Source organism: Lolium perenne, chromosome 6 (assembly GCF_019359855.2).
Source record: "Lolium perenne isolate Kyuss_39 chromosome 6, Kyuss_2.0, whole genome shotgun sequence".
In the NCBI taxonomy this organism is placed as follows: Eukaryota; Viridiplantae; Streptophyta; class Magnoliopsida; order Poales; family Poaceae; genus Lolium; species Lolium perenne.
The window spans coordinates 139,607,074-139,678,588 of record NC_067249.2 but is presented as its reverse complement, the minus strand read 5'-3'; the positions used below and the strand labels follow the sequence as shown (position 1 = coordinate 139,678,588).

General features: G+C 45.9%; 3 protein-coding genes across 4 annotated transcripts; 2 read left to right on the top strand and 1 right to left on the bottom strand.

Annotated features, from left to right (window-relative positions):
* Positions 1–13,928: 13,928 nt before the first annotated feature.
* On the top strand, positions 13,929–18,223 carry LOC127326565 (NAP1-related protein 2). The gene is made up of 10 exons (XM_051353413.2): positions 13,929–14,177; positions 15,837–15,959; positions 16,077–16,127; positions 16,297–16,368; positions 16,611–16,724; positions 16,810–16,868; positions 17,278–17,338; positions 17,467–17,523; positions 17,605–17,637; positions 17,935–18,223. Exons 1-10 carry the CDS (start codon positions 14,046–14,048, stop codon positions 17,977–17,979), a joined length of 747 nt encoding a protein of 248 aa, XP_051209373.1. The 5' UTR covers positions 13,929–14,045; the 3' UTR covers positions 17,980–18,223.
* Positions 18,224–45,381: 27,158 nt separating this feature from the next.
* Positions 45,382–48,654, top strand: LOC127326520 (sucrose transport protein SUT5). The gene is made up of 11 exons (XM_051353366.2): positions 45,382–45,696; positions 45,822–45,887; positions 46,132–46,230; positions 46,318–46,382; positions 46,514–46,632; positions 46,729–46,831; positions 46,955–47,030; positions 47,132–47,314; positions 47,406–47,780; positions 47,891–47,998; positions 48,152–48,654. The coding sequence occupies exons 1-11, from the start codon at positions 45,466–45,468 to the stop codon at positions 48,317–48,319; spliced, it is 1,593 nt and encodes a 530-aa protein (XP_051209326.1). The 5' UTR covers positions 45,382–45,465; the 3' UTR covers positions 48,320–48,654.
* A 441-nt stretch (positions 48,655–49,095) lies between these two features.
* Positions 49,096–55,862, bottom strand: LOC127326521 (meiosis-specific protein PAIR2). Of its 2 annotated transcripts, none has more exons than XM_051353367.1 (22): positions 55,769–55,862; positions 55,627–55,683; positions 53,768–53,864; positions 53,606–53,674; positions 53,390–53,482; positions 53,157–53,277; positions 52,859–52,928; positions 52,744–52,785; positions 52,480–52,608; positions 52,289–52,396; positions 52,091–52,133; positions 51,984–52,022; positions 51,743–51,867; positions 51,533–51,545; positions 51,349–51,419; positions 51,163–51,267; positions 50,944–51,094; positions 50,328–50,413; positions 50,138–50,195; positions 49,895–50,037; positions 49,674–49,787; positions 49,096–49,453 (listed from the first exon to the last, which is right to left on the bottom strand). In XM_051353367.1, the coding sequence occupies exons 1-22, from the start codon at positions 55,769–55,771 to the stop codon at positions 49,400–49,402; spliced, it is 1,791 nt and encodes a 596-aa protein (XP_051209327.1). In that variant the 5' UTR covers positions 55,772–55,862; the 3' UTR covers positions 49,096–49,399. The 2 variants fall into 2 exon arrangements, with proteins under 2 accessions (XP_051209327.1, XP_071678793.1); XM_071822692.1 differs by having other exon boundaries at positions 51,984–52,007.
* Between the last annotated feature and the right edge of the window lie 15,653 nt (positions 55,863–71,515).

The window sequence follows — 71,515 nt, the reverse complement described above, 5'->3', positions numbered from 1 at the left end:
CTTGGACGCACTGCCCCCACTTCTCCGACTCGCCTCAGCTGACCCGCGCTGTCAGGCGGATCTGCAAGCTTACTGAGGAGGGGCTGACGGGAAAAGACCTAACCCTCTCGTGGTTCACGAAGCGGATCCAGCCGCTGCAACATCGGGACCGCCTGATGTTTGAATACACAGGGCGCGACGATCCGATGCGCGCCACCAAGGATAACCTCTCCGCCGACGCCATCGACAAAAGGATCCGGGTCCTCATCAAGATCCCACGTGAACTCCACGTTCACGTATGCAACAAAGACATCCACACGGAGGGATCCGGAACTGCGGTACGTCGTCTTCACTTTGGTTTATCGCTTTTCTTCAAACTTTTGGCTAAGTGTAACTTTGAACTAGCTCGAGGCGCTTGAGGAAAATGAGCTCGGAACTCTCCTCCGAGTCCCATCCACCGGCCACATGGATCCGGAAGCCACGTCAGAGGCGGAAGCTCCTGAAGCTCCTCGTCCCGCGAAGAGGAAGAAGCCAGCCCCTTCCAGCCCTTACGCGAAACGCCCCCGCGAAACTCTCAGCATCGCGGCTACCCGGAAAGCTGAAGCGGAAAAGAAGCGCCTCGCGCTGATCAATACCAGCAACAAGGGGCAGCCTGCCATCCAGCACTTTTTCAAGCCTTCCGGGTAAGCGTCTTCTTCCGAGACCCAAGTTCTGGTTAACACTTGCTCTTATATTTGTATGTTTTTCCTGAAGTTCCGGAAGCCAGCCTCCCAAGGCCCCAAGGGTCATCAAGAAGAAGGCCAAACCATCTCCGGCTTCCTTCCCTATCACTCCTGAGGTGGAAGTTCCGCCTAAGGCTTCATCTGCCAGCAAGCCGGATCCGAAGGACATCATTGACCTTGATGACCTTCCGGAAGACCCTGCCCACCATGGCGACTCCACCCAGGGGACCTCCTCTCCCATGCCTCCACCCGATCAACCAAGTTCCGCTTTCGCGGGACCTACTGTTGAGGAACAAGAGCAAAAGGCCAAGCTCCTCCAAGTTACCAATGCGACCCGCGTCAGCCTCGAGCCAACTCCGTCCCTCCGAAAACTTACCCTCGCAGAGCGTCACGCGGAAGTTTCCGCCATGCTGAACAAGGTATGGGGGAAGCCGGAGGAGGAAGTGGGTTATCTCGCGGAACTGGAGGATAGCCTGAAGGAATTTTTTGCCAAGCACAGGGAAGTGCGGCAGGTAATACTAGCCCCCAAGCATTGGGTGATATAGTTTCGTGTAAAATGTATTAGCCGATGCTTTCTCAAAATGTACTGTTAGGCGGAAACTTGAAATCTTCGCCAAGTCTGAAATCTTCGCCAGCCCCCCAGATTTTAATATCCGACTAACTCTGCTGCTTCTCAGTCCACGCGGAAACTGCACGAAGATTTGCGCATTCACGTGCTGGAGCAAATCAAGGAGATCGAGGGACTGCGCGAACACGCGGAAAATAGCCAAAAGGCTATCCAGCTGCTTGAGACCCGACTTCAAGGTACGAGATCCGGATATTCACTTGTGCTGACAGTTGTTCAGGGTGCATAACATGTTCAATTCTGCTTTCAGAAGAAACTGCCAAGCATTCCTCGCTTGATGAACTATCCGCCAAGGTCAAGGTGCTTGAGGCGGAGAACGAGTCCCTCCAAAACTTCATGAAAGAATCTTCAAGCAAAGAGACTGAGGCGAGGAAGGAGCTCTCCGAGAAGCATGCTCGTGAGAAGGCGGAACTGATCGACAAGCTGGAGAAAAGCCAAGGTCGCGCGCTCTCCCTAATTGTCAAGAACAAAGCCCTGGAAGCGGAGGCGGAAGCCATTGACAAACTTATCTTCCGTAAGCATGTTTCCGCGTCGTTGCTCCGACCACCTTTGCATATTTTCTCTGACGGAACTGATCCTCTTTCTTCCGCAGCGAGCCTTGGCTTTGAATGGACAAAGGATTCAAATCTGACGAGGACGGAGGCGTACGAAGAAGCGCGGAAATCAATTGATGCGCTGTTTGGAGCTTGTCGCGGAATCGCCACGGCTCTGCGGCTAAAGAAGGCCAAAACCAGTGTCATCGACACGATGACCAAACTTATGCGACAGGTGCCGGAGTTTATGAAGGACTGGCAAAAGTCTTCAGCGCGCGGAGCCGCCTCCTTAGTCCTGGCCACCTGAAAGGCTTTCTTCCCCTCACTCAACCTGGCGCAAGCTGCACGCGGAGCCCCCGAGAGTTCCGACATGAGCGCCCTCCTCGCGGAAACTGAAGGCTATGAAGAGCTGTTTGTCAGGCGAGTGGATCACTCGTTCTGGTACAAGCAGCACAATCTGCCCGAAGGTTTTTCCGATGCGGAGGAGGAAGCGGGCGAGCCAGAGTATTATGGGGAAGGATCCGGGTCCAGCAGCGAGCACTCCGGAGAAAACTCTGGAGACGACTCTGAAGCCGGATCTGGTGGCAGTGACGACGGCTCCAGCTACCAGCAATCTGAAGAGGAGGACTCCGAGTAGAGTTCCTGTTTGAAACATTGAAAAAAGTTGCATCATTTTGGCCCCAGCGAGGGTTTGTAATAAGACTAAATTCTTAAGTAGCTAGGAACGAAACGATAATGCATGGGGCGGAAACACTTATCCTGCTATCCGTTAAATATTATGTGTATGTTTCGTTTTATGTCGGAAAGCAAGTGCTGACTTCGTTATTTTCCGACTTGCTCGCTTGACCTTCCACGAGCCGGAAAACCTTAGCCGGAAACGCTCGCCAGCGGCGACGAAGCCCAATGGCAGTCCGTCCATAACCGCGGAAACAAGCCCCCAGGCATAGGTGCCGGAAATCGCTACTAGGAATCCACGAGTTCGCAACAGATAACAACTTAATCAGAAAACTTAAGCTCACGTCCTAAAGGATGATTTTGAAAATCACAACTTTCATACACGCCTAGGCGGAAATATCCAGCTCTGCGGTTTTAGTCGGAAAAAAACATACACGATCTAAAATGAACAAGTAAAGGAGGTAAAGGACTCAAGGAGTGAACCAAAAGCTTTATTTCATTGATCATGTATAACTATTACAGAGTTTAGAACTCGGAAAATGTATGCTAAGTGTAGAAAGGACGTAGCTGTGCGATATTCCAAGGGCGATCTGTTTCATCGTAGATGTCGTCCGGATCCTCACGCTTGCGTTTCCGGTGCCAGTTAGCAGGTCTATCCCTTAACTCGCGGAAATCGACAAGGTAGTACGACCCGTTATGAAGCACTTTGCTAACGACGAAGGGTCCTTCCCATGGAGATTGCAGCTTATGGTCTTTCACCTGTCGAAGGCGGAGGACCAGGTCTCCTGCCATAAAGGAGCGTTTCCGGACTCGACGACTGTGATAACGTCGGAGTTTTTGCTGATAGATGGCGGATCTCTGGTCTGCTAAGTTCCAAGCTTCCTCGATCAGGTCCACAGATAGCTGTCTGGCCTCGTCAGCTGTTTCTTCATTGTAGGCGGAAACTCGCGGTGAATCGTGGATGATGTCGGAGGGAAGTACGGCTTCGGATCCGTATACCAGGAAAAAAGGGGTAAACCCTGTTGATCTGTTAGGGGTAGTTCGTAAACTCCACAGAACAGCCTCCAACTCATCAGCCCAAGCTCCGGCTGCTCGTCGCAGCGGTCCTTCAAGGCGTGGTTTAATTCCTGATAATATTAGGCCGTTAGCCCTTTCAACCTGACCATTGGACTGTGGATGAGCCACAGATGCGAGGTCCAGTCGTATCCCCATTGTCTCACAATAATCCCTCAATTCTCCTTGAGCAAAGTTCGTGCCATTATCTGTGATTATGCTGTGCGGGATGCCGAATCTCATCACGAGGCTGCAGATGAATTTTAGTGCCGTAGCACCGTCGGCTTTTCTCACTGGCTTAGCCTCGATCCATTTGCTAAACTTGTCAACAGCGACCAGGAGGTACTCAAAACCGCCAGGAGATGATTTTTTTAACTTACCAACCATATCAAGCCCCCAGACCGCAAATGGCCAGGTGATAGGTATGGTCTTCAGCTCTTGGGCTGGAGCGTTTGGTTGAGTAGCGTAGTACTGACAACCTCGGCAGGTCTTGACTATTTTATCAGCGTCTTCTTTAGCTGTAAGCCAATAGAAACCTAACCGAAAAGCTTTTGCAACGAGTGATCTGGGAGCGGCGTGGTGCCCGCAGTCCCCTGCGTGGATCTCTCTGAGGATTTCAATGCCGTCTTGATTGGAGACGCATTTAAGAAATACCCCTGCTGCACTTCGTTTGTAGAGCTGTCCATCAACTATTGTGTAGGTTCGTGCTCGCCTGACGATCTGTCGTGCGAGGACCTCGTCCTCTGGCAACTTCTGATCGATGAGGTAGTCCAGGAAAGGCTGGGTCCAAGCCGGAATGATAGCCATCACTTCCCTAGCCGGAGACACTACCACCTCTGGGTTTTCCGGGTTAGCGCCCTTAACTGAGGGTATCCGGAGATGCTCCAGGAAAAATCCAGGCGGAATTGGTTTCCAGCCGGATCCGAGCTTGGATATCATGTCTGCCGCTGTGTTGTCGTCTCATCAGAAGTACTTGACTTCGTATCCGAGGAAGCACTTGGCGAGCTCGTCAACTTCGTCTCTGTAGGCCGCCATGACGGAATTTCTGGCGTTCCAGGTTCCGGCTACTTGCTGTGCCACCAGGTCGGAATCTCCACAGCATATGATGTGCTTGATCCCCATTTCCTTAGCGATGCGCAAACCGTGTAGTAGAGCCTCATATTCCGCCATGTTGTTAGTAGCTTCGAAGTGGATCTGCAGAACATACTGCAGTTCTTCTCCGGTAGGGGACTTCAGGGTGACTCCGGCTCCTGAGCCTTGATGCTGTTTGGATCCGTCGAAGTGCATGACCCATGTCTCTGGTTCCGGCTCCAGACTTGCATCCGGAGCTTCTGTCCAATCTGCAACGAAATCCGCCAGAACCTGGGATTTTACCGCGGTCCTTGGCTTGTAAGCGATGTCGAAGGCGGATAATTCGATGCCCCATTTAGCCGTACGTCCTGTTGCGTCAGCGTTGTTGAGAATTGTTGACAGCGGAGCCTTGCTCACAATCACATCGGGATGCTCTTGGAAATAATGCCTCAACTTAGGCTGCCTAGGAACACGCCATAAGCTAGCTTCGAAAGTGAGGATATCTCTGTTTTGATTCCGTCAGCACCTCGCTGATGTAGTAGACAGGTCTCTGGACGTCATATTCATGACCTTCTTCCTTTCGCTCCACCACGATGACGAGGCTGACGACTTTGTTGGTAGCTGCCAGATAAAGGAGCATTGGCTCTGACTCTACTGGAGCTGCCAAGATAGGCGGGGAGGTGAGTATTTCCTTCAACCCTCGAAGAGCTGCATCAGCTGCGTCGTCCCAGACAAATTTGTCTGTTTTCTTCAGCAGCTTGTACAGAGGTAGTGCCTTCTCGCCAAGACGGCTGACAAACCTACTGATTGCTGCAACACAGCCAGTTAGTCGTTGCACATCTTTGAGACAAGTTGGCCTTTTGATGCACAGGATTGCCTTGATCTTTTCCGGGTTAACCTCAATGCCTCTGTGAGAGACTATGAAGCCAAGGAGTTTTCCTACTGGCACGCCAAAGACGCACTTCAGCGGATTCAACATCATCTTGTACTGCGGAGGTTGTCGAAGGTTTCGTGAGGTCGCTGATCAAGTCGGATCCTTTCCGGGTCATGACCGCGATGTCGTCCGACGTAAGCGTGCACGTTCCGGCCAATTTGGTCCTTCGTGCACCGCCGCATCGTACGCTGGTAGGTAGCACCTGCATTTTTCAAACCAAAGGGCATAGTAACATAGCAGTAAGTACCGAACGGGGTAATGAATGAAGTCGCCTTTTGGTCGGATTCCTTCATCCGGATCTGATGATACCGGAATACGCATCAAGAAAACACAGAAGTTCCGCCCCGCCGTCGAATCAATGACTTGGTCAATGCGCGGCAAGGGGAACGGATCCTTCGGGCGTTGTTTGTTCAAGCCGAGTAATCGATGCACATTCTTAGTATTTCGGTGTTCTTTTTGGGTACAAGGACGGGATTCGCGACCCAATCGGTGTGGATAACTTCTATTACAAAACCTGCTTCTAATAACGTTGCTAGTTCCATCCCTATGGCGCGGCGCTTCTTATCTCCAAAGCGTCGCATAGCTTGCTTCACCGGTTTGGCCGGATTTATGTTGAGGTAGTGCTCGGCGAGTTCCCTAGGTACTCCGGACATGTCGAAGGTTGCCATGCGAAGATATCCATGTTAGCGCGGAGGAACTCGACGAGCGCGCTTTCCTATTTGGGGTCCATGTTGGCTCCGATTGAAACCTGCTTGGAAGAGTCACCTGGAATGAGGTCATGCTTCTTGGTTTCTATCGCGGGCTTGAAGGAGGTTTTACGCTCGGAGATTTGCTTCTTGGTGGTCCGCATCTCGGTCGGATCCACCGCGGCTCTATAGCCTTTCGGCTCTTCTCCGGATATCACAGACTCTACGAAGGCGGCTTCGCCTAACTCGCACTCATGAGCCTTTTTGTAGTCTCAGGATACGGTAATCATACCTTTAGGACCCGGAATCTTGAGCTTGTTGTAGATGTAGCACGCTCTTGCGTGGAACTTGTGGTAGGTGGGCCTGCCGAAGATGACGTGGTAGGAGCTCTTGAAGGGCACAACTTCAAACGTGATCTTCTCTTCGCGGAAATTATGAACATCGCCAAAAGCCACGGGAAGTGTGATGCTGCCGAGGAGTTCGCCTTCTTACCCGGAACCACGCCATGAAACTCGGTGGTCTTTGTGTTTGAGCTGTTCCTTGGTGAGGTTCATCCGCTCTAGAGTCTCCAGGTACATGATGTTCGGGCTAGCTCCGCCATCCATGAGGCACTTGGAGAAGTCATACCCGTCTATGCGGGGACTTACAACCAAGGCGTAGCACTCCTTTGGCACAATTGCGGGATGATCCTTCCGATCAAATGTGCACGGAATTTCCGACCACACGACGTCTTGCGGCACGGCGGAACTATGGCGTTCGGGATCGGGTAGCTGACTTGGAGGCGCGTCTTGTTGGGGTTCCGAGGAAAGTGTGGTAAGCCCCCACGCTCTTTTGTCGAATGGGTTGGATTTTCCTGCGGATCCTGCCTTGGGATCCGGCGAGTTATCATCCTCATCCATCGCCTCGGAACTATCATCCTCTTTGTCCTTGTTCTTGCCCTTGCCACCTTTTCCGCGAGGGCGGTGCTTCCGGCGCGCTTGTATCCGGCCTCCGGGTCGTTCTTTAGATCATTGACCCACTTGCGATTGCGGTTGGTATGAGTGGACTTCCCTCAGAATCGGATCCGGATGGGCCGAGCAGGGCATGTCTCTGTACTCCTCATAGGTTTGCGGTGCGCGGGATCCGGCAAGCAGTGACCTCGGAGGTATGCCGCCGACCCCCGCCGGCTCCGCCTCCGCGTCCGCGTCCTCTTCCGCCTCCTGGACCTCCGCGTTGAAACGCCATGGCGACCATCTCGGATCCGCCACTCTTACGGTCATCGGGGTTCTTGCGCTTATGGCTGCTGCTGCCGCCATTGTCACGGTTCTTCTTTTGTTGGTGCGGGGGATTGTTGTAGCTACGAGATCACCGCTGCGTCGTCATCGGCGGCGGTGTGGTCGCTAGCGATGGTGATCATGTCATCCAACGTCGGTTGATTTGCATTGACCATGCAGGTTAGCTTGTGTCGCAGCAATCCTCCTCGCCGCAAGCCCCCAATGAAGGCGTGCATTGCTGTGCGGTTGTCAACGTTCTCGCACTCGTTTACGCATGCCAACCATCGGGTGAGGAAGTTTCTCGATGTTTCGCCCTTCTTACGGATGCAAGCCTGTGGGTCGCTTGTTGTGGCAGGTCTCTTGTAGGTGCCCCTGAAGTGTTTCTCAAAAGCATTCTTCGGTCGAACCAGCAAAAGATGGAGTTCTTCTCGAGGTCAACGAGCAGATCCGGGCTGGACCTACAAGGTACAAGCTGGAGCATGCGGCGAGCGATGTTAGGGGTTCCTCCGGCGAAGGTTACGGCATTGTAGTAATCCTCGATCCAGGTATCCGGCCTTTCGGTGCCATCATAGTGCTTCAGATTTCCGGGTAGCTTGAGGTTCATCCTTGGCTTTGGTTCCTCTCGAATCATCCTGCCAAAGCACTTCGGGCCAATGTAGTCGGTTACGTACTCGTTAAGGCGGTCCCGCGCGTCGCGCAGCAGTGGCGAGGAGACTTTGAGCGAGAGCGAGATCTCCGGCCGTTGGCTCCGCCTCCACCTCCGCCGCCACCGCTAGGGTGGTGGGGAGGAGACCTGCGAGGTGGGCGGTCTGACTTCTTGCTTTCGCCATCTGAATCTCCTCGGCCTTCCTGGTGCCGACTCCGGCTCCGTGGCTGCCTTCGCCTTGGCGCCGGCTGCCCTGGTCGTTCCGGCGAGGCTCCGGGTCACGGCTCCGACGAGGCTGCGGGTCCCGGCTCCTACGAGGTTCGGATCGCGGTTCCGGCGAGGCTCGGACCGCGGTCTTCATTCCGACTCCTCCCGGGCTCGGGCTCATGAACATTGTTCGATTCCGGCGAGGTTCCGGCGAGCGCTCCCTGTTCTGTTTCTTGGCAGCACGTTGTCGCGGATAACAAGCGCACCATGCCCTACGGGCCTGATGTTTCCGGCTGGACTACGGCGGCGAGGGGGTCGCGGGTAACCGTTGGGTGGAGGTGAGGGGTTGCGGTATTTGTCTCTTCCGGAGTACATCGCGTCCTTTCCCTTCCTTGGATCCGACGGAGGCGTCTGTGACGGAACGGGGATCGGATTTGGGTGCTCCCCGGCCCTTCTTCTCGCGCTCCGACGATCCGGTGTGCGATTCATCGTCCTTCTGCGCGGTAGATACACGATTATCCGGATTGGATTCCAACCTGCGCGAAGTATCTGCCTTGCTCTGCTTCTTTGCATTGCTTTGAAGCGACAAGTGTGCGGAGATAGTTGATGTCAACTTCTTCGTCCTTCTTCTTCAGCAATTCCGCTTTTCGTATGTTGTCCTTGGGAGTTTCAGTGGCTGGTGATCTGCGGGCGTGTTGAAGGGTATTCTGCGAGGCGGAATTGCTTCTCTAACAATTCGATCGGCCTCCGCCTGCGCATAGGTCATCTTTACCTCCCACTCAGCCCTCATGCTCTTGACTTGCTCGAGTGTGGCAGCAATCTCGCGGTCCTGTCTCTCGAAGTTTTCCGTCCAGGCTGCATGATCTGCCCTTCCTATCCTTAACGCAGCTTCGGTATCGGCGAGCCTCTTGGCTGTGGCCAGCATTTCCTTTCTGGCGGTCTCTAGGGCCTCCAGATCTGCGGCGTCGCCCGGGGTTATAGGTGTGTTAAGAACTGCTCGCGCGGCCACCTCTTCTGGCGACAAGATTTCCTCAGGGAAAATCCCTTTGGGGTCGCACCCGAGACATTGGAGATCCTTGATGGGATGGTTGGGGGTCAGATTGGCTGACTTGGTCTCCGGATCCAGTTTGTCCCAGCTGCTATCGTTGCGAGAACCTGCTTGGGCTGGGCGGAGTCGACTTCGGGCTGATCGCCATATCCGTACTCCCTTATCTTGCGAACGAAGTCATCGAGATTCCGTGGACGGTGTGTCGCCGGATATTGGGCTCATATTTACAAAAATCGACTCTTCAACCAGAGCTTCGCTTTCTCCGACAAGCTGAGCTCGATCCGGATCCGCGTTGTGCTCCGGTGCCTCTACTGCTCGGGACCAGCTCCGACCGCTTGAGGGGCGGTTCCGGCGGTGTGGGCCAAGAAGTGTACGAAGTGGCACCTCTGCTTTTCTAACACAGGGAGACCCGGGCGGATCGCATTGGTCTTCCACCTTTGTTTCTGCTCGGGCGGATTGGGTGGGCTTTGAAATTTCCAGATCCAAGGCGGAATCTTGCTTGGGAAGCTCCTGCATCTCAGATCGGATCTTCGCGACTGCGTCCAGCTCTGCGGCGGTCGCGTCTGCGTTACTTACCAGTGGGTTTCCGTCGGAATCGACGGTTTCCCCGATGAAGATGTGAATGCCGCCAATTGGGACGATGGAGAGCTTGACGGGGTTTGTCCTAGCCGGAATCCAGCACTCATCCGGAGGGACGATCGGCAGATTCCCGGCGTAAAGGACGCGCCCCACAGCGATGGTGTCGTCGTAGCTTCCCATGGCGGAACCCTCCCGGTTCCGGCCTCCAGACGCCCCAGGCCCCACGGTGGGCGCCAACTGTCGGTGCCTAATCGACGGTACCCCGGCGGAGGGATCCTCACGAGGGGGAGAAGAAGTAGGGGCCATAGGGCGGAGTGCTCTCGGGACGGTGGTACGCGAGTTACCCAGCTTCGGAACACCTGCACGATGACAGGGCCTACTGCTGCTTGTCTGGAATTATCTGGGCGCTTTCGCGTTGTTACAATGAGTTGTGGTTGTGCCTCTAGGGCTCCCGGGATCCGGCTTATAAAGGCGCACGGATCTAGGGTTTACACGAAGAGTCCTAGCCGGATTACAGATAGCCTAGCTACGGTACAATATCTTGCCGTGCACGTCACGGATCCGCCTTCCATACATGTCGTACTGGATCCGGGTTCCTCATGGACCTCCCTGGATCCGGGTCACTCCTAGGTCGGTGCGGATCCGGCCTGCTGATCCTGGGCTGGACTTCTTCCTTCATGATCAACAGCAACTGGGCCGCCCGATGGGCCACATGCCTCATCACCGTCTGTGGGCCACCCGGGCTTGCCGGATCTAGGCACTGTCGATGGTACACCCATGAAGTATACCCACAACACTATGGTTGCCTCTAAAGTTTATATCCCAGGAGAATGCCTGAGATATTATGTTAGGGTTCTACTTAATCAATGATGATGTAATCATCTGGTATATGGATAGATCTCTCCCTCAAATCCAAGTGTTGCCTCAATTAATTTGAGTGTAACACCATAGCTTGAGTTCTCTCTTATAGGAGTGGTTATTCTAGGTTTTATGGTGTACTCACAAGATCTCATTAGATAGTAAAGGGTTAAGTCTCTACCTAGATGGCTTAGTTGAATTAGTCTCTACTTTACTTTACCTATTCATGGATATAGTCTTGTTCCATTTGATATTAGGTTATCTCACCCCTCCAAGGTGAAATGGTTTACAACCTAATACTTTAGTTCAAGATTTGTTCTTGGTTCTTAAATAGGTAAATCTAGAATTGGTATGAATGGTCTCTCTCATTTGGGAAGGACTTCAATTCTAGCCTAAGGTTATTCTCCAAAGATAATGATGTAATCACCAATACCTATGGTTAACATAAATGGGTTCTCTCTCTAGGGAAGGTCTTGAATAATATCCTAGGGTTCCTCTTAAAGATGATGGTTTGAATACTTGGATGTATATCCAAGGTTTAGCTCAAGGTTTGTTACTTCTCTTAATAATTATTGTAGAACTCTCACCTCTCTAGGTTTGATGTATAATAATATGGAATGGAGAAGGATATATATTTATAGAGTTTACCTCCTTGTCTTGTTTCCATGAATGAAGTGAAATGGATACCATGAGGTTCATGGTAAGATCAAGGATTAGTTTAGGACATGAAAGAGATAAGTCAATAATGGTTTCTCCATTTTATTGTTACTTGATTTGCAATTGAATTGATGTTCATATGCTAAGACAATGATTACCATACTATAATCTTTTATAAGATCAAACAATTGATTATTGAGTAAAGTGTTGTTGTGTTGATTATTAGTTCCATTTGATCTAACCCCTTAGATCAAATCATCTCTACCCAAAACAAGGTTTTATCAAAGTCACATTGAGGTTTATAGCGCTTGACTTGATGAGCGACTTCAATTCCACCAAGGTCAAGTGAAACTTCAGTTATTGTGACTGTTTTACTTTAAAGCGCGAAAATTCCCCAGATTTTCTATGCATGAATGCAATGCACACATCTGTTTCCTATATTTTTGTAACCCCATTACCTGGGATATTACAAATCTCATCCAATCCCTACCATCCCCTTCAGCCTACATCGGGGGAATTACTCACACATGGATGGGGGAAACATGGTTGGTCGATGGAGAGGCGTCGGTGTTGATGATGGCGATGATATCCTCCAATTCCCCGTCCCGGCGGAGTGCCAGAATTGAGTTTCTGGTCCCGAGACGAAGTTTCGCGATGGTGGCGGCGTTCTGGATGTCTTCTGGCGATTTCGACTTCTCCCCGTGTGTTTTTAGATCGAAACCCTTAAATAGTCCAGAGGGGGGCGTCAGAGGCTGGCCGAGGCGGCCTCACCATAGGGCGGCCCGCCCCCCTCCTAGGCCGCGCCGGCCCATGGTGTGGGGGCCGTGGGCCCCCCTGGCCTGCCCTTCTGGCTCCGTGAATCTTCTGGGAAAATAAGCCCTTTGACATTAATTCCGGGGATTTTCCTGAAAGTTGAGTTTCTGCACAAAAATGAGACACCAGAGCAATTCTGCTGAAAACAGCCGTTAGTCCGTGTTAGTTGTATCCAAAATACACAAATTAGAGGCAAAACAATAGCAAAAGTGTTCGGGAAAGTAGATACGTTTTGGACGTATCAACCGGCACCCCCTACATTTGGTGCGTTGGCGGTAATATAGCACCGACACACCGTTTTTTTGGTGCGCCGGTGGTAGCTCGAGGCCTGTAAGTCTTTTCCTAGTAGTGACGGGGTAGATGGTGATGCGCTCCTTGAAGGGCGCATCGTGGTGCTCCCTTGGCTTCCATCAGCGATGCTGTCTTTGTTGTTGGGGATAACACTGAACCCTTGGGTCTCCCTCAGGGCGGCAATGTTCGTCGCTGCCTTGATCTCCGTCTTCTTGATGCTGGCAACACTACGTCGCCCATTGCGGTCGGCCGTGACACACGCCCTTCCTGCAAAGTCCACATCCCACGCCTCCAACGAACACCCCTCCGCTCCTTGGACATTGGCTTCCTCTGATTTTGACCAATTTTGAGGAAATCGATTATAAGTGTCAACTTGCTCGGCTGGCGATTAGTGATTAATAGGCAAATCAGCCGATAAATGAGTTAATCGGGTGATAAGTGAGTTTATCGGCTAATCAGTGACCATCAAGTAGCGATTAACCAACCGATTAACCGTTGAATCAGACGATCTTTTGAACAATGGTTTTAACAAATTGCGCTGTCTTCGGCGACATGGCGACGAGGGGCGAGCGAATTTGCGCTAGCGATAGTGTGGGGGTGGAATGGCGGGAATGGCGATGGCACACGGGGATGGGAAGGAAATGGTGCGAAAAGAAGGTGAATGAAATAGGGTTTCCATTGTGCCTATCACAGGCATGGACTGCAACTTTGTTGGTTGTGTCCAACGCTTCCATGCCAATCTAAATGGGACGGGCATGCTGGTAGCGCCAAACACTATATTGGACCACGCCGACGTGAAGGAGACTTGGGGGGGGGGGGGGATCGAACATTAAATTTGTGTACGGTACCCAGTAGCCTTTTAGGGGGGCTTTTGGGGAGGGGGCGACCGGAAATGCTCTTAGTTTCTTCATCAAAGTCTCAAAGAAAGGTGAAAATAAAAAAAATAGATATAGTAAGAAGATAAATAAAGTGTATTGCTCCTGTGTCCTAAGCTGATAAACACTGTTTGTAAAAAACATACAGTATTCAAATTTACACAGACATATATAAATCGTGCGTAATAAATTTATTTTAAGTTGCCTGCGTGTACCTGGCCCAAGCAATGGGGCGGGCCTGCGGCCAAAATTCTCCGATCCAAAGACCCCGCCCCCGATCCTTAGGGTTAGGGTTTTACAAAACCCCCCGAGTAGAGTAGAGACAAGACCACGCGAATCCAACGGCCCAGCCCACCCCAAATCGTCTCAGCACCCAGCCGACGCGTATCTCCGCGCCGGCCGCTATAAAACCCGCGCAGCTCCACATTGTTTTCCCCCCAGCTCCGCCTCCCTCTCGCTTGCCCGCTTCTAACAAACCCACACTCCTCTCGCTCGCGCGGCGCAGGTCCGAGGCTAAAACCCTAGCCTAGAGAAGCCACCATGACGGCGCCGGCGGACAAGGGGAAGAAGGCCAAGACCGACGCCGACGCCGCCGACGACAACGACCAGATCGACGGCGCCCTCGTCATGTCCATCGAGAGGCTCCAGGAGATCCAGGACGAGCTCGAGAAGGTGACCCCCCTCTACTCTGCTCCCCGATCTAGTTTGGTGCGTCCTCAGAGGTTCGCGGGTGGCTGGACAGCTGGATTAGGCAGCGGGTTAGGAGGCTTGGAGCGGGTGGCTGGGTCGAATTTGAGACCAATTTGACGGGACGGGTTGGTGACTGCGAGTATGGTAGAATTCCCCGACCCCTGTACTCTCGGCTCTGCGAATTTACCCTAGTTGCTCAAACGGAGCCTCTGAAGGTTGTGTAGTGCAATTTAATTAACCTCTTAGTTTACAGCGCCTGGTGTGTGCTGATTCACCGTCAGGTTATGGCAGACTGCGTTTTAAATATTACAGTGTTCAATTGTATGACCAAGTGTTTAGGATGTTTCATTTTCGTCACATGATGGAGGTTTATACAAACGGTGGCATGTATGTTCATTAAGCATTTTATTTGTTGAACAATGCAAAACATATATTCTATATTTCATTAAATTCAATTGCATTGACCACTATGTTTGTTTGGCATGTTTTATAGTACATAATATGTCTGCCAATCTATTTAAACCATAATTTCAGATATCTGGAGTAACTGAACTAGCTTCACGTCGGTACAATGTTCAGTTTAAGTTCCCTGATGAAAGTAACTGCGGAACTAAATCCGCCCCTCATTTGTCATTCCTATTAGGCTAGCCATAGTGCTAGTATCTTAGGTACTACAAAAATGCTGATGTGGGCAGCTAATTAAGGAGGAGAGAGGAGTTTAGAGTAACATAGGTGGATACTGTATCATAGTACTACCCACTATAGATATAGTATCACACACAAGTATTATTTGCATGATACTACTATTTGATACTACCCGCTATGACCAGTCTTAGTTCCTGAGGCTGTTTAGTTCCCGAGGTTGGGCAAGAATAGGCTCATTTGTCGATCCCATTAGTTCCTGAGGCTGGGCAAGAACAGGATTTTGACCAGGCTGTCTGAAATGAACCTCTAGTAAACAGTTTCAAACTGGTGTCCAGATTTTGAATCTAAAAGCCAATTATTACTGGTAAGGTTGATTACAGAAAGTGCATATGTGGTGCTTTATATGCAGTCAAATACACAAAGCATGGACTAGTGGTGCCATCATAAGCTGTCTTGCTGCCATGGAATCTAATCCAATACACAACACTCACGACGACGCTATGTTCATTTGCAAATGTTCTGTTTGCTCCCCGTGCACACTTAATTCCACTGATTATTCCATGACAAACTTTCTTGTGTTATTCAATTTTGTTTGGTTGCTACAAACTTGGTATGCTTATATTGGCCAAGTTATATTGCAATTTTTTCAACAAAATTCAGCATGAACAGCCTGTTCCATGGTTTCCTGGGCCATGACAGGGTGTTGGATTCCTGTTGTTGACCTGGAGTTGAGTTTCATTGATTGCTGTCTTGTTGTTGCTACTGTCTAATCCCCCAATGTCTCTTTTCACCTTTCACTTTGTATGACGCGTCTCTCTCTTAGGAAATGTTGATTTCATCCATAATTGCTCAAACTGATCCAATTTCTTTTGTGTTTTTAAAATTTGTGTTACGTAAAACCTTCTTTCTACTTGATTTTATTTTTATTCCCAGTGGGAACAACCCTCTGCACATGTATATCTGTAGGCTTATTTTAATTTTACGTTTTGCTCACAGGTTAATGAGGAAGCAAGTGATAAGGTTTTGGAGGTCGAGCAGAAGTACAGTGAGATTCGCAGACCTGTCTATCTTCGAAGGTGTGACATCATCAAAACAATCCCAGACTTTTGGCTGACAGCGGTATGCACACTACTATATTGCACAATATATAAGCTTCCATTTTTTTTTTGTTTGATAGTTGCAAGTGTTGATCAACATGCTCACATTTTTATGTATTCTGTCATCTGCTCTTTACAGTTTCTAAGTCATCCTCTTCTCAGCGAGCTTTTAACTGAAGAGGATCAGAAGGTATCTTATTTCTTTGGTGTGGAATTTATTTCTGTATTATTGCAATATTGTGCAAGCACGCACATGACGATGAGAAAGAAAGCTAAATATCTTGAGCAGTTATTAGATTTCTATTGGACCTATTTAACATGCATGTTTCTGAATATCTCTCTCTCATCAATCATCATAGATGTTCAAGTACTTGGACTCTGTTGATGTGGATGATTCTAAAGATGTCAAGTCAGGCTACTCCATCACTCTTGTAAGTATCATTTTCTCTTGTGAATTATGATGTCTTCATTGCATCACTGTGCCTAGGGCAAAAGCAAATAGTAAGTGCAAAAGATAGAATGATTTATTTGACAATAGCACAACCTATGCTCAAGGTACCTAGTGAAGAAAGGGAATAAGTATCCTTGGAAGAAAATAGCACCATCTTATCTTTGATGAAGTGTTCAGCCTTTTGTCTTTATATTCATTATCCCCTTTACTTTGAACTTTCAGAACTTCTCTGAGAATCCGTACTTTGAAGACAGCAAGCTTGTCAAGTCATATGCCTTTGCTGATGATGGAACAACCACAATAAATGCTACTTCCATTAAGTGGAAGGAAGGAATGGTATTTTGCTCTTTCTAAAGTTGTATTTTAGCACTGTTTGGATGGACAAAGTCTAATGCTCTTAACTATATATATGTACCAATAGGAAGTTAATGGAAATGCAATTAAGAAGAAAGGGAACAAGCGCCCATTGGTTGAAGAAAGGTTAGTTTATTCCCTTGCCTCTGCCATGATAGATCCAGGTGCATAATGTATTTGAAGTCATTTCCTTGTCACTATCTTTTGCCACAATGATTTGCATTCTTGCTTGTCCCATTAACAACATACACTTTTCATGCGTTGGTGATTTACATTGTTTAGCAATTTGTGGAAATCTAATGGAACCCTGCGAATTTCGTAGGTGTTCTCGTTTGGAAAAGCCTCCCAATATACATGTTAATTTGCTATATTAAATATTAGATGTATATTTGTTTATAATAAACATCACCCTGTGGTTAGATAGTCTGTTGTTGAACAACATTTTCTGGCGTAAGCCTTGTTGCATGTCTTGTGATTTAGAAAACCTTAGTAGGCAAGATCTGAAAAAGCTTCTCTTCTTATTCTTTTTTTGCAGTTTCTTCACCTGGTTTACTGATACTGAGCACAAGAGTCTTGCTGATGGGGTGCAAGATGAGGTAACAGAAACTTGTGTGAAATGTTAGCTTTTTTAGGAAACTTGCAGTGATTGATTTATCTTGATCATTTGCAACTTAGTGGCTGTTAATCCCTTGTATGGTTGGTTTATAAGATTTGAACTGTGCAGGTTGCGGAGATCATCAAAGAGGATTTGTGGCCCAACCCTTTGAAATATTTCAACAATGTTAGTATTCTATTTGATTTGATGCATCGTTTTATTTTATATTCTTATTATGCTGGGTCCTTAAAAGATCTCTCATTGCAGGAGGTTGAAGAGTTTGAAGACGATGATGAAGAGGTAAGTTTATCATGTCAGTTTTACTGTTTTCTTTTGCAGTCATCTGATTCTAGAAAAGAATATTGTTAAAGTAGGCATTGCTCACATATACTGTTTACTAAAACATACATCTGTGAGCAATGACAACTAAAACACTTCAACAAGGCATTGCTCTCACTTATGCTGTTACTAAAACATACATCTGTGAGCAATGACTAGTTGACTACTAAAACACTTGAACAATGTCCTAGTTCAGTAAGCAACTAGTGTTAGTTTTGTTGGCCAGATTTTTTTTATAACGTTCCCTTTTGTTTGCAGCCATCTGACGAGGAGGCTGAAGAGGACGAGGATGAGGAGAACTGAGCCCGCCCTTAGATGGATTGGTGATCCTGTTGTCTGCAGTTTGTGGAGGCCGTGGCTGTGTCTGAAGGGTGAAGTCATGTGATGACCCTTTCGTGATGGTTTCTTTTCTTTTTTGTGCTTGACTTAGCTGGAACTTAGCCTTAGGAGCTGTTTAATGTCTTATGAAGTACTGTCGGGTATGTTCGACTTAAAGGAGACCTATATCATAATCTGGCTATATTATGAGGACAAATTTAACATGCTATGTCTGTTTGTGGCCCTTGTCGGCGCTGCAATCTTGTGCTGTTTGCTGTAATGCTATGTGATGTGCAGCCGTAATGCGCTTTCGTTATGTATCATAGTGCAGTCCTCTGTTTATAACAGCTGTTTCGGCTTTTCGGCCATTGTAATTTTTTTCGTAGTGCTCTGCCTTATATAGCTTAGCGTTCTTTATAAAGATTAAAGAAGCTTACCGCTCTTTGCTTGGAGCTGAATACTGCTACAGCACCAGTTGTTCGGCATGGCAGATGGAATAAGACTGCGCTGTTTCGGACTTGTAGCTGCAGGCCTTTGCTTGTCACGTCTGGTCCATCACTATCTTCCCGACATCAAACCCTCCCACTTTACCTGTAGCTCCTTGTTAGTATGTGCTTGTGCTCCAGCTGAACACAATCTGCTGGTGAATATTCCCCATCGTCGTGTGGTGTATCGCTCCGTGGAGGTGGAACCCTGGGGTGCCGCTACCTTCTTATTTTCGCACCACTGACGCCTGCCGCCCTAGCGTGTCTATGCTATCCCTATAAGGCAAGCCATGAATAATGCTCATCCTCTGCAGTGGATCACGATCGCACCGGACAAGGACAGCTTGTCCCGGAGAGATAGGGCATGTGCGGTAGCAGTTTCAAGCTCCATGGCAGAATTATTGTTGCAACAAAATTAGCATCCGCATTCTATCTAGCTACTATATCTGAGTAAGTTGAGAACCCTTGATCGGAGAATGACAACGGAGTACAACTCTTTCCTTGCTAAGGCCGCATGTGGCGGGACAGATCAATTATTTCCCTTCAAGATACCTACATTCATGTCTTATTCAGCGGCGAGTGACGCTGACGACGTGGGAATTTGCTCCACGGCAACGGCCTCGGACCGTGCTTGGGCAACAACCCTTGATCGGATAATTCCTTTTACCGAGCCTATTTAGGGACCAATTCAATCTCGTGTAGAGGCAAGGAATGATCTTTAGGGCATCTCCAGCGACGGGCGACGCATTTCGGAGTCCGAAATGTCCGTTTGCGTCGCGGCGGACGCTCGACAGACCGTTTTTGTCCGTGCATCCGTTTGCACCTAGGGGTGATGATGCAGCCCCGCCTATCGTTGACGCTACACCATGGCCAAGGAGTTCCCCAAGTAGACCAACAACATAAATCCCCGCTATATATGTCAAGGTGAACTGTATCCTCTCTATGGTCGATCTCAACACTAACTTGAATGGTATGCTACCTCATGCCTATTATCGTGGTGTCTCTAGGTGCCAACGTCGACAAAGACCAAGAGAGAAGGAACTCCCATGGTGCAAGGGAGAGAGAAGACGGAGAAGGGAAGAAGGGAAGAAGAAGAGGAAAGAGGAGGAGGCCCACCCGGCCCAGGATCCGGTCCAACCGGGCCCCAGGCCGGACCATCCGGTCCCAGGTCCGGTTGACCGGGCGGCAGACCGGATCCGGCCGGTCGAATCCGGATCCCAGGCCGATGCCAACCGGAAGCAGTTCTGGGGCTCGGGGAGCCCCACCCGGTCACCGTCCGGCCCAGCATCCGGTTTGGACCGGATGGGCCGGCCCCAGGTCCGGTCCAACCGCCCCCCTGACCGGATCGCACGGATCTGACTCGACCCGACCTTCCTGGGTCGGTCTTGCTTGTACCTCTTCGGCCCGAGTCGCCCTATAAACCTATATAAGTGCCCAGGTCGCCCACCCCTGCTCTTTAGACAAGATATGTCTTAAACATGACTTTGAGCTTTGTCTCCCTAGGGTTAGATCCCCTTTGTATCAAGGCTACTCTTGTTGAGGATTTGGCTACTTGTCAGTGAGATTCAAGTGTGCTCCACTCTCTCTCCCTCACCGGTCTCCATCTCCAACCCCGATCTCTCACCCGGAATTCTACCTCGCGTCTCTTCCGGCTGATTCTATTGGCGTGGTCCATCGAGCCACGAGAGTAAGATTCGATTGTATCGGGTTGGTGTGCGTGTGTTTGTTCTTCGTGTTCTTCGCGTTCTTCATCCTCTCCCTCTTTCCCCTTTGGATTTCGGGTCAATCGCGAGATCGGGCCACAAAATAGGTCTTAGACCTCATCATATGGTATCAGCAGCATTTGGTTACCGCGATTTTGACCCCCCACCCACCCAATTTCGTCTCTAAAAACTTTTCCAAAAAATCCCCAAAAAATAGCCCTAAATTTTCTTTGGATGGATCTGCGATTTTGTTGCGTTTTGAGTGGTTTTGGTCCATGAATTCGGTGTTATTGTGCTTGATCTACTATTTCCCCCACTTTCTAGCCCCCAATTCCATCGTTTTCCTTCGGTTTGGGTCGATTTGGATGGTTTGGCACAAGAACAGGAGAGAGAAAACGACCAGCCGGTTGAGCAACCGGTTGACTGGCCCACGGACCGGACCGGCCGGCCCAGAAACCGGCCGACCGGCCGCTAGATCGGGGCAGCCGGCCCCTGGACCGGGCGCCACAACACCACCACCGCCGCCGACCACCACCACTCCTCTCCACCGCCCGCAAGCACCGCCACCCCCCAACCCACGGGTAAACATCGTCGCGGCCCCACCACCACAGCCGCAACCGCAAGAGCATAGCCACCACCCACCACCGGCATACCACCGCCACCACCGCCAAGCTACTTTGACCCGACTTCTCCGCTAACTTGTGTTTGTTTGTTTCGGTTTGAGTGCCTTGTTTGTGAAACTAACCCGCAGCTCCGAAGCAAGCGACGACATCCGAGGCACCCCAAACTTGCAACCGTACTCTTGACACCACCGCCATCATCGCAAGTTGTGTGTTCATCACCGCCTACACATCTTAGGTATAACTTGCATTTACCCTTGTAACCCCTCTTCTTTTGCGACCTATCCTATCGAGCATTTCTTATCAAGTGTTGCGAGACATTGCACGTGGCCCCGATTATGAGGTGTGTGTGTAGTGTGGAGTCAAGCTTCTAAGCAAAACTCGTGTGGCAAAATAGCAAAAGCGAGTTAACGCTAACATAGTGCGAGAAAAGCCGCAAAAACACAAAAAAAAAAGAGTGCAAGTGGCACCATAGATACAAAAGAGTGCAAGTGCCACCATAGATACAAAAGAGTGCAAGTGCCACTGTATACAAAAGAGTCACACGCTTTTAAGCAAAAGAGAGAAGAGAAGAGAGGCCGCATGTGAATCTTGTTGTCTCTCCGTTTGCAACCAAAGCTTTGCCTCTCCTTGTGTTAGTGTGACACCGAGCACCCTTGCTTAAGGGTACTTACACTTTTCCGCTCGTTTCTTGGTCGCACTAACCCCATTCATCTCGTGTGTGAGTTCCACATCTTTTCTGTGTTTCTAGTGATCATCACTTTGACATTTGATTTTTGGATTTCACCCACTCTTAACAACAAACTTGATTTCGGATTTCATCTTTTGGCTTTCCACCATACTCACCTAACACCATATTTGCTAGCTTTTGCGTGTGCCTTTGTGTGAGTGCCCGATACAATTGTTTTTGCTCTCGGTTTGTTGGATCACCCCGATCTTATCATACCACTGTAAGGTTGCGAGGTAGTGTTCTTCCACTAACATCCACCATATAGATCTTGTCGTGCTAACATGGATAGCGAAGAAGAGGATACGGAGGATTACATGGAGCACTTCGAGGATGATACCTCCTCAAGCACCGTGGATGTGGAGGAACATGTGGAGCTCGACACCGACTATGGTTCCACAAACATCATCGACATGACCGACATCGAGGAGCTCTACACCGACTATGGCTCCACAAGCATCATCGCCATGACCGACATCGAGGAGCTCTACGTCGACAATGGCTCACCAAGCATGGACGACATGGTGGAGCAACGCCACGAATACGACATCGACGACATGGTGGAGCAACGCCACGACTACGACATCGACACCATGGCGGAGCCTCACCTCGACTCCACCATGAACAACGCCGGTGCGCCCACGTACCCCTACTTGGCCAATGTAGCTACATAAGACAGAGGACCTCCAAGATGGCGCCACCATGAGAGTGCTTATGCACATGATCATCTACAGCGAGCTCATCATATGGATCATCAAGAGCGTCCCCAACATGATCGTCATCGACACTCTTCTCCGAGCTCCGCAAGGCGCTGCAAGCAACATGCCAAGTCGCATGAGCCATCATCTAGGCATGGCAAGGACCGTCATCCACTCACACCATCTCATGATAGTCGTCGACCACTACCACCTCATGGTCTCCATCGACATACGTCACCACATGATCTTCGCTGCCACAAGCCACCTCATGATCGCCATCGACCAACATCCTCCAAGGATCTTCGACGACACCCATCAAGACATGGTGATGAAACATGACGACGAGAGCCTCGACATGAAGGTGACAAACACCATCATAGGGTGTCTACCACTCCAAGGGTGGAGCGGGCACATCAAGAGGACCTCCCTCATAAGGCGAATCTCACATCTTGTGCCACCACCACAATGACCCCTACCTCGTCACATGCCTATGGACTCCGATGCTACAAGTGCAAGCAACAAGGCCACCCTCCACGGGAATGTACCAATCTCCTATGTGAGGTCTGCAAGGCCAAGGGTCACATGGCATGGAAATGCACAACACCAAGCGCCAAGATGCTCTACTTCAACGAGCTAAATGCACAAGTCTCCAAGATGCCTATAGCGCCCACACTTCAAGATGAAGATCAACAAGGTCAACTCAAGGATGATGTGGATCCGAGCCTAGTTCTCTACTACACCACGACGCCACCGCTTGAGGACGACTTGGGAGGCGATGGAGTTGAGATGGTTGAGCATGGGAATTTCCCTTCAACCAAGGAGGCGCATGGAGATGAGAAAGTCGAGCCTACTCCTATATGCTTGATTGATGAGTTGGTACCAATCCCAAGTGAGCATGAGAGCCACTTAGCCCACTTGAGTGAGAGTGATAGTGAGTTGAGTGCCTCCCACCCCATATGTGAGTTTGAGTGCTTCCAATTGGAGGAGATGAGTGAGACACCGAGTGAGTTGCGAGAGGTAGTTGATAGGTCCATGGAGGCCATCGCATTTGCTAACACTTTAACCTCTCCCTCCTTTGTGTTTCCTCATGATGCACTAGGTTCCATGGATGTTGAAGCGCCGATGTTGGACAAGAACATGTAGATGACGATGTCAACCATGTGGAGCATACAACTACCACAATACCTACATCAAATGAGTCGGACTACCAAGGTAAAACCAAAGGTATTGATGAGACCATGATCCCCCTTGTGGACATGAAAAATGATGACTTGTTTCCTCTTGCTTGCGATATGAGGACTACTTGCTCTTTCACATGTGTTGTTGAAAATGGTGACATTAGCTTCCGCATGATTTTCCCAAAATGTTTGCATTATTCCATGATCCTTGCATCCAAGATTGTGAACAATTGCTCTTTCTTATGCTTGGTATGCAAAAATGCTTATTTCATTGTCCATGAGATGGCCCCCATAGCCTTCTCTAATTTTGATGACTCCAAGTTACCACATGCCACAAATACACCTTCATGCCATATGCACTATCGCCATGCATTTCATACTATCTTGCTTGACACTAATGGTGATGTGCACAAGACATGGATCATCATGATGGATGATGTATTCTGCCTCGTCACCTCTTTTGCCTCTTATGCAACATATCTTGAAACATCTTGTTGGCACAATGGTAGTTGTATGTCTTGATGATATCATCATACACTCCGAGAATCTCAAGGACCATGTCATACATGTGAGAGACACCTTATGCATCTTGTGCCACATGTCACACAAAAAGTTTCTCTCCTTTGGATTTCTCATTTCATCTATGACAATTGAAATGGATTCTTTGAAACTTGAGGATACTCATACTCGGCTCACGCCAACCATACTTTCCCAAGCCAAAAGTTTCCATAGCTTTTCCATTGCACATAACAATTTTGCACACAATTTTGCCGCCGTGACTTGCCTTTTGATTGTTCCATTTGTTTGGGACAATACTACACAACACATTTTTGACTCCTTACAAAGGAAACTTTTACATGCACAAATTTTTGCCCTACCACATTTTGAATACATCGACACTCTTTTTGTTCCCATTTTTGCCAAATGTCCCTTTGAGAAAGGACTTGATGCTTCATATTTGCATGAGAGCTTATTTTTCACCGATAACAAAATTGGCATACACAAGCTCTCTATTCGCAAGTTGCTTTTCCCCAAGTTTTTCTTCGACCGCGACTTTATCCCTCCACCACATCATGGGAGAACCGTCATGGACTACAACAAGGACGCCCGCACCACGACGAACATCCCTAAGGATACAAGGGCAACTATACAAGAACATGTCCTTCACCAAGCTACAAGGATCAACGACTACATCATCGACAAACAAACTTCCAAGTACTTGGTGAGCAAGACGTTCACCATCTCGGACCTCTCGCTACAACATGGAGATGAGGAGGAACAAGAGTCGAGGACGACTCTTCCCCAAGGGGGGGAGATGATGCAGCCCCACCTATCGTCGACGCTACACCATGGCCAAGGAGTCCCCCAAGTGGACCAACAACACAAATCCCCGCTATATATGTCAAGGTGAACTCTATCCTCTCTATGGTCGATCTCAACACTAACTTGAATGGTATGCTACCTCATGCCTATTATCGTGGTGTCTCTAGGTGCCAACGTCGACAAGGACCAAGAGAGAAGGAACTCCCATGGTGCAAGGAAGAGAGAAGATGGAGAAGAGAAGAAGAGAAGAAGAAGAGGAAAGAGGAGGAGGCCCACCCGGCCCAGGATCCGGTCCAACCGGGCCCCAGGCCGGACCATCCGGTCCCAGTCCGGTTGACCGGGTGGTAGACCGGATCCGGCCGGTCGAATCCGGATCCCAGGCCGATGCCAACCGGAAGCAGTTCTGGGGCTCGGGGAGCCCCACCCGGTCACCGTCCGGCCCAGCATCCGGTTTGGACTGGATGGGCCGGCCCCAGGCCCGATCCAACCGGCCCCCTGACCGGATCGCACGGATCCGACTCGACCAGACCTTCTTGGGTCGGTCTTGCTTGTACCTCTTCGGCCCGAGTCGCCCTGTAAACCTATATAAGTGCCTAGGTCGCCCACCCCTGCAATTTAGACAAGATATGGCTTAAACATGACTTTGAGCTTTGTCTCCCTAGGGTTAGATCCCCTTTGTATCAAGGCTACTCTTGTTGAGGATTTGGCTACTTGTGAGTGAGATTCAAGTGTGCTCCACTCTCTCTCCCTCACCGGTCTCCGTCTCTAACCCCGATCTCTCACCCAGAATTCTACCTCGCGTCTCTTCCGGTTGATTCTATTGGCGTGGTCCATCGAGCCACGAGAGTAAGATTCGATTGTATCGGGTTGGTGTGCGTGTGTTTGTTCTTCGTGTTCTTCGCGTTCTTCATCCTCTCCCTCTTTCCCCTTTGGATTTCGGGTCAATCGCGAGATCGGGCCACAAACTAGGTCTTAGACCTCATCAGGTGGCTCCAGCGGGCCGACGCATTTTCGCGTTTGCATCAATTTACGAAATTTCCAAACACCAAAGTAAGGAAATCAACAAAGTCATAGTTATTACATTTAAATTTATAAAAGTCGACATGAAAATAAGATAGTATTTCTCTAGGCATGATCTTCATGGCCAGCCAATGTCCACTGATGCTCAATCAGATCCGTTTGCAGCTGTTTGGAGACGTTCTCGTCAGTGACTTCTACATTCCTATGTAGATAGTCCTGCCAAGATGAAGCTCCAGGAAGTGGCGCAACCAGCTCACCTTGGAATTCCCAGTGGTTCTCATTGCGGCCATCAGGACGCTCGTTCTCAACGATCACGTTGTGCATGATCACGCAGCATGTCATCACCTCATGCATGGTCTTCAGCGACCATGTTCTTGTCGGGTGACGGACAATTGCCCACCGAGCTTGGAGCACACCAAATCCGCGCTCCACATCTTTCCTGCAAGCCTCTTGCATCTTGGCAAACAGCCATTCCATATGAGAGCATGCGAATAGCCGCGGAGCATTTTTGGTAGGAGGTGAAGCCTAACGCACCTGTTGCATCGAGCCTGCATTGAAAGTAGGGGTCGTAGTTTCTGACGCCCCGTAGAATGACCAAGAACATTGTAGGATAACGTTGCATAGAAAACAAAAATTTTCCTACCACGAACACGCAATCCAAGCCAAGATGCAATCTAGAAGACGGTAGCAACGAGGGGATTATCGAGTCTCACCCTTGAAGAGATTCCAAAGCCTACAAGATGAGGCTCTTGTTGCTGCGGTAGACGTTCACTTGCCGCTTGCAAAAGCGCGTAGAAGATCTTGATCACGATCCCTCCGGCGCCACGAACGGGCAGCACCTCCGTACTCGGTCACACGTTCGGTTGTTGATGAAGATGACGTCCACCTCCCCGTTCCAGCGGGCAGCGGAAGTAGTAGCTCCTCTTGAATCCGACAGCACGACGGCGTGGTGTCGGTGGCGGTGGAGAACTCCGGCGGAGCTTCGCTAAGCGTGCGGGAGCTATGGAGGAGAGGGGGGCGGCTAGGGTTTGGGAGAGGGGGGCGCCGGCCTCAAGGGGTGCGGCCACCTTGGTGGTTGTTGGGGTGGCCGGCCCCCTCCCCTTGGCCCTCATTATATAGGTGGAACACCCAAGAATTGGTCTACAAGTCTTCGAATAAGACCCCAAACCAAAACCTTCCATAACACATGAAACCTACCCAAGCTAGGACTCCCACTAGAGGTGGGATTCCCACCTTCCTTGGGAGGGGGTGGCCGGCCCCCCTTGGGGAGTCCACTTGGGACTCCTCCCCCTTAGGGTTGGCCGGCCATGGGAGGTGGAGTCCCACCGGGATTCCGCCTTCCTTAGTGGTTTCTTCCGGACTTTTCTAGAACCTTCTAGAACCTTCCATAGAACATTCTGGATCATTTTAAATCTCATAAAATGACTTCCTATATATGAATCTTATTCTCCGGACCATTCCGGAACTCCTCGTGATATTCGGGATCTCATCCGGGACTCCGAACAAATATTCGAACTCCATTCCATATTCAAGTTCTACCATTTCAACATCCAACTTTAAGTGTGTCACCCTACGGTTCGCGAACTATGCGGACATGGTTGAGTACTTACTCCGACCAATAACCAATAGCGGGATCTGGAGATCCATAATGGCTCCCACATATTCAACGATGACTTTAGTGATCGAATGAACCATTCACATACGATACCAATTCCCTTTGTCACGCGATATTTTACTTGTCCGAGGTTTGATCATCGGTATCACTCTATACCTTGTTCAACCTCGTTTCCTGACAAGTACTCTTTACTCGTACCGTGGTATGTGGTCTCTTATGAACTTATTCATATACTTGCAAGACATTAGACGACATTCCACCGAGAGGGCCCAGAGTATATCTATCCGTCATCGGGATGGACAAATCCCACTGTTGATCCATATGCCTCAACTCATACTTTCCGGATACTTAATCCCACCTTTATAACCACCCATTTACGCAGTGGCGTTTGGTGTAATCAAAGTACCTTTCCGGTATAAGTGATTTACATGATCTCATGGTCATAAGGACTATGTAACTATGTATCGAAAGCTTATAGCAAATAACTTAATGATGTGATCTTATGCTACGCTTAATTGGGTGTGTCCATTACATCATTCATATAATGACATAACCTTGTTATTAATAACATCCAATGTTCATGATTATGAAACTAATCATCCATTAATCAACAAGCTAGTTAAGAGGCATACTAGGGACTCTTTGTTGTTTACATATCACACATGTACTAATGTTTCGGTTAATACAATTATAGCATGACATATAAACATTTATCATAAACATAAAGATATATAATAACCACTTTATTATTGCCTCTAGGGCATATCTCCTTCAGTCTCCCACTTGCACTAGAGTCAATAATCTAGATTACATTGTAATATACCTAACACCCATGGCATTCTGGTGTTGGTCATGCTTTGCCCTAGGGAGAGCTTTAGTCAACGGATCTGCTATATTCAGATCAGTGTGTACTTTGCAAATCTTTACTTTTCCATCTTCGATGTACTCGCGAATCGAGTGGTAACGCAGCTTGATATGCTTCAGCCTCTTGTGTGACCTTGGTTCTTGTGCATTGGTGATGGCACCCATGTTATCACAGTAAATGATTAATGGGTCCAATGCACTAGGAACCACACCGAGCTCTACAATGAACCTCTTCATCCATACCGCTTCTGATGAAGCTTCTGAAGCCGCTATGTACTCTGATTCTGTTGAAGACTTCGCCACCGTGCACTGCTTCGAGCTTGCCCAGCTTACTGCAGCACCATTCAATATAAACACGTACCAGTGACCGTGACTTAGAGTCATCAGGATCAGTGTTCCAACTTGCATCGGTGTAACCGCTTACAACGAGCTCTTGGTCACCTCCATAACAAAGAAACATATCCTTAGTTCTTTTCAAGTACTTCAGGATATTCTTGACCGCTGTCCAGTGTTCCATTCCTGGATCACTTTGATATCTGCTAGTCAAACTAACAGCATGCGCTATATCCGGTCTAGTACATAGCATGGCATACATGATAGATCCTACTGCCGAGGCATAGGGGATATTACTCATCCTTTCTCTTTCTTTTGCCGTAGCCGGTCCTTGAGTCTTACTCAAGACCTTGCCTGGTAACATAGGTAAGAACCCTTTCTTACTTTCGTCCATTCTAAACTTCTTTAGAATCTTGTCCAGATATGTAATCTGTGATAGCCCTATTAGGCGTCTTGATCTATCTCTATAAATCTTGATGCCTAATATATACGATGCTTCACCAAGGTCTTTCATTGAAAAACTATTATTCAAATAACCTTTTACACTGCTTAATAGTTCTATATCATTCCCAATCAATAATATGTCATCTACATATAATATCAGGAATGCTACAGAGCTCCCACTCACTTTCTTGTAAATACAGGCCTCTCCATGACACTGTATAAACCCGAAGTCTTTGATCACCTTATCAAAGCGTCGGTTCCAACTTCTTGATGCTTGCTTCAGTCCATAGATTGAACGCTGAAGTTTGCATACTTTGTCAACATTTTTAGGATCAACAAAACCTTTGGGTTGTACCATATACAACTCTTCCTCGATGTCTCCATTAAGGAACGCCGTTTTGACATCCATCTGCCAAATCTCATATTCGAAAAATGCAGCTATTGCTAACAAAATCCTCACAGATTTTAGCTTCGCTACAGGTGAGAAAGTCTCATCGTAGTCAACTCCTTGAATTTGTCGGAAACCCTTTGCGACAAGTCGAGCTTTATAGACAGTAATATTACCATCAGCATCTGTTTTTCTCTTGAAGATCCATTTATTCTCGACAGCCTTTCGGCTATCAGGTAAGTCTACCAAAGTCCATACTTTGTTATCATACATGGATCCCATTTCGGATTTCATGGCTTCTTGCCATTTGTTGGAATCTGGGCTCATCATCGCTTCTTCATACGTCGCAGGGTCCTCATCATTGTTATCCACAATCATGACATTTAGACAAGGATCATACCAATCAGGAGTGGCACGCTCCCTTGTCGATCTACAAGGTTCAGTAGTTTCCTCGTTCGAAGTTTCATGATCATTATCATTAGCTTCCTCTATTGCCGGTGTAGGCGGTACAGGTACAACTTCCGGTACTGCGCTACTCTGATCAACGAGTATAGATTCATCAATCTCATCGAGTTCTACTTTTCTTCCAGTGACTTCTTTAGTGAGAAATTCTTTCTCAAGAAAGGTTCCGTTCTTAGCAACAAAGATTTTGCCTTCGGATCTGTGATAGAAAGTGTACCCTATAGTTTCCTTAGGGTATCCTATGAAGACGCATTTCTCCGCTTTGGGTTCTAGCTTGTCCGGTTGTAACTTCTTTACATAGGCTTCTGATGTCTACGGGTGCTTCTATTCTTGTAGACAGTGTTGGGCCTCCAAGAGCAGAGGTTTGTAGAACAGCAACAAGTTTCCCTTAAGTGGATCACCCAAGGTTTATCGAACTCAGGGAGGAAGAGGTCAAAGATATCCCTCTCATGCAACCCTGCAACCACAAAGCAAGAAGTCTCTTGTGTCCCCAACACACCTAATAGGTGCACTAGTTCGGCGAAGAGATAGTGAAATACAGGTGGTATGAATATATATGAGCAGTAGCAACGGCACCAGAAAAGTGCTTTGCCCAGGACTGGCGTGTGGTTGATGGTGGTAATATTGCAGGCAGTAGTAAAACAGTAAAACAGTAAACAAGCAGTGATAGCAGTATTTAGGAACAAGGCCTAGGGATCATACTTTCACTAGTGGACACTCTCAACATTGATCACATACAAGAATAGATAAATGCATACTCTACACTCTCTTGTTGGATGATGAACACCATTGCGTAGGATTACACGAACCCTCAAAGCCGGAGTTAACAAGCTCCACAATATTCAATGTTCATATTTAAATAACCTTAGAGTGCAAGATAGATCAACATAACCAAATAGATCACATCAATACCATCATAGTAATAGTTAACTTCACAATCTACAAGAGATCACAATCATAAACTACGCCAAGTACTACATGATGCACACACTGTCCACTTTACATCATGCAGGAGGAATAGAATACTTTAATAACATCACTAGAGTAGCACATAGATGAATTGTGATACAAAACTCATATGAATCTCAATCATGTAAGGCAGCTCATGAGATCATTGTATTGAAGTACATAGGAGAGAGATTAACCACATAGCTACCGGTACAGCCCGAGCCTCGATGGAGAACTACTCCCTCCTCATGGGAGACAGCAGCGTTGATGAAGATGGCAGTGGAGATGGCAGCGGTGTCGATGGAGAAGCCTTCCAGGGGCACTTCCCCGTCCCGGCGGCGTGCCGGAACAGAGACTCCTGTCCCCCAGATCTTGGCTTCGCGATGGCGGCGGCTCTGGAAGGTTTCTCGTACCGTGGCTTTTTCCGTCTCGAGGTTTTAGGTCGAGGACCTTTATATAGGCGAAGAGGCGGAGTCGGAGGGGCGACGAGGCGGTGAGGGGGTATGGCGGCGCGGCCAGGGCTTGGGCCGCGCCAGCCACCCTCCTGGGGCCCCTGTGGCCCACCTCTGGTCCTTCCCGGGTGTTCTGGAAGCTTCGTGTAAAAATAGGATGCTGGGCGTTGATTTCGTCCGATTCCGAGAATATTTCCTTACTAGGATTTCTGAAACCAAAAACAGCAGAAAACAGGAACTGGCCCTTCGGCATCTCGTCAATAGGTTAGTTCCGGAAAACGCATAAACATGACATAAAGTATGCATAAAACATGTAGATATCATCAATAATGTGGCATGGAACATAAGAAATTATCGATACGTCGGAGACGTATCAGCATCCCCAAGCTTAGTTTCTGCTCGTCCCGAGCAGGTAAACGATAAACAAAGATAATTTCTGGAGTGACATGCCATCATAACCTTGATCATACTATTGTAAGCATATGTAATGAATGCAGCGATCAAAACAATGTAAATGACATGAGTAAACAAATGAATCATATAGCAAAGACTTTTCATGAATAGTACTTCAAGACAAGCATCAATAAGTCTTGCATAAGAGTTAACTCATAAAGCAATAATTCAAAGTAAAGGTATTGAAGCAACACAAAGGAAGATTAAGTTTCAACGGTTGCTTTCAACTTGTAACATGTATATCTCATGGATAGTTGTCAATGCAAAGTAATATAACAAGTGCAATATGCAAGTATGTAGGAATCAATGCACAGTTCACACAAATGTTTGCTTCTTGAGGTGGATAGAGATAGGTGAACTGACTCAACAATAAAAGTAAAAGAATGGTCCTTCAAAGAGGAAAGCATCGATTGCTATATTTGTGCTAGAGCTTTGATTTTGAAAACAAGAAACAATTTTGTCAACGGTAGTAATAAAGCATATGTGTTATGTAAATTATATCTTACAAGTTGCAAGCCTCATGCATAGTATACTAATAGTGCCCGCACCTTGTTCTAATTAGCTTGGATTACCGGGATTATCGCAATGCACATGTTTTAACCAAGTGTCACAAAGGGGTACCTCTATGCCGCCTGTACAAAGGTCTAAGGAGAAAGCTCGCATCGGATTTCTCGCTATTGATTATTCTCAACTTAGACATCCATACCGGGACAACATAGACAACAGATAATGGACTCCTCTTTTATGCATAAGCATGTAGCAACAATTAATTTTCTCATATGAGATTGAGGATATTTGTCCAAAACTGAAACTTCCACCATGGATCATGGCTTTAGTTAGCGGCCCAATGTTCTTCTCTAACAATATGCATGCTCTAACCATTAGGTGGTAAATCTCCCTTACTTCAGACAAGACGAACATGCATAGCAACTCACATGGTATTCAACAAAGAGTAGTTGATGGCGTCCCCAGGAACATGGTTATCGCACAACAAGCAACTTAATAAGAGATAAAGTGCATAAGTACATATTCATTACCACAATAGTTTTTAGGCTATTTGTCCCATGAGCTATATATTGTAAAGGTGAAGGATAGAAATTTAAAGGTAGCACTCAAGCAATTTACTTTGGAATGGCGGAGAAATACCATGTAGTAGGTAGGTATGGTGGACACAAATGGCATAGTGGTTGGCTCAAGGATTTTGGATGCATGAGAAGTATTCCCTCTCGATACAAGGTTTAGGCTAGCAAGGTTATTTGAAACAAACACAAGGATTTACCGGTGCAGCAAAACTCACATAAAAGACATATTGTAAACATTATAAGACTCTACACCGTCTTCCTTGTTGTTCAAATTCAATACTAGAAATTATCTAGACCTTAGAGAGACCAATTATGCAAACCAAATTTTAGCAAGCTCTATGTATTTCTTCACTAATAGGTGCAAAGTATATGATGCAAGAGCTTAAACATGAGCACAACAATTGCCAAGTATCAAGTTATTCAAGACATCATACCAATTACTACATGTAGCATTTTCCGTATCCAACCATATAACAATTAACGAAGCAGTTTCAACCTTCGCCACGAAAATTAAAAGCTAAGAACACATGTGTTCATATGAACCAGCGGAGCGTGTCTCTCTCCCACACAAGCATGCATTTATTCAAACAAAAACAAAAACAAGAAACATACAGACGCTCCAAGTAAAGTACATAAGATGTGACCGAATAAAAATATAGTTTCAAGAGAAGGAACCTGATAATTTGTCGATGAAGAAGGGGATGCCTTGGGCATCCCCAAGCTTAAATGCTTGAGTCTTCTTGAAATATGCAGGGATGAACCACCGGGGCATCCCCAAGCTTAGAGCTTTCACTCTCCTTGATCACATTGTATCATCCTCCTCTCTTGACCCTTGAAAACTTCCTTCACACCAAACTCGAAACAAACTCATTAGAGGGTTAGTGCATAATCAAAAACTCACATGTTCAGAGGTGACACAATCATTCTTAACACTTCTGGACATTGCTCAAAGCTACTGGAAGTCAATGGAACAAAGAAATCCATCCCACATAGCAAAAGAAGCAATGCGAAATAAAAGGCAGAATCTGTCAAAACAGAACAGTCCGTAAAGACGAATTTCTAAGAGGCACCAGACTTGCTCAAATGAAAATGCTCAAATTGAATGAAAGTTGCGTACATATCTGAGGATCACTCACATAAATTGGCATAATTTTCTGAGTTACCTACAGAGAATTTTGCCCAGATTCGTGACAGCAAAGAAATCTGTTTCTGCGCAGTAATCCAAATCTAGTATCAACCTTGCTATCAAAGACTTTACTTGGCACAACAAAACACAAAACTAAGATAAGGAGAGGTTGCTACAGTAGTAACAACTTCTAAAACACAAATATAAAACAAAGTACTATAGCAAAATAAACACACGGGTTATCTCCCAAGAAGTTCTTTCTTTATAGCCATTAAGATGGGCTCAGCAGTTTTAATGATGCACTCGCAAGAAATAGTATTTGAAGCAAAAGAGAGCATCAAGAGGCAAATTCAAAACAAATTTAAGCCTAACATGCTTCCTATGCATAGGAATCTTGTAAATAAACAAGTTCATGAAGAGCAAAGTAACAAGCATAGGAAGATAAAACAAGTGTAGCTTCAAAATTTTAAGCATATAGAGAGGTGTTTTAGTAACATGAAAATTTCTACAACCATATTTTCCTCTCTCATAATAATATTCAGTGACATCATGAGCAAACTCAACAATATAACTATCACATAAAGCATTCTTATCATGAGTCTCATGCATAAAATTATTACTCTCCACATAAGCATAATCAATTTTATTAGTTGTAGTGGGAGCAAATTCAACAAAGTAGCTATCAAATATAGGAGGCATATTGTAATCATAATCAATTTTATCCTCCATAACAGGCGGCAACAAAAGACTACTATCATTATAATCATCATAAATAGGAGGCAAAGTATCATCAAAGTAAATTTTCTCCTCAATGCTTGGGGGACTAAAAAGATCATGCTCATCAAAACCAGCTTCCCCAAGCTTAGAATTTTCCATAGCATTAGCAACAATAGTGTTCAAAGCATTCATATTAATAACATTCCCATTAGCATGCATATAAAGTTCCATGGATTTTTTAATTCTCTCTTCAAACACATCATGTCCTAATTCAAGATAAAGTTCATAAAGATCTCTCATATTTTTGTTGTTTTCCATTATGCCTAACTAGTGTAAACAAGAAACAAAAAGATGCAATTGCAGGATCTAAAGGAAATAGCTTCGAGCACAAACACAATGGCGCCGAGAAAGCATCATTACACGGAACCAAAGTATGAGTGCCTTTTACCTTTCCTCCCCGGCAACGGCGCCAGAAAAGTGCTTGATATCTACGGGTGCTTCTATTCTTGTAGACAGTGTTGGGCCTCCAAGAGCAGAGGTTTGTAGAACAGCAGCAAGTTTCTCTTAAGTGGATCACCCAAGGTTTATCGAACTCAGGGAGGAAGAGGTCAAAGATATCCCTCTCATGCAACCCTGCAACCACAAAGCAAGAAGTCTCTTGTGTCCCCAACACACCTAATAGGTGCACTAGTTCGGCGAAGAGATAGTGAAATACAGGTGGTATGAATATATATGAGCAGTAGCAACGGCACCAGAAAAGTGCTTTGCCCAGGACTGGCGTGTGGTTGATGGTGGTAATATTGCAGGCAGTAGTAAAACAGTAAAACAGTAAACAAACAGTGATAGCAGTATTTAGGAACAAGGCCTAGGGATCATACTTTCACTAGTGGACACTCTCAACATTGATCACATAACAGAATAGATAAATGCATACTCTACACTCTCTTGTTGGATGATGAACACCATTGCGTAGGATTACACGAACCCTCAAAGCCGGAGTTAACAAGCTCCACAATATTCAATGTTCATATTTAAATAACCTTAGAGTGCAAGATAGATCAACATAACCAAATAGATCACATCAATACCATCATAGTAATAGTTAACTTCACAATCTACAAGAGATCACAATCATAAACTACGCCAAGTACTACATGATGCACACCTTTCGTCCACTTTACATCATGCAGGAGGAATAGAATACTTTAATAACATCACTAGAGTAGCACATAGATGAATTGTGATACAAAACTCATATGAATCTCAATCATGTAAGGCAGCTCATGAGATCATTGTATTGAAGTACATAGGAGAGAGATTAACCACATAGCTACCGGTACAGCCCCGAGCCTCAATGGAGAACTACTCCCTCCTCATGGGAGACAGCAGCGTTGATGAAGATGGCGGTGGAGATGGCAGCGGTGTCGATGGAGAAGCCTTCCGGGGGCACTTCCCCGTCCCGGCGGCGTGCCGGAACAGAGACTCCTATCCCCCAGATCTTGGCTTCGCGATGGCGGCGGCTCTGGAAGGTTTCTCGTACCGTGGCTTTTTCCGTCTCGAGGTTTTAGGTCGAGGACCTTTATATAGGCGAAGAGGCGGAGTCGGAGGGGCGACGAGGCGGTGAGGGGGTATGGCGGCGCGGCCAGGGCTTGGGCCGCGCCAGCCACCCTCCTAGGGCCCCTGTGGCCCACCTCTAGCCCTTCCCGGGTGTTCTGGAAGCTTCGTGTAAAAATAGGATGCTGGGCGTTGATTTCGTCCGATTCCGAGAATATTTCCTTACTAGGATTTCTGAAACCAAAAACAGCAGAAAACAGGAACTGGCCCTTCAGCATCTCGTCAATAGGTTAGTTCCGGAAAACGCATAATAATGACATAAAGTATGCAAAAAACATGTAGATATCATCAATATTGTGGCATGGAACATAAGAAATTATCGATACGTCGGAGACGTATCAGCTTCGCAACCCCAAACTTTCAGGAACGACAGCTTAGGTTTCTTATTAAACCATAATTCATACGGTGTCGTTTCTACGGATTTTGATGGTGCTCTATTTAAAGTGAATGCGGCTGTCTCTAATGCATAACTCCAAAATGATAACGGCAAATCAGTAAGAGACATCATAGAACGAACCATATCTAAGAGAGTTCGATTACGACGTTCGGACACACCGTTTAGTTGAGGTGTTCCTGGCGGTGTCAATTGTGAAAGTATTCCGCATTTCTTTAAATGCATGCCAAACTCATAACTCAGATATTCACCTCCACGATCAGATCGTAGAAATTTAATCTTCTTGTTACGTTGATTTTCTACTTCACTTTGGAATTCCTTAAACTTCTCGAAAGTTTCGGATTTATGTTTCATGAAATAGATATACCCATATCTACTCAGATCATCTGTGAAGGTTAGAACATAACGATAACCACCGCGCGATGCTACACTCATTGGTCCGCATACATCGGTATGTATGATTTCCAATAAGTCAGTAGCTCGCTCCATCATACCAGAAAATGGAGTCTTAGTCATTTTTCCCATTAGACATGCTTCGCATCTATCAAGTGACTCAAAGTCAAGTGATTCAAGTAATCCATCGGTATGGAGTTTCTTCATGCGTTTCACTCCAATATGACCAAGACGACAGTGCCACATATAAGTAGAATTATCATTCAATTTAATTCGCTTAGCATCAATGTTATGTATATGCGTATCACTACTATCGAGATCTAACAGAAATAAGCCATTCTTTTCTGGTGCTCGACCATAAAAGATATTATTCATAAAAATAGAACAACCATTATTCTCAGACTTGAATGAATAACCGTCTTGCATTAAACAAGATCCAGATATAATGTTCATGCTCAACGCGGGTACAAAATAATAATTATTTAGGCTTAAAACTAATCCCGAAGGTAGATGTAGAGGAAGTGTGCCGACAGCGATCACATTGACTTTGGATCCATTTTCAACGCGCATCGTCACTTCATCTTTCAGTAGTCTTCGTTTATTCTTTAGTTCTTGTTTCGAGTTACAAATATGAGCAACTGAACCAGTATCAAATACCCAGGTACTAGAACGAGAACCAGTGAGATAAACATCTATAACATGTATATCAGATATACCTTCTTTCTTCTTCTTGACAAGGCCGCTCTTCAGATCAGCCAGATACTTGGAGCAATTATGCTTCCAGTGTCCCTTCTCCTTGCAGTAATAACACTCAGCATCAGGCTTAGGGCCGTTCTTAGGTTTCACAGGAGGCGTGGCAGCTTTCTTGCCACCCTTCTTGAATTTCCCCTTAGACTTGCCCTGTTTCTTGAAACTGGTGGTCTTGTTGACCATCAACACTTGGTGCTCTTTCTTGATCTCAATCTCAGCAGCTTTTAGCATGCCAAAGAGTTCAGGTAACTCCTTGTTCATGTTCTGCATATTGTAGTTCATCACAAAGTTCTTGTAACTTGGTGGCAGTGATTGAAGGACACGATTAATCCCCAGTCTGTTAGGAATCACTATTCCCAAGTCACTGAGTTTCTTCGCATGCCCGGTCATGGCGAGCATGTGCTCACTAACGGAGCTGCCTTCTTCCATCATACAGCTGAAAAAATGTTTCGATGCTTCATAGCATTCCACGGCCGCATGAGTCTCAAAGATAGCTTTCAGCTCTTTCATCAACTCATGAGGATCGTGGTGCTCAAAACGTTTTTGAAGATCGGATTCCAGACTGCACAGGATGGCACACTGAACTTGAGAGTACCGAGTTTTCCGAGTCTCGTAAACAGCTTTTACTTCATCGGTTTCAGTAGCTGCAGGAGGGTCACCTAGCGGTGCATCAAGCACAAATTGCAGATTTCCGCCAGAGAGGAAGATCCTCACATGACGGAACCAGTCGGTGAAGTTGCTACCGTTGCTCTTAAGTTTTTCTTTCTCTAGGAACTGGTTAAAATTGATTGGGGACGCCATCTCTACAACATATATTTGCAAAAGTTTAGACTAAGTTTATGACAAATTGAGTTCAAATTTTAATTCAACATAATTAAATATCTAGGTGAACTCCCACTCAAAACAATATCCCTCGCAATGTCTTAGTGATCACACGAACCAAATCCACCGCACCTAAGTCCGATCATCACGAGACAAGGTGTGATTTCAATGGCGAACACTCAAAGTGTTCATCATATCAACCATATGATTCATGCTCTACCTTTCGGTATCACGTGTTCCGAGACCATGTCTGTACATGCTAGGCTCGTCAAGGCCACCTTAGTATCCGCATGTGCAAAACTGTCTTGCACCCGTTGTATGCACTTGTTGATTCTATCACACCCGATCATCACGAGATGCTTCAAAACGACAAGTCTTGGCAACGGTGCTACTAAGGATGAACACTTTATTATCTTGAGATTTTAGTGAGGGATCATCTTATAATGCTACCGTCGCGATCTAAGCAAAATAAGATGCATAAAAGGATTAACATCACATGCAGTTCATATGTGATATGATATGGCCCTTTTGTCTTTGCGCCTTTGATCTTCATCTCCAAAGCACGGACATGATCTCCATCATCTTCAGGCATGATCTCCATCATCGTCGGCGTAGCGTCAAGGTCAATGGCGCCGTCTTCATGATTGTCCTCCATGTAGCAACTATTACAACTACTTTGAAATACTACTCAACATGAAATTTAAAGACAACCATAAGGCTCCTGCCGGTTGCCACAATACAATAATGATCATCTCATACATATTCATCATCACATTATGGCCATATCACATCACCAAACCCTGCAAAAACAAGTTAGACGTCTCTAATTTGGTTTGCATATTTTACGTGGTTTAGGGTTTTCGAGAGAGATCTAATCTACCTACGAACATGAACCACAACGGTGATACTAATGTTGTCAATAGAAGAGTAAATTGAATCTTCACTATAGTAGGAGAGACAGACACCCGCAAAGCCTCTTATGCAATACAAGTTGCATGTCGAACGAGGAACAAGTCTCATGAACGCGGTCATGTAAAGTTAGTCCGAGCCGCTTCATCCCACTATGCCACAAAGATGCAAAGTACTCAAACTAAAAATAACAAGAGCATCAACGCCCACAAAACCATTGTGTTCTACTCGTGCAACCATCTATGCATAGACACGGCTCTGATACCACTGTAGGATAACGTTGCATAGAAAACAAAAATTTTCCTACCGCGAACACGCAATCCAAGCCAAGATGCAATCTAGAAGACGGTAGCAACGAGGGGATTATCGAGTCTCACCCTTGAAGAGATTCCAAAGCCTACAAGATGAGGCTCTTGTTGCTGCGGTAGACGTTCACTTGCCGCTTGCAAAAGCGCGTAGAAGATCTTGATCACGATCTCTCCGGCGCCACGAACGGGCAGCACCTCCGTACTCGGTCACACGTTCGGTTGTTGATGAAGACGACGTCCACCTCCCCGTTCCAGCGGGCAGCGGAAGTAGTAGCTCCTCTTGAATCCGACAGCACGACGGCGTGGTGTCGGTGGCGGTGGAGAACTCCGGCGGAGCTTCGCTAAGCGTGCGGGAGCTATGGAGGAGAGGGGGGCGCCGGCCTCAAGGGGTGCGGCCACCTTGGTGGTTGTTGGGGTGGCCGGCCCCCTCCCCTTGGCCCTCATTATATAGGTGGAACACCCAAGAATTGGTCTACAAGTCTTCGAATAAGACCCCAAACCAAAACCTTCCATAACACATGAAACCTACCCAAGCTAGGACTCCCACTAGAGGTGGGATTCCCACCTTCCTTGGGAGGGGGTGGCCGGCCCCCCTTGGGGAGTCCACTTGGGACTCCTCCCCCTTAGGGTTGGCCGGCCATGGGAGGTGGAGTCCCACAGGGACTCCGCCTTCCTTAGTGGTTTCTTCCGGACTTTTCTAGAACCTTCTAGAACCTTCCATAGAACATTCCGGATCATTTTAAATCTCATAAAATGACTTCCTATATATGAATCTTATTCTCCGGACCATTCCGGAACTCCTCGTGATATTCGGGATCTCATCCGGGACTCCGAACAAATATTCGAACTCCATTCCATATTCAAGTTCTACCATTTCAACATCCAACTTTAAGTGTGTCACCCTACGGTTCGCGAACTATGCGGACATGGTTGAGTACTTACTCCGACCAATAACCAATAGCGGGATCTGGAGATCCATAATGGCTCCCACATATTCAACGATGACTTTAGTGATCGAATGAACCATTCACATACGATACCAATTCCCTTTGTCACGCGATATTTTACTTGTCCGAGGTTTGATCATCGGTATCACTCTATACCTTGTTCAACCTCGTTTCCTGACAAGTACTCTTTACTCGTACCGTGGTATGTGGTCTCTTATGAACTTATTCATATGCTTGCAAGACATTAGACGACATTCCACCGAGAGGGCCCAGAGTATATCTATCCGTCATCGGGATGGACAAATCCCACTGTTGATCCATATGCCTCAACTCATACTTTCTGGATACTTAATCCCACCTTTATAACCACCCATTTACGCAGTGGCGTTTGGTGTAATCAAAGTACCTTTTCGGTATAAGTGATTTACATGATCTCATGGTCATAAGGACTAGGTAACTATGTATCGAAAGCTTATAGCAAATAACTTAATGACGTGATCTTATGCTACGCTTAATTGGGTGTGTCCATTACATCATTCATATAATGACATAACCTTGTTATTAATAACATCGAATGTTCATGATTATGAAACTAATCATCCATTAATCAACAAGATAGTTAAGAGGCATACTAGGGACTCTTTGTTGTTTACATATCACACATGTACTAATGTTTCGGTTAATACAATTATAGCATGACATATAAACATTTATCATAAACATAAAGATATATAATAACCACTTTATTATTGCCTCTAGGGCATATCTCCTTCAAACATGTCCCTTGACATCCTGTATCGGCGCTGGAACAGTTTTTCCGGGAAGATCGGATTGGTGAGGTGGAAGTAGTCCTTGTGGAGGTGGGCCTGCCCTTCCACTCTGTTGCGCGGCAGGTTTTTGGAGCGCCCCTTCACAGAGCCCCGGTGCTGCGGCCCCGGGTTAGAGGTGAACTCGTGGATCATGGAGGCCGCAGTAGTTGCCAATGTCAGCGTCGACGGATCGGACTTCTCGTCGGAAGAGGAGTCGACGACCTCCGCGCGGAACTTGTCCAACATCTGCCACATGTCCATCTGTGTGGGTACAAACTGTGGATCAATGGCCGCACACAATAGCACCGAAAACACGAGTAAGAAACCTACCGATGCAATTGACCGAACAGGTCGTGGGCGGCGCGGAAGGGCGGCGCAACCGGGAGCGTTTCGCCCGAAAACAGCCGGCAGGTACGCGGCGGAGCCAAGCCCCGAGTGCCGAGTGCGCTCCTGCTCTCCCGCGCGGCAAGAACGGAGCCGACGGCGACTACTGCGGCGCTGCGGCCGGACGGCGGCGGGTGGGGTTGGGGTGGTGGCGTCGCACTAGGGCAGCAAAGAAGGGGAAAAAGAAGCAAATCGAAGCGGTCGATTTCGCTGGCCCTGACATGCGGGACCGGGTAAGAAATGGAGAACTCTCCGCGCGACCGCCGAGCGTCCGCGGAGACGCAAACCTGGCGCATATTTGAGTTAGGTTTCCGTCTCCGCGGACGGTCCGGTCACTTTGCGTCGTCCTGCTGGACCAGGCCCCAGACGCATTTTCGGTCACGACGGACGAAAACGATCGCTCAACGTCCGTTTACGTCGCGCCGCTGGAGATGCCCTTAGCCACTCATGAGCCTCGAGATTTTCTGGCAGCCTACCACCGTAACACTATTAGCACATATCTATATTTCAACACCAGGACATTTCTGTCTGTCATAATGTAGGCAGTAAGATTTGACACTTGTTTGTTGAAGTCGTGCACTCATAATTCTTAGACAATACTCCTATGTCCATAAAAAGGGTCAAGCCTTACCATTGAGGTGACATTATCGGTACTCCATCCGTTCATAAGTAGATGTTTTAGATTTTTTTTAAAAATTTAGATATATCTAGGCACATTTTCTTTATGAAAATAATTCTATAGACCAAAACTTTTGAATATCCCTCGCTTGATGCCCGCCTCAGTGTTGATGCTCTTTGTCACCGGGAAATTCCTTTCACTTGTTGTCTTTTCCACACTTGAAAGCAACGCCAACTCAGAGGTGATAATATCGCCGAAAGTGCCTTTCAAATATCAATAAATCTAAAAATTCTCCAATTCTCCATGTACGAATGATGAATAGCTAAATGTTATCTTGTAGTATATAGTAAGATCCATGATAAATCTCCATGGTACATGTGAAGGCAATTTTATTCACATTGAACCTTGAAAATGAGTATATATTTTTGGTATCTAGTCCTAATTTTTGGTTCGAAGAAGGGTTTGCGCAATGTTCACTAAAACAAGCATAACTTTATCATATATAGTTCTTTTTCAACATAAAACCACTCAAATTGTTCAAATAAAATATTTGCGTCTGAATGTATTCACCAAAAATCAAGATAGGACGGCTGCCCTGCCTTATCCCACTGGGGGCTTCACCCCTGACAAGTAGTCAACACCAAACTCATGCCTGTACAGCTAGCATGACACTTGCTCCTAGTAACACAATTCTTAGGCTGGTCATAGTGCATAGTATCATATAGTAGTATCATGCATATGGTACTTGTCTATGGTACTATCACTATAGTGGGTGGTATTACAGAGTAATATCATAATCTTCTAAATTTATTGTTTTGTAGAATCTCAATACAAATATGTGTACAAGATCTATTTAGCATTAAATTTTCCCGTAACATGCACTATGATACAATATCCACCTATGTTACTCTACTTATCTCTCCTCCTTAATTTGATGCCATATAAGCATTTTTGTGGGCCTAAGATGCATGATACTATCTAAGATACTAGCACTATGTCTATCCTTACCCAAACATCATGTTTCTAAGATACTAGCATTATGGGACACCAGACACACCGAAAAGCGAGGCGGGAAGGGGCGGGACCGACGCGTCAGCGGCACATTGAATTTTAATCTAACCGTCGCCTACCTCGCGACGGAAGTTATTGGCGCACAACGACGGTGCAGTTCCCGCAGAGGCGCATCGAAGCGTCTTGTCACGCCTAGCTCTGCGTGCCGGCGTTAATGAGCGCCACCGCTCCCCCGCCTCCCTCCGGCCTATAAAAAGGGCCGCCTCTCATCGTCCCTTTCACACGTAAACACTAGCGCCTCTCTCTCCAACCCTAGCCGCCACCATCTCAAGAGTCAACGCCATGACTGGTAGAGGCGGAGGCCGAGCTTGCGGTCGTGGTCGTGGTCGTGGCCGCGGCAGAGCTGCACGCTCGCCGTCGCCTGCGACGCCGTCGTCGTCCTCATCTTCGGACATGCAGGACGAGGAGGGGCCCGTGCTGTTCGAGTTCATCGTCGTCCTCAAGGGCGACCCACACGGCATCCATAGGCTGCCGGACACCTTCGCCGACTTCGTCGCCGGCGACGAGCGCCCGGGCTCACTGCATCTGCGGGAGGATGATTGTGGCTGTTGCCGGTGGATCGTGGACGTCATCTACGATGCGTGCGGCAAGATGTACCTCCACATCGGCTGGGAGAAGTTCGCGCACTACCACCACCTCAAAGTCGGCTTCGTGTTCGTGTTCTCCTACTTTGGCGACAGGGACATGAGCGTCAAGGTGTTCGACGAGACGCGTTGCCGCCGACACTACCACGACGACATCGCCGAGGAGGACGACGACTGATGAGCGTTGTTTCTTCGCAGCGAAATTATGCACGAAGGTTTCTGGTTGTTCTTCCTCGGAAGAACCAACAGGGGCACCGTCAACAGCTGGATTTTCCATTTTGGGTGACTGGGTGTGCCCTCGAGTGTTGTTTCTTGGCAGCGAACACACGAAACCTTCGATGCTCGGCCTAGTTAGGTTTAGTTATTTTACAATATTTTATATTTGTGTCAACCATGGTTCAAACTATGTATTAGTTTGTGGAGAAACCATGTTCCAAACCATGTCTTCGTGTAAAACCACGTTCCCAATTATTTATTAGTTTGTGGAATGTTTCTTCTCTTTATTGAAATAAAAATGCAAAAAAAATAGAAAAGAGTACTTTAATGTTTGGGCGCGGCGTTTGGGGGACGCAGCTGGGGAGCGACGTCCCCCAAACGCTCGATCCGGCGCCGTTTGGGGGACGGTTTGGGTGACGTGACTGCAGATGCTCTTACCCCTACATTTTGACACAAAGATAATTCTTTCAATTATCTTTTGGTGAAATTTTCAACAATTTTTTGAGCTAAACTCATTTTTCTCAAGAAATACATCGATCCACTCTCAACCAGCCGTACAATACAAAGACAGTTGGCATAAGGGTAGAAGAGATATATACACATTTCAATGGTATAAAATATATATGGTATATACATGAAAACAATTTAATTAAATGGATAAGACCAACTCACACGCACAAAACTGGTAACGGCATCATAGTCAGGGGCCGTAATTAATTTCCACGTATACCGTGCCCTCCCAATTCCCAACCTCCTTCAACAAGAAAACAAGAAAGGATAGGATCCATAGCCGGAAGGTTAGCCCAAACCCGAACGGATAAAACGAGATAAAACCTCCCATGCGTGTCACTGCCGGTGGGCCACCCGCCATTAACCCACTCCACGCGGCTTCTGCCCCGCGCGTCCTCTTTAAAACCCCCTTCAACCTGGGGTTTTTGCTCGCACACTTCCCATCTCCCTTTCTCTCCCATCTCTGTGCTGCGAAACCACCGCCGCTTTTCTCCCAACGAACAATGGAGGAAGGCCGGAGCGATCCCAATCCCAAGGAGGCCGCCGGCAAGGTCGGGTCGGCCTTGTTCGTGGACATGGAGAAGGTCCGCCAGATGGAGGGCTCCGGCGAGAACAATGTCGATGGACAGAAGAAGGTCAGTAGCCTCCTCAGGCTGTTCATGGCCTGCATGGTCTCCGGCGGCATCCAGTACGGCTGGGCGCTGCAGCTGTCCCTCCTCTCGCCCTACTCCCAGGTACGTCATTACTGCTTCTTGTTTCCCCCTTTCTCTCCGTTCGTTGGACCCTCTGTAGATGTTCCTGTCAATCTTCTGTCATGCTGCTCTGTTCATCTCTGATTTCATCGATGTTTTTGTTGCAGACTCTTGGGATTCCTCACCAGTACGTTTCTTTGACTTGGATCTGCGGGCCGATAGCTGGATTTGTGGTGAGTAATTTCGTACTGCGATTTCACCCCGTTTGTTTCCGTTTCCTTTCCTCTGTCTTTAATTCGTACCGTAGAATCTGAATAAGCCAGGAATTTAGATAATTTATAGATAGATCTAGATGGTCTTATTTTCGTATGCTGACATTTTTCCAACGCCGCGTTGCTAAAAAAATGGGGAACAAACAGAAAAGCGCTATGAACGCGCGAAAGACCGTTAGTAATGTGCTGATGATTGATTCGCCAGGTTCAACCCATCGTGGGGTACTACAGTGACCGGTGCACGGCGAAGATGGGCCGGAGGCGGCCCTTCATCCTCGTCGGATGCCTCATCATCTGCCTATCCGTATGTAACTAAGCTCACCGATAATTCGCAACTACCACCATGCACCGATTTCTGTTTCTGACGATCTGTGCTGGTTCGGTGCAACAGGTGATGCTCATCGGCTTCTCGGCGGACATCGGCCGGCGCCTCGGCGACACCAAGGAGCACTGCAGGTCAGCACCTTCTGTCCATCAGTCTGATGAGTCTGACTGACTTGCATGAGTTGACTAGAGTGGACTCGTGTTCCTTTCATCTTCTTGTTTCCGAGGTAGCACTGAAAATATTTGTGTGGATTTTGTTGCAGCGCGACCACCGGTCCTCGTTGGGCTGCCGCCGCGGTGTACATCGTTGGCTTCTGGTTCCTCGACTTCGCCAACAACACCGTCCAGGGACCGGCTCGCGCTATGATGGCCGATCTATCTGGTGAGCATGCGTGCAATTTATCTGTCTATTTTGACTTTGTGATTCTACTCAAAACGAGAAGGGAATAAGATCGGTGACTCACTGTTTTCGTTGCAGCTGGAAACCATGGCCCCAACGTCGGCCAGGCCATCTTCTGCCTATGGATGGCTATCGGCAACATCCTCGGCTACACGGCCGGCGCTAACGGGAAATGGCACGAGTACGTTCTCGGCTACGCCTTGCGCTGTAGTCAAAATAGTCCTTTTTTCGACTTCTGGGACATCTATGCTATGCATGTTGACTGACTGACTGACTGACTTATCACGTTGTTCGTTGGTTGTAGGTGGTTCCCCTGGCTGAAAACTGCGGCGTGCTGCGACGCTTGCGCAAATCTCAAGGGCGCCTTCCTCACCGCCGTGGTGAGCACTCGAACACACTCTGATATCTCTTCCGTGGTTGCTTAATGTCACGGCTACTTAATCTTTGCTGTCGCTCGTGCGTCGAAATTTCTTTTGGTCAGATCCTCATCGCCATCAGCATGTCGGTGACCTTGTTACTGGCGGACGAGAAGAAGCTCGACAAGGCCGACGTCGAGGCCGCCTCCGGTCGCGGCTGCTGCTCCGCTTTCGGCGACCTCTTCAAGAGCTTGAAGAACCTGCCCCCCGCCATGTTCAAAGTGCTCGCCGTCACGGCCGTCACCTGGGTACGCATCATCTATCGACTTCATGTTCATGTAATGCACGCATCATCGAGCACCTAACTAACCTGACATCACTCTGTTTCTATTCTTTCAGCTGGCGTGGTTCCCCTTCCTGCAGTACGACACGGACTGGATGGGCCGGGAGATCTACCACGGCGTGCCGCAGGGCCCCAAGCAGGACATCTACGACGCCGGCGTCCGCGAGGGCGCCATCGGCCTGCTCCTCTGCTCCGTCTGCCTCGCGGTCAGCTCCTTCCTCATCCCCAAGCTGTGCCGCAAGCTGACCTCCAAGGTCGTCTGGTCCATCAGCAACTTCATGGTGTTCGGCATCATGACGGCCATGGTCGTCGTCGGATTGATCTCCACCAAGGGGTACAACACGTCGTACACTGACAGCCTCACCGGGCCCGACCCCAAGCTCAAGGCCACCGCGCTGACCCTCTTCGCGCTCATCGGAATTCCACAAGCCGTGAGTTGACACGAGTACATTGGTTCTAGCTGCTCGTCTGTTAATTCTTTCATACTGTTTGATCCGGGTTGCATGCTTAAAATATTGTTGGCAAAATCCCATTCTTGCAGGTGCTGTTCAGTATACCATGGGCTATTGCTTCTGAGGTTGTCGCTAACGAGGACGGTGGCCAAGGCCTCGCCATTGGTGTCCTAAACATAGCCATCGTCGTGCCACAGGTAATAAACAGAAAGCAAGCGCAGTAGTTTCTATTGGCAACTCGATCGTCAGGCTGTTACTATGTGCCCGCCATTGGATTTTTTTTTAGCCCAAAGGCACACACGCCCGTCTGTCATATTCTTAACTTTGCTTACTCGTTGCTCTTTGTTCAGTTGATCATCGCCCTCACCGCCGGTCCGATCGACAAAGCCTTCGGCAAGGACAACACGCCCGCATTCGGCATCGGCGGCGCATTCGCCTTCATCTGCGCTATACTCGCACTCGTCCTTCTCCCCAAGACAAGAGGCACGTCCAGCGCCGTCATCGGCGGTGGGCACTGAAATGATACGTCTCCTGGCACCAACTGCTCTCTGCCGCCCGTCGTCGCGTCGTGACAGTTCAGCCAGGAACTTTTGGTTGCACACTTGGGTTACACTAGCTAGTTTGTTTATATCTGTGCTGAGATCGTGTTTCTGCTTTTATTTACACCACCGTTCCTACATTCGTGATCCGAGTTGACAGTTTAAACTGCAATGCAGTGTTTCTTTTTTTAGAGGACAGAGAGATGTTCCCTGGTCGCCATGTTTTAGCAGGCCAGAGAACCTCTCACAGCATTCTAGCAATATCAACATTTGTTCTCTCTGCTTCTATGAAAATATATACACCTTTGCCGTCTTGCGTGTCATGGTCTCACGGTGAGCACTTGCTCAAACATAGGAGTACTTTCCTTTCCGGAAACCAGAGGCCAAATAGCTTCATTCACAGAAAAAATTTAGGAGAGAATGAAGGAAGAGAAAAGACGTTTTTAAAGAATTAATAGGTGAACATAATTTTCCCACGTAACTATGGATAATGCCACAGACTAGCATAGTCAACACGGTGGTAATCTGTAAACTGGCACTGGCAGTGCATCGTGCAGCACGGCCAAATGTAGCAATCTTTTCTATAACGAGCAAAATAAAAGCAATGTATGTGTTCTATCAAAGCTAGGCAGTCAGGTTTCCCTTCCAGAGCAAACAAGCAGTGCAGTACCAGGAGAGCGGAAGAACTTACTCCTAGTCCTATGTACTGTCAGTACAGAAATGCATCAAACATGTGATTGGTGTGAAGCGAATAATAACGATCCAACCAAATGTGTAGAAGATGGTACTGTCACGTTTCAGCAGAAGGCAAAGTGATCTCAGTACAGTCTTGCGTGAAACAACATCATGGACAAGTCTCTCTTTTACGTTTTACTACCAAGGACCAAGAGCCTAGGACAAAAGATCTACATCTGCCTCGGGTGCTCTCTCTCACTATCTTCACAAGTTGCAAAGCACCTGGACGAACTGAACTGGGGACATGTGCTTCTTCACCGAACTAGGGATATCTGCTTCTTCACCTGAGCTACGAAGGTTAGTTGCTCTGCCGGATTCCGCGACTCACTGAACAAGGGTCTTCTGGCGCTTCACGTACTGGAGGATCGGCTCCTTGGCCTGCATTATCATTTCACAGAAACCAAGGCTCAATATTCGTGCAGAGCACCAAACTGCTAACCGATCGATAGTCGATGCAAGATACCAGGTGTGACCAGCATGCCAAATGCACTCAATTTATGGATCAAATAATTTTAGCTCAGTGGAGGAATTCTGCTAACTGATCTTTGTATTAAGGGAAGAGAGAAGCCTAGTGGAGGAATTGACATGAAGTTCTTACCATGCTGGCCTTCTTGGCTCGCTTTGCTTGCTGGTTGCACTGCGACACGTCCCCGCCAGCCAAGGGCTTTCTGGTCCTCTGTCCGAGCACCCCACTCTCCAGGGATGTAGCCGGCTGCAAGAAGGCATCCACGATTCATCACGTTCAACTCTATGTCTGGCTACCCAATTTCTTAGGTGTGCATGATTGTTGACTAATTGGAGATCAGGCTTTGGTCGTACCTCGCGAATGCTGGTCGGAGTCCTGCTGGGGTCCTTCTGCGTGGACATATTCTGCTCTGCCTCCGGTAGCTCCCGAGTGCGTGTAAGATCAGATCCGACAGAGTGGAGGCAGCCGTTTGTCGAGCCATCTTTCATTTCTTGGTCTGTTGAAAGACACAAGTGGGTAATGTCGCGGTGTTGCTGCAACAGAGACTACCACCAAATCTATTGGACAAGGGAACGAAGCCATTACTTGCTACTTACCAGTCATAGGGTGGTCTCTGCGTTCAAACTCAGCACCTCCTGGGTTGGTATCAGTGGGCTGCATGATATAGCAGAATATGAGATCAACTGGGAATATATACTCCATAAGTGAGTGGTAGAATTACTACAGAAGTAGTGCACAAATCTTAAGAGCCAGTCATCTGAAAGTATTAGAGAAATTACAGCATACCAATTCTTTGTCAAAATCAACTTCCAGTATCTTTTTTATCTCAAGGAGCTTTCTGTTGGAGGCTTCAGAGTGAATCACAGCTTTGCCTGTAACACAAAGTGACATGAATTTCGTAAAAGACTAACCTAGTAAACCCGCATAACAGATCATAATAATACTAGTAGCATAATCAAGCTCATCAACTTTAGAAGATACATGCAAGTATTATTGACTACTGCAATATACCAGAGACATGAAAATGACATGAAAAGTTATCCTAAAAATCAATTGTATCAATGAGTCAAAACAACTTATGAAGCATTCCAGCTAATGCATATCCAAGCAAGATCCACAAGCAATTCTTACTGCTAAAGCATTTTTCATGAAGAAATGGGACTCTTTCAAGGGAGCTGTTCAACAGTTTTCCAAAAGAGTAGTGTCAACATGCATAAAGTGATCACTTGAGCTTCAGTAAAAAAAAGTAAGGGACAGAGATTAGGGGGCTGGATTATTGACTTATTCTTCTCCATTAACTGGTCAACTTCACAAAAAATAACATAACATGTGAACCCATCCAGAAACACAGAGGCTAGAATCCATGAAAAGGCAACTTAGACTTAAAGGTTCAAATAGTTACCTAATCTTCGGTTGCCTGAATTCTTAACGTATCCATCTTGCACCATTTTGTCAATTAACCTCCGGACTGTGCTCTGGTTGGCTTCCCCGTCTAGCTTTCCCTGAAGCTTGGCTATGGTCACATAATCCATTGGAAGTGCATGGTACAATGCCTGTAACAACAACAATATGTTAGGGAAAGCGAGATACATTAACAAGTCAAGGGTAGAAGGAGGGTCACCTTCATATACATCGTATCAACATTGTTGCTTTTAGTTCCTTCAGGAGGTGAAACATCTTGCATCAGGACCTCTTTCTTTATATGTGGAGTTCTGGGATCAGTAATCTGAAATCATAAAATGGTCATGTATTCATGTTGCATAAGTGAATACAGCACATGGTAAACAATAATGTTACTTAGGTTGACCTTGTTAACAGCATAACTATCCTTGCTTGCCCTGGAAAGTAAACCATCTTTAAGTAGCTTCTCCAGAATATCTGAAAGGTGATCCGTTAGTCTAGTAATTAAATATAGTCTATAATGAATGCCTGCGTTTATCAAGGACGGAATCAAGCTGATGAGGACACAGAAAAGTTTTTCCTTGCATTACCTTCCACCATTTCCTGCAAAACATTCAACAGGCAGTTGTTAGCAGCTGGATATAAAACTCATAAAGTGTATCAATCAAGGTACAGTCTGTTTTACATGCAGTGCGTAATTATAATTTGGCACTTGCGTGCAAGTTTAGCGATTAGAATAGGAAATTAATTGGTGCAAAATATCAATAATCATTGAAAAGGAAAATCAGAGCAAGAATTACCATTGATATGTCAGGGAAGTTAGAAAGGACATCTGAAGCATGGACATTACTGATGTCTCTTGAGCATATCCATTCTGTTACTTGAGCTGTTATCGCTTCCTCGTGAGCAGGATCTTGAGTATCCTCTGCAAATATACAAAGGTTAGAAAAGAGCAAACTAATTGACATAGTCTGGTTCTGTATGAAAGGTGGTACATATATGAATGAGCAAATAAAGATTCTTCAAACAAAATCAGCTGACCTTCTGAAACTGAACCACTTTGACCTTTGCAATTTCCATCTGTTTTAGTAAGTACATTAGCACAAAAAACAATAGATACAACAAGAGAATCATTTAGTATATGTTACCATTAGGAGCAACAACGTAACGATCCCCTTCCGATGGGCGAACCTAATAAAATCAGGGATTATGTAATGTCATCCAAGTGCTTAACAGAATGGAGAGAAATTTTAAGACAATTCACTGAAACTTATCAGTTGCATTTTTTTCTCAGCCATGCATTTTATATTAGGGGATATCATTTATGTGATTCTACTGGCCTTTACCTCAGTGTCAGAAGAGTCATCATCTTCATCAGACTCATGACCCAAGCTCATGTTGTCATCTTCACTGTTACCATCGTTAGCTTCACAAGGGTCAAGGACACTCTTAACCTGCACAATGAAACAGAAAGTGAGAAATTCAATTGAACAACACAGCAAAAAGTTCTGTCCAAATGCCTGCAATTCTTCACTACCTTCAGAGCTAACACAAGATGCTTGCTATTGACACTCCCCACTTCCATCTTCAAGGGGTTCTTGTTCCATATATTTATGGCCTCATTGTCAACACAGCCCTTGAAAAAGGGAGGCTCGTAATCCTCAGGCTGGCAACATAATAAAATGTCAAAGCTTCCACCAAGACTGGATCATTTCTCATAGAGAGCAAAATAATTATGTTATCTACTCCATACAATGGCAGCTGCAAGTTTCAATAAATAACTAGAACAAAAGGCACTCACTGTTACATCATCATAGTATAGCAGCTTCATTAGAATGGTTCGCTGAACAACAAACAGGTGATAAAATCAGCTCGGCACAATCAACTCTAGCCAAATTACAGCATTGTAAAATTACCTCGTCTGGCATTTGGTCCAAGGTCCTCATAAGTGAAACCAGCGTTCTGATCATCTTACAAGCAGAACTCCTGAAAGGAAAACCGATGCAACATCAGGACATTGCTAGTCTACCATTGATTGGTTACAAGTTACAACTGACGTCTTTTATTTTGTCAATAGCATGCACATATACAAACATGAATTTATGACAACATTACTTCTGTACAAATACTACAGCTAAATCGAAGAACACCCTAATGCTAAGAACCAAAAAAGACTGAATAGAAAAGAATCATAGCAGCCAGAAGGGATATCACCTCATCTCATCAGGAGTGACCTCTGCTGCGTTTGATTTGAATGTGGCACTGTTCTTCTTGCTCCCTGTGCGACTCAAGTTCATTGAAACATCCTCACCCTTCGAGGGGTAGGTAAATGAGACTGCAAGATGATTATGCAACATAATGAGCAAATAAACGACAGATGATCCATCAATGATGCGAATTCAACTTAATATGCTACAAATCAGCCAAACTTCACAAGTGATACTCACAGGTATACTCCTCAATCATTGGGCCTTCTTCCTTCTCACATATGCAAAACAGAAGGGTCTTGAGATATTTCTTTTGTAAAGCATCATAGACACCTAAATTTCATCACAAAGTTAAACAAACAAATAAATAGGAAAACCACACCTTCAGATCTAAAATATATACCATAAAACAGTGAATATAATGAATGAGCTAAAGCTGTCTAGAACATATTTAACCTTTCTCCATCCAATCAATCAACCTCCTTGACTCATCATCCATGGGCATCAGCTTCTTAATCTTCATCTCTGCGACAAATAAAAGTTTGTTTGAGGCTTTGAGCTCATAAATATCACATTGACTTACAGATTTTGCATGCAGATACTGGGTTTGGTCCTGACCTAGAGCCGGAACAGACTTATCATTGAAGTACTTCTCAGGGAATAAGCCTCTGATGTAGCTGATGTTGTATATAGCAATCCGGAGCAAATTCCTTGTCTGTTTGGTCAAACAGGTCACCAATATCAATTCAAATAGCTATATGAATAACTTAAAACTATGCAATACGCTATGAATTCCATCAGATGATGCTGATACCCAAAGAAACAGCTCAAATCATCAGAATTGTGTTACTGAAAAATGATCTCAAAGTTAATCACAAAGTTCACAATAAGAGTGGACTGACGGATCGTGTAAAAATATTGCACCAATTGAAAATAGAGATCAGTATGGCCATTGATCATAAAATCTGTCAAGTTTACAGAGAGCAAAACATTGCAACTGAGGGCGAACAGGTATGCGAGAAATGCAAAGAAATATTTTATAGGGAATAAACGACCCACATTTTCAAATGAAAAGCTAGCAGACCCTTGGTAGTGACAACCAATAATCCTGCATAGTATTTGTCAAAACACTCTCTAGTAACTTAAAACTAGTAATATCTAACACGAGGGAGAGCACAGTTTTTGGGTAGTTTCCCAACACGCCAAGAGAGGTTTGCTTACCTCATATAACTCCTGAAGGCAGAACATAGATTCAAAATTTCACAGCACAGCAAAAGAAAACAACCATTTCGAAACTACAGAAGAAACTGGAATATAGCAACGTTACTACACCACTTGAAGCATTTAAACAACAGAAGATCTCCTAGAAAGAGGGACTAGTACAGTCTAACTCAACCTCAGATGACAGAAGTTTGTGCTGATGTTCCAAGCTAATTTCTAGATACGTAAGAGTTAGTAAACATTACATATCTCCATGTTCCACGTAGACAAAACATTTCGAAAGGGGCATGAAGTTGCGATGAACAATCTGCTGCTACCAAAACCTCCGAAATTATATCGGAAATGAAACTAACCTAAATCCACACGTACAGAGAAAATCCCACACGCAAAGAGAGAATTCGAAGTACTGATAATTTCTCGACGCCTCTATCAGGACGCTTCAAATCCGAGTAAATCGCCGCAAACAACTAAGAGCAGGTACCAACACGAAGTACTGATAATTTCTCGACGCTTCTATCAGGCCGCTTCAAATCCGAGTACATCGCCGCAAACAACTAAGAGCAGGTACCAACATTTCCAGCCGAGAATTCGAAGCATATAACTGAACAACTAGCGCATCTACGATTTGACGAACGAACAACCAGTGGAGTAGAAAAACAAAAGCGATGGGATCGGTTCAACAGCTCCCCCAATTAGGGAATCGCAGAGATCAAACCACAAAGGTGGATTTCCCCGCTAGTTGCCCGCGAAATCGAGAGAAACAGCGAGCGAAGCCTCCCAAAAGCAGATTCGACTGAAAACGAGCAAGCAAGTAGCATGAAGGAAGAAAAACCGTAAGAAATACACCAGCACTACTAGCGGAACGGCCCGTTCGAGTAGAGACCCAAAAGCACCCGAGAGGCGGGGGAGAAAACTAGGAACGAACTATCCACTAGCAAACACCGGAGCAGAAACCTCCCCAAAACCCCACCGCTAATCACCCCAAACCGCGCGCAAAATCGGTGAAAAAAATCCCCGTACAAGCACCCAGAATCCACCCCCAAAACCTGAAACGATCCCGGTACCCCGAGCGCTCCCGACCCTCGAACCCGCCCAAATCGAACCAGCACCTCGCAATCGCTACGCCGAACCGATTCGCTCATCAGAAATCGCAAGAGGAAATGTGGGTGGACCGGCACGAAACCCAGCGGCGGAATCAACTCGAATCGCGCGGACTCCGACCAGAGACGGGGGGCGCGGGAGGGAGGGGAACTTACTAGAAGCAGCGAGTCCTGCTCCGTGATCTCCGCCTCCTTGGTCTTCTGAGCCATCACCTGCGTCCACGGGAACAACGGGGTACTCCGGTTAGCAGGCGCTGGCCGGCGGCGCGGCGGCGAGGGCGGGGGCGGGAGAACTCACCATGTTGCCTGTAGGGTGGTGCGTGTGCGCGTGAGGTGTGGTGAGAGAGAGAGAGAGAGAAGGGGGAGAGGGTGGTGAGTGATGACGTGAGGGGTTTGGGTGTGGAGAGGGGGTACTTGTAGAGAGGACGGGGGCAGTGGCCCGAGGACCGAGGATTGCACGAGACTGGTTTGCTCTTTCCTTTACTTTTTGACAGCTGGTTCTACTTTCTCCACAGTCGGGAAGAAAAATCTTTTGCTTAGGATTCGAATTGACCCCATAACTACTATATTAAACCTTAACCACTTCGATTTTTCTCCTAATTTTGGATCTATTTGTGGATTAACTTTGAGCTAGCAACGGGGGGCAAATCGCCCCCCGTTGCTTCCTCAAAAAAAAAAACTTTGAGCTAACACGTATGCGCTGGAGTGGTTTGCTTTCCGCAGCATTTTTCATGTGTGTAGATTTGGTGCTAGGTAACGTTTTTGGTGGTGATTTACGGTTTGTTTTCTAACCAACACGTGTACAATTCCTTTGTTTTCCTTGGCTGGTACCTTGCACGGTGGGTTGGCTTTCTGTGATTTGGCTGTGTGGCCCTAGCAAAGATGTTCACGATTTGATCTGTTGAGGGATTTGGTCCAAACCGGTCAAAGTTGTGTTGGTCTGTCCTGATTCGTGGTATCAACACGTGCATCTGTCCCCGATACGTGGTACCTCTCCCGACTCTTCCCCACCGACGATCTCTTCCACGAATCCACCTGTCCCTTGCTGCCGCCTTCCTCTTCCTGCTTGGCCACCGCACCATGGCTCCTACCGAGGTGGCCATCAGCGCGGCACTCCCTCCTCTCCCACCCAAGGCGGCTGGCGGCGTGGAGCAGCAGCCCGATGCCCGCCTCTCCCTCCCATGGCATTAGGCGGCACGGAGTAGGAGATCGACGCCCTCCTCGGCATCTTGAGGCGGGGGCCATGGGAGGAGCCGACGCGGCTGGTGCCCCCTTCCGGATCCATCTGCACCCGGAATATGCATCGCCGTCCACACCGCCACTTCTCCCTCATCGTCCTCAGTTCATAGTCAACGGGGACGAACTGCAAGGGCCAAGCGGTGGCCAGCCCCGACCTCCCCCTTGGCTGAGCTACTTCCGCCGCGGTCGTCGCCTTTGCCCCCATCCGCACCTACCCCAGGTCGCTGTCTCCATCAACCTCATGAACTCGGCCTTCAAACTGTTTACGGTCGGTGCGCTGTCCAGGGCCGCGGTATCGAGGGTCCAAAAAAGCTAGCTGCTCGGGAGAACCAAGGAGTGGAGGCACCGGTTGCTGGAGAAGTGACGGTGAGAATGGCCGTGGCAGCGCGATGAGGTATGCAATCACTATAGTGAGATTGTGCTTTAATCTATCTCTGCTATGTTCTTCAGATCTGAAGATTAACTTTTTTTCATGTCTGTTCAACACGCTCAAACTGGCATCAGATTGCATTTCAATGTGCTTGGGGCTTTCAGGGAATGGAAACAAGAGGTATTGACGCCTGTTCAAGTTCCTACAACAACGAAATGGAAATTCAGAAGGTTCTTCTATATCTTTACTTTGTTACTTCAGCATGCCAGAAAGTGTTTGTAAAGGCTTCTGGGTTTCTTTGGTGTCACCATTATATGAAAGTATAGCTATTTGTCTCAGCAGGATCAAGACATAGTAACAAGATGGCTTCACTTACTCTTTATGACAATTCATGCATTTCTTATTTCTTGATGTGCACATATGTTTACTCCAGTCTCCGCCAAAAGGTTGATTTCTTTAGGAAAATATGTTTTAGAAGAATTAGCTAGAAATTTCATGTGTTGTGGGTTTAGTAAGCAAAGAGTCAAGATGAGGTTCGTTTAGTTGCTGTTTCTGTTTCTTGCAGTAATCCTTCTGATCAAGTGATACTTTACTCTGACTACACATTCACTACATCATACTGTGGAGTGATGTTGTAGTTCTCAGCCAAGAGACTGTATGGATCTTATCTCTGCTATATTTTCGCTTCATTTCCCCCCTTAGGCCCATTTACTTTTCTTCCTGGTAGCTAGATTCCTTATTCTGATCATTACCTTTTATGGTGTGTTTTTTTTCCAGATGCAAATAGGTTTAGACGAATGTAGCAGTCTGTGTTGGCAGCATACTGATGATTGGATCGACCTTGTTGCACTTTCTGCCAAAGAACCAATTCTTTTTACGATGAGGTACAGAAACAGAAAATAATATTTCATGATTGCTCTATATTCACATTAGTTTCTTTGAAATTTGTGGATTGAAGGCAAACTGAATCAATCTGATGAGAACTTTAGCCAGGACTGGTGCGGATGATTTGTTTCTGTATTCAAAGTTGCTTATCTTTCTTTTCATATGGAATATCTATGCTCACTGAAATTGGTGTTCCTCTCATATAGAAATCTCTCAAGTATATGCACTTATATACACACATTTAATATACGACGCTTAAGTAACAGTTCCAAGATGATTGTGTGCTTTCTATACATCTCTCTTAAGAAAATAGATGATTCTCTTTTTAACTTCAGTTACAGTTTGGTAGTGCAACATCAATGCTGCTGTAAAAAAGGCTATTGCTTGCTTAAGGAATAGTTCATGCTGAGCTGATTGTATGCTTTTCAGCCGACCTCCACCAATCTCAAACTCCACCGGTTTCTCCCCCAGCCTGATCTCCTCCCTGCCCCTAGCTCTCCCTGCTGACATCTCTTCCCTGTCCTAGGTCTGTGCCAAGTTTTCTTATTTTTAAAATTTCAGCTCATGACGATGGTCCATACAGTGTAGTAATAGACAAGGGTAACCAATCATTGAACATTTTAAGTTTTTTTCCTTCATTTTCTTCCTGGAGTTTTTCTTTCATGTTATTTTCGAACTGCTTTTTAGATTCAAAATTAGTTTGATGTTGCAGATATATAAGGAGCATAATTAGTTTCATGGTGTAAAAAATAGTAGAATGTAGTGCTGACAGGTTTTGAGTTGGAATTGTGGAGATAGGTTTTAAAGCATTTCCCTTGGGTGGAGATAGGAGACTAGCCTTTGTCTCCGTAACTGATCCAAGGTTGCCCTTCCATTGCTATAGTGAACTTGCCACTTTGCTTTGTAAGCTTAATATCAAGATCTGCCAGAATATTGTTATTTTCTGTTTTGTTTTGTTGTGAGTAGTTTTCTCGTGGGATCAAGAGAGTGTATTATTGTTTATTTGTCCAAAGTTTTGGTATATTGGTATTGTTTTTTCATAATTTTTGTTGTATAGCTCTGTAACAATATAATTACTGAGGTCTACTTTCTTATTTCTTCACCTGCAAAAATATCTGACCGTCACCTTGGATGTTAGAAATGAAATCTGTATTTCTACACAAAAGCTTTTGTGTTCTTTGTCGAATGGATTTGTGTCCATGTACTTGCCAGATAGGTGGTTACTCTTGACATTAAGCTTATCTCTCGGTATTTAATTAGTCAAATTGTAATGTCACAAGATGATGGAAACCTTGCTTGCAGAGTTATTATAGAATAAACTTAGCTCTAATATTTGTCTTTTTTGGATCTACTCTTTTTATTGCATTATTACATGTGAACTTCTTTTGATTTACTGATCTTGACGAGGTACATGTGCGAGCTGTTGGATACTTGGATCAGAGTGCACGAGAAGGTGAGAACATGAATTTTGATCTTCAGAGCCACGTGATTATTGTGGTATTTCTGTGCAAAATTTCCTTGTGATCTGCATGTATCGTGAACGGTGAACACCACCGAGCCAGCTCATTACTGTCGGTCTTATTGGTGTTGTGTCATGTTAGATGTATTACAGTATTAAATTCCGCTTCAGAACATGATCAATAGTTTTTTTTTCTAACAAAATAGAGGGACATAAGTCACATAACATCAAATAAGTAGTCAAACTTGATTGTTTCCAGTTCTTGTGGTTTTGTCTTCTTCGATTGATTTTTAGGAGTGCCTTATACATCCACTTCCTTCTGTTGGAGTTTGAGGATTGCAGTGGACTTGAAAACCGTCACTTAGCTTTTGGAGGATGTTCAAGTAGAAGAGCAAGGACGGTTCCCTGAAGTGTTTTTATTTCAAATCTATGCATGGTCAATATTTTAATAGAAGTTATTGCCCTATTGGCATATAATTTATTGTCACCAATGTATTCCATTCATGTGATTGATCTGTCTATATCTCATTAATTATTTAAAAATTGTTAACAAGCAAAATAGAAAGGTGTGATGTATCAGTTCCACCTCTTTCATTCATTACCAGGTTAATCCCATGCCTTCAACTGAATACTACGACTTAATTGTGCATGATGAAAGGTTGACATGAGCTACTAAATAATACGACTTTCCAGTATAACTGTTGGACTGATTTGCATCTCTGTTGGGTTTGATTGTTCCTCAAACTCTCCTGGCCATGAAGGTTCCAGTATAACCAGTGTCCCTTGTAATATCTAGAAATTTGAGGTGGTGCATAATTTGGGCATGCCTTATCTAAGAGGTTGTTGGTAAAACATGTAACTTACCTCACGGTGAATTACATCACGGTGAATATCAAAGTCCGCTGTCGTATCGTTCGAATTTTCTGCCATCTTGCTTGTGATTTCCCTTGCATAGAGTTCAACCGGGATCTGACATGGAGGAGTTCGACCAGAAGCTGACCATATTATAAGTTATCCAAAAAAACGTTCTTTTTAATAACTCTTAACAACTACTTCCAGCACTTGGATGACGTTATAAGGGGCACTTAGAGTATCGTTCCTTGAGAGTGCCACATAAGTTAAGTGTGAAGTGTGTATGCTCTGTTCAGTATCTTGACATTGTTTCGTTAATGAAATTAAAATTTCAGTATATTATGCAAGATAACTGCTGGTGTGTGCTAGATGAGCAGCCACCCACTGTCAACTGCTCGCCAAATCAAGACAGTTCATCCTCAGGTGGTCTTGGCACTTCATGAAAAAAGGTGGTCTTGGCTTCTTCCGTCTAGGGAGGAGGGACCGACGGAGTCGGCTAACACCCACATGGCCAACATGTACTGTGCGCTGACCTAGAGGCAATGAGGCCTGCTTACGACCAAAGAAGAAATCCAGACACGCATCCAGCATGCAATTTAATGCTGATATTTTCCTAGCCATACTTTTTTATGTTTTTTATTCCTTAGATCCTACCACACCCCCATGTTGTTGGCATAAGTTAAAATAGGTACTCTCTATTCTTCAGCTTACTGGTACTTGGTCGGCGCGGCGTGCCGCCGCGCCTTCTAAAGCTAGTTTGAACAATGTCCAAAGCATTTTGAACACGGATAGCCTTAGGGCATCTCCGTGAGCGTCCGTTTTGCGTCGCTCCGTGGACGTGAAAATACCGTTTACATATTGGAACATAGTTTTAGACAAACTAATACATAATTAGGAACATGCTTTACACAAACTAATACATAGTTTGAACCATGATTGACACAAATAAAAACATTGTAAAAAAAAGAAAACCAGTTGTGTTGATTTCCGTATGTTCGCTGCCAAAAAAGAACACTCGAGGGCACACCCAGTCACCCAAACTGGAAAATCTAGCTGGTGACAATGTCCCTGTTGTTTCTTCCGAGAAAGAACAACCAAAAACATTCACTACTTGTTTCAATTGGCCTGTAGCCATATTCGCTGCAAAGAAAGAACACTCTAAGTTCTAACTATCGGTGTCCGAGCCGGATTCGCCGGTGTGGTAGTGCCTGCGGCACGCTGTGTCATCAAACACCTTGACGATCATCTCGTCGTCCCCCTCGTAGAGGAAGGTGAGCTGGCAGCCGAGCTCGAGCGCGAGGTCGCGGGCGAACTTGTCCCACCCCGTGTGTAGGTACATCTTGCCCTGCCTGTCGGACAAGACCTCGATAGTCTACCGACAGAAGTTGCAGCTGGCCTCTCGTAGCTGCAAGTGCGCCGGCTCGACGCCATCGACGAACTCGGCGAACTTGTCTGGGAGCCGCTTGATGCCTAGTTGGTCGTCGTCGATGCAGAGGAGGAACTCGAAGCAGCGGTCCTCCTGCGAAGACGAGGAGGGCGCTGAAGACGAGCGTGGGGCCGTAGCTGCTCCACCACGGTGGCCCCTGCCCAGGCCCCGGGGGCGCTGATGACCCACAAGTATAGGGGGTGTATCATATCGATAAGTAAGAATGTCGATCCCAACGAGGAGCAGAAGGTGTTGACAAGCAGTTCCGATGTGAAGGAGATATGCCCTAGAGGCAATAATAAAGTGGTTATTATTTATATCTTTATGTTTATGATAAATGTTTATATATCATGCTATAATTGTATTAACCGAAACATTAGTACATGTGTGATGTGTAGACAACAAAGAGTCCCTAGTATGCCTCTTAACTAGCTTGTTGATTAATGGATGATTAGTTTCATAATCATGAACATTGGATGTTATTAATAACAAGGTTATGTCATTGTATGAATGATGTAATGGACACACCCAATTAAGCGTAGCATAAGATCTCGTCATTAAGTTATTTGCTATAAGCTTTCGATACATAGTTACCTAGTCCTTATGACCATGAGATCATGTAAATCACTTATACCGGAAAGGTACTTTGATTACACCAAACGCCACTGCGTAAATGGGTGGTTATAAAGGTGGGATTAAGTATCCGGAAAGTATGAGTTGAGGCATATGGATCAACAGTGGGATTTGTCCATCCCAATGACGGATAGATATACTCTGGGCCCTCTCGGTGGAATGTCGTCTAATGTCTTGCAAGCATATGAATAAGTTCATAAGAGACCACATACCACGGTACGAGTAAAGAGTACTTGTCAGGAGACGAGGTTGAACAAGGTATAGAGTGATACCGAAGATCAAACCTCGGACAAGTAAAATATCGCGTGACAAAGGGAATTGGTATCGTATGTGAATGGTTCATTCGATCACTAAAGTCATCGTTGAATATGTGGGAGCCATTATGGATCTCCAGATCCCGCTATTGGTTATTGGTCGGAGTGAGTACTTGATACATCTCCAACGTATCGATAATTTCTTATGTTCCATGCCACATTGTTGATGATATCTACATGTTTTATGCACACTTTATGTCATATTTATGCGTTTTCCGGAACTAACCTATTGACGAGATGCCGAAGGGCCAGTTGCTGTTTTCTGCTGTTTTTGGTTTCAGAAATCCTAGTAAGGAAATATTCTCGGAATTGGACGAAATCAACGCCCAGGGTCCTATTTTGCCCGGAAGCATCCAGAACACCCGAGAGTCGTCAGAGGGGGGCCACAGGCCCACCAGACCATAGGCCGGCGCGGCCTGGGGGTGGCCCGCGCCCCCCTATGGTGTCGTCGCCTCGTTGACCTTCTGACGCCGCCTCTTCGCCTATATAAAGGTCCCAGACCTAAAACCTCGATACGGAAAAGCCACGGTACGAGAAACCATCCAGAGCCGCCGCCATCGCGAAGCCAAGATCTGGGGGACAGGAGTCTCTGTTCCGGCACGCCGCCGGGACGGGGAAGTGCCCCCGGAAGGCTTCTCCATCGACACCACCGCCATCTTCATCAACGCTGCTGTCTCCCATGAGGAGGGAGTAGTTCTCCATCGAGGCTCGGGGCTGTACCGGTAGCTATGTGGTTCATCTCTCTCCTATGTACTTCAATACAATAATCTCATGAGTTGCCTTACATGATTGAGATTCATATGATGATGCTTGTAATCTAGATGTCGTTATGCTAGTCAAGTGAATTTTACTTATGTGATCTCCGGAGACTCCTTGTCCCACGTGTGTAAAGGTGACAGTGTGTGCACCGTGTGGGTCTCTTAGGCTATATTTCACAGAATACTTATTCACTGTTATGAAGAGCATAGTGAAGTGCTTATTTATATCCCTTTATGATTGCAATGTGTTTTGTATCACAATTTATCTATGTGCTACTCTAGTGATGTTATTAAAGTAGTTTTATTCCTCCTGCACGGTGTAATGGTGATAGTGTGTGCATCCGTGTTAGTACTTGGCGTAGGCTATGATTGTGATCTCTTGTAGATTATGAAGTTAACTATTGCTATGATGGTATTGATGTGATCTATTCCTCCTACATAGTGTGAAGGTGACAGTGTGCATGCTATGTTAGTACTTGGTTTAGTTGTGTTGATCTGTCATGCACTCTAAGGTTATTTAAATATGAACATCGAATATTGTGGAGCTTGTTAACTCCGGCATTGAGGGTTCGTGTAATCCTACGCAATTAGTGGTGTTCATCATCCAACAAGAGAGTGTAGAGTATGCATTTATCTATTCTGTTATGTGATCAAAGTTGAGAGTGTCCACTAGTGAAAGTCTAATCCCTAGGCCGTGTTCCTAAATACTGCTATCGCTGCTTGTTTACTGTTTTACTGCGTTACTACTGCTGCGTTACTACTGCTTGTTTACTGTCCTGGGCAAAGCACTTTTCTGGCACCGTTGCTACTGCTCATATTTATTCATACCACCTGTATTTCACTATCTCTTCGCCGAACTAGTGCACCTATTAGGTGTGTTGGGGACACAAGAGACTTCTTGCTTTGTGGTTGCAGGGTTGCATGAGAGGGATATCTTTGACCTCTTCCTCCCTGAGTTCGATAAACCTTGGGTGATCCACTTAAGGGAAAACTTGCTGCTGTTCTACAAACCTCTGCTCTTGGAGGCCCAACACTGTCTACAGGAAAAGGAGGGGGCGTAGACATCAAGCTATTTTCTGGCGCCGTTGCCGGGGAGGAAAGGTAAAAGGCACTCATACTTCGGTTCCAGGTAACAGTACTTTTCTGGCGCCATTGTGTTTGTGCTCGAAGCTATTTCCTTTAGATCCTGCAATTGCATCTTTTTGTTTCTTATTTACACTAGTTAGGCATAATGGAAAACAACAAAAATATGAGAGATCTTTATGAACTTTATCTTGAATTAGGACATGATGTGTTTGAAGAGAGAATTAAAAAACCCATGGAACTTTATATGCATGCTAATGGGAATGTTATTAATATGAATGCTTTGAACACTATTGTTGCTAATGCTATGGAAAATTCTAAGCTTGGGGAAGCTGGCTTTGATGAGCATGATATTTTTAGTCCCCCAAGCATTGAGGAGAAAATTTACTTTGATGATACTTTGCCTCCTATTTATGATGATTATAATGATAGTAGCCTTTTGGTGCCACCTGTTATGGAGGATAAATTTGATTATGATTACAATATGCCTCCTATATTTGATGATGAGAATAATAATGATAGCTACTTTCATGAATTTGCTCCCACTACAACTAATAAAATTGATTATGCTAATGTGGAGAGTAATAATTTTATGCATGAGACTCATGATAAGAATGCTTTATGTGATAGTTATATTGTTGAGTTTGCTCATGATGCTACTGGATATTATTATGAGAGAGGGAAATATGGTTGTAGAAATTTTCATGTTACTAAAATGCCTCTCTATGTGCTGAAATTTTTGAAGCTACACTTGTTTTATCTTCCTATGCTTGTTACTTTGCGCTTCATGAACTTGTTTATTTACAAGATTCCTCTTCATAGGAAGCATGCTAGACTTAAATGTGTTTTGAATTTGCCTCTTGATGCTCTCTTTTGCTTCCAATACTATTTCTTGCGAGTGCATCATTAAAACAGCTGAGCCCATCTTAATGGCTATAAAGAAAGAACTTCTTGGGAGATAACCCATGTGTTTATTTTGCTACAGTACTTTGTTTTATATTTGTGTCTTGGAAGTTGTTTACTACTGTAGCAACCTCTCCTTATCTTAGTTTTGTGTTTTGTTGTGCCAAGTAAAGTCGTTGATAGTAAGGTTCATACTAGATTTGGATTACTGCGCAGAAACAGATTTCTTTGCTGTCACGAATCTGGGCAAAATTCTCTGTAGGTAACTCAGAAAATTATGCCAATTTACGTGAGTGATCCTCAGATATGTACGCAACTTTCATTCAGTTTGAGCATTTTCATTTGAGCGAGTCTGGTGCCTCAATAAAATTCGTCTTTACGGACTGTTCTGTTTTGACAGATTCTGCCTTTTATTTCGCATTGCCTCTTTTGCTATGTGGGTTGGATTTCTTTGTTCCATTAACTTCCAGTAGCTTTAGGCAATGTCCAGAAGTGTTAAGAATGATTGTGTCACCTCTGAACATGTGAATTTTTATTATGCACTAACCCTCTAATGAGTTTGTTTCGAGTTTGGTGTGAATGAAGTTTTCAAGGGTCAAGAGAGGAGGATGATATACTACGATCAAGAAGAGTGAAAGGTCTAAGCTTGGGGATGCCCCGGTGGTTCATCCCTGCATATTTCAAGAAGACTCAAGCGTCTAAGCTTGGGGATGCCCAAGGCATCCCCTTCTTCATCGATAAATTATCAGGTTCCTTCTCTTGAAACTATATTTTTATTCGGTCACATCTTATGTGCTTTACTTGGAGCGTCTGTGTGCTTTTGTTTTTGTTTTTGTTTGAATAAATGCTTGTGTGGGAGAGAGACATGCTCCGCTGGTTCATATGAACACATGTGTTCTTAGCTTTTAATTTTCATGGCGAAGGTTGAAACTGCTTCGTTAATTGTTATATGGTTGGAAACGGGAAATGCTACATGTAGTAATTGGTAGAATGTCTTGAATAATTTGATACTTGGCAATTGTTGTGCTCATGTTTAAGCTCTTGCATCATATACTTTGCACCTATTAATGAAGAAATACATAGAGCATGCTAAAATTTGGTTTGCATATTTGGTCTCTCTAAGGTCTAGATAATTTCTAGTATTGAGTTTGAACAACAAGGAAGACGATGTAGAGTCTTATAATGTTTACAATATGTCTTTTATGTGAGTTTTGCTGCACCGGTTCATCCTTGTGTTTGTTTCAAATAGCCTTGCTAGCCTAAACCTTGTATCGAGAGGGAATACTTCTCATGCATCCAAATCCTTGAGCCAACCACTATGCCATTTGTGTCCACCATACCTACCTACTACATGGTATTTCTCCGCCATTCCAAAGTAAATTGCTTGAGTGCTACCTTTAAAATTTCCATTCTTCACCTTTACAATATATAGCTCATGGGACAAATAGCTTAAAAACTATTGTGGTATTGAATATGTACTTATGCACTTTATCTCTTATTAAGTTGCTCGTTGTGCGATAACCATGTTCACTGGGGACGCCATCAACTACTCTTTGTTGAATTTCATGTGAGTTGCTATGCATGTTCGTCTTGTCTGAAGTAAGGGCGATCTACCACCTTATGGTTAGAGCGTGCATATTGTTAGAGAAGAACATTGGGCCGCTAACTAAAGCCATGATCCATGGTGGAAGTTTCAGTTTTGGACATATATCCTCAATCTCATATGAGAAAATTAATTGTTGCTACACGCTTATGCATAAAAGAGGAGTCCATTATCTGTTGTCTATGTTGTCCCGGTATGGATGTCTAAGTTGAGAATAATCAATAGCGAGAAATCCGATGCGAGCTTTCTCCTTAGACCTTTGTACAGGCGGCATAGAGGTACCCCTTTGTGACATTTGGTTAAAACATGTGCATTGCGATAATCCCGGTAGTCCAAGCTAATTAGGACAAGGTGCGGGCACTATTAGTATACTATGCATGAGGCTTGCAACTTGTAAGATATAATTTACATGATACATATGCTTTATTACTACCGTTGACAAAATTGTTTCTTGTTTTCAAAATCAAAGCTCTAGCACAAATATAGCAATCGATGCTTTCCTCTTTGAAGGACCTTTCTTTTACTTTTACTGTTGAGTCAGTTCACCTATTTCTCTCCACCTCAAGAAGCAAACACTTGTGTGAACTGTGCATTGATTCCTACATACTTGCATATTGCACTTGTTATATTACTTTGCATTGACAAATATCCATGAGATACACATGTTACAAGTTGAAAGCAACCGCTGAAACTTAATCTTCCTTTGTGTTGCTTCAATACCTCTACTATGAATTATTGCTTTATGAGTTAACTCTTATGCAAGACTTATTGATGCTTGTCTTGAAGTACTATTCATGAAAAGTCTTTGCTATATGATTCATTTGTTTACTCATGTCATATACATTGTTTTGATCGCTGCATTCACTACATATGCTTACAAATAGTATGATCAAGGTTATGATGGCATGTCACTCCAGAAATTATCTCTGTTATCGTTTACCTGCTCGGGACGAGCAGGAACTAAGCTTGGGGATGCTGATACGTCTCCGACGTATCGATAATTTCTTATGTTCCATGCCACATTGTTGATGATATCTACATGTTTTATGCGCACTTTATGTCATATTTATGCATTTTCCGGAACTAACCTATTGACGAGATGCCGAAGGGCCAGTTGCTGTTTTCTGCTGTTTTTGGTTTCAGAAATCCTAGTAAGGAAATATTCTCGGAATTGGATGAAATGAACGCCCAGGGTCCTATTTTGCCCGGAAGCATCCAGAACACCCGAGAGTCGTCAGAGGGGGGCCACAGGCCCACCAGACCATAGGCCGGCGCGGCCTGGGGGTGGCCCGCGCCCCCCTATGGTGTCGTCGCCTCATTGACCTTCTGACGCCGCCTCTTCGCCTATATAAAGGTCCCAGACCTAAAACCTCGATACGGAAAAGCCACGGTACGAGAAACCATCCAGAGCCGCCGCCATCGCGAAGCCAAGATCTGGGGGACAGGAGTCTCTGTTCCGGCACGCCGCCGGGACAGGGAAGTGCCCCCGGAAGGCTTCTCCATCGACACGACCGCCATCTTCATCAACGCTGCTGTCTCCCATGAGGAGGGAGTAGTTCTCCATCGAGGCTCGGGGCTGTACCGGTAGCTATGTGGTTCATCTCTCTCCTATGTACTTCAATACAATAATCTCATGAGCTGCCTTACATGATTGAGATTCATATGATGATGCTTGTAATCTAGATGTCGTTATGCTAGTCAAGTGAATTTTACTTATGTGATCTCCGGAGACTCCTTGTCCCACGTGTGTAAAGGTGACAGTGTGTGCACCGTGTGGGTCTCTTAGGCTATATTTCACAGAATACTTATTCACTGTTATGAAGAGCATAGTGAAGTGCTTATTTATATCCCTTTATGATTGCAATGTGTTTTGTATCACAATTTATCTATGTGCTACTCTAGTGATGTTATTAAAGTAGTTTTATTCCTCCTGCACGGTGTAATGGTGACAGTGTGTGCATCCGTGTTAGTACTTGGCGTAGGCTATGATTGTGATCTCTTGTAGATTATGAAGTTAACTATTGCTATGATGGTATTGATGTGATCTATTCCTCCTACATAGTGTGAAGGTGACAGTGTGCATGCTATGTTAGTACTTGGTTTAGTTGTGTTGATCTGTCATGCACTCTAAGGTTATTTAAATATGAACATCGAATATTGTGGAGCTTGTTAACTCCGGCATTGAGGGTTCGTGTAATCCTACGCAATTAGTGGTGTTCATCATCCAACAAGAGAGTGTAGAGTATGCATTTATCTATTCTGTTATGTGATCAAAGTTGAGAGTGTCCACTAGTGAAAGTCTAATCCCTAGGCCTTGTTCCTAAATACTGCTATCGCTGCTTGTTTACTGTTTTACTCCGTTACTACTACTGCGTTACTACTGCTTGTTTACTGTCCTGGGCAAAGCACTTTTCTGGCACCGTTGCTACTGCTCATATTTATTCATACCACCTGTATTTCACTATCTCTTCGCCGAACTAGTGCACCTATTAGGTGTGTTGGGGACACAAGAGACTTCTTGCTTTGTGGTTGCAGGGTTGCATGAGAGGGATATCTTTGACCTCTTCCTCCCTGAGTTCGATAAACCTTGGGTGATCCACTTAAGAGAAAACTTGCTGCTGTTCTACAAACCTCTGCTCTTGGAGGCCCAACACTGTCTACAGGAAAAGGAGGGGGCGTAGACATCAGTACTCAACCATGTCCGCATAGTTCACGAACCGTAGGGTGACACACTTAAAGTTGGATGTTGAAATGGTAGAACTTGAATATAGAATGGAGTTCGAATATTTCTTCGGAGTCCCGGATGAGATCCCGGACATCACGAGGAGTTCCGGAATGGTCCGGAGAATAAGATTCATATATAGGATATCATTTTATGTGATTTAAAATGATTCGGAAGGTTCCATGGAAGGTTCTAGAAGGTTCTAGAAAAGTCCGGAAGAAACCACCAAGGAAGGCGGAGTCCCGGTGGGACTCCACCTCCCATGGCCGGCCAACCCTAAGGGGGAGGAGTCCCAAGTGGACTCCCCCAGGGGGGTCGGCCACCCCCTCCCAAGGAAGGTGGAACTCCCACCTCTAGTGGGAGTCCTAGCTTGGGTAGGTTTCATGAGTTATGGAAGGTTTTGGTTTGGGGTCTTATTCGAAGACTTGTAGACCAACTCTTGGGTGTTCCACCTATATAATGAGGGCCAAGGGGAGGGGGCCGGCCACCCCAAGACCACAGCCTGGCCGCATCCCCTAAGTGGCCGGCCACCCCCTCCCAAACCCTAGCCGCCCCCCTCTCCTCCATAGCTCCCGCACGCTTAGCGAAGCTCCGCCGGAGTTCTCCACCGCCATCGACACCACGCCATTCGTGCTGTCGGATTCAAGAGGAGCTACTACTTCCGCTGCCCGCTGCAACGGGAGGTGGACGTCGTCTTCATCAACAACCGAACATGTGACCGAGTACGGAGGTGCTGCCCGTTCGTGGCGCCGGTGATCAAGATCTTCTACGCGCTTTTGCAAGCGGCAAGTGAACGTCTACCGCAGCAACAAGAGCCTCATCTTGTAGGCTTTGGAATCTCTTCAAGGGTGAGACTCGATAAACCCCTCGTTGCTACCGTCTTCTAGATTGCATCTTGGCTTGGATTGCGTGTTCGCGGTAGGAAATTTTTTGTTTTCTATGCAACGTTATCCTACAGTGGTATCAGAGCCGTATCTATGCATAGATGGTTGCACGAGTAGAACACAATGGTTTTGTGGGCGTTGATGCTCTTGTTATCTTTAGTTTGAGTACTTTGCATCTTTGTGGCATAGTGGGATGAAGCGGCTCGGACTAACTTTACATGACCGCGTTCATGAGACTTGTTCCTCGTTCGACATGCAACTTGTATTGCATAAGAGGCTTTGCGGGTGTCTGTCTCTCCTACTATAGTGAAGATTCAATTTACTCTTCTATTGAAAACATTAGTATCAACGTTGTGGTTCATGTTCGTAGGTAGATTAGATCTCTCTCGAAAACCCTAAACCACGTAAAATATGCAAACCAAATTAGAGGCGTCTAACTTGTTTTTGCAGGGTTTGGTGATGTGATATGGCCATAATGTGATGATGAATATGTATGAGATGATCATTATTGTATTGTGGCAACCGGCAGGAGCCTTATGGTTGTCTTTAAATTTCATGTTGAGTAGTTTTTCAAAGTAGTTGTAATAGTTGCTACATGGAGGACAATCATGAAGACGGCGCCATTGACCTTGACGCTACGCCGACGATGATGGAGATCATGCCCGAAGATGATGGAGATCATGTCCGTGCTTTGGAGATGAAGATCAAAGGCGCAAAGACAAAAGGGCCATATCATATCACATATGAACTGCATGTGATGTTAATCCTTTTATGCATCTTATTTTGCTTAGATCGCGACGGTAGCATTATAAGATGATCCCTCACTAAAATCTCAAGATAATAAAGTGTTCATCCTTAGTAGCACCGTTGCCAAGACTTGTCGTTTCGAAGCATCTCGTGATGATCGGGTGTGA

Coding starts and splice junctions, on each gene's coding strand:
- LOC127326565 (XM_051353413.2), top strand. CDS start 14,046: ATGACGGCGCCGGCGGACAAGGGGAAGAAGGCCAAGACCGACGCCGAC. Junction 16,869..17,277: donor CGCCCATTGGTTGAAGAAAG/GTTAGTTTATTC, acceptor CTTTTTTTGCAG/TTTCTTCACCTGGTTTACTG. Junction 17,524..17,604: donor CTTTGAAATATTTCAACAAT/GTTAGTATTCTA, acceptor CTCTCATTGCAG/GAGGTTGAAGAGTTTGAAGA.
- LOC127326520 (XM_051353366.2), top strand. CDS start 45,466: ATGGAGGAAGGCCGGAGCGATCCCAATCCCAAGGAGGCCGCCGGCAAG. Junction 45,888..46,131: donor GGCCGATAGCTGGATTTGTG/GTGAGTAATTTC, acceptor TTGATTCGCCAG/GTTCAACCCATCGTGGGGTA. Junction 47,031..47,131: donor GCGCCTTCCTCACCGCCGTG/GTGAGCACTCGA, acceptor TCTTTTGGTCAG/ATCCTCATCGCCATCAGCAT.
- LOC127326521 (XM_051353367.1), bottom strand. Junction 50,414..50,943: donor TTCAGGCAACCGAAGATTAG/GTAACTATTTGA, acceptor TTTGTGTTACAG/GCAAAGCTGTGATTCACTCT. Junction 50,196..50,327: donor TTGATTTTGACAAAGAATTG/GTATGCTGTAAT, acceptor TATATCATGCAG/CCCACTGATACCAACCCAGG.